Below are 69,109 nucleotides of genomic sequence, written 5' to 3' on the forward strand. Positions count from 1 at the left end.
ATTTTGTTGATCTTTGTCTACCTCAGCATTTTCCAAAGGGCTTGGCACACAGATGCTCTGTTGTCTTTTTTTTTTCTGGCTGCACTGGGTCTTCATTACTGCGTGAAGGCTTTCTCTAGTTGCGGCGAGTGAGGGCTACTCTTCCTTGCTGAGATGGGCTTCTCATTGCGGTGGGTGGTGGAGCACGGGCTCTAGAGCTCAGGTTCAGTAGTTGTTTGCCTGCGGGCTTAGTGGCCACTCAGTGGCCCCAGGGCACGTGGAATCTTCCAAGACCAGGGATCGAACTCATAGCCCCTGCACGGGCAGGCGAATTCCCAACCACCGGACCACCAGGGAAGTCCCAGCATTCCATGTCTTAAGCTGAGTTTTCCAGAAGCAGATCCGGAGAGAGGGTTCCGGCTAGGCAAGGTCCTAAGGGAGTGCTCCCAGGGGACGTGAAAGGGACTGGGGAAGCAAGAGGGGCGAGGAAGAGGCCAGGAAGGGGACGGAGGATGCCTGCAGTCCGTGCTGTATGGGGTACTCGGGACTGAAAGCTGTTCCCATACCAGGCCAGGGAGCTGGGTCTTGCCTCCCCCATATCACAGTCATTGGCTCAGGGGGTTGAACTTCCAGGCACTTCTGCTGCTCCAGCAGTCTGCAGAGAGCTCTCACAGAAGCAAAAACGCTTGAAGGGCAGTTGATCCTCAGAAATGGAAAAGGGGTCCCAGGGGATCTGCTATACTCCGTAACTGTCTTCTGGGTGGAAAGGAAATCAGCCCCGGCCCAGCCTGAAGGATTGTGGTTCCCTGTGGAGTCCAGGGTGGTGGAGATAGAGGAGAGTGGCTTTAACTTAACCCAGAGTCCCAGCTGGTCAGAGCCGGGAGGGTCCTCTGAGTAGCCAGCTGCCCCACCAGCTGAGCAAGGCGGGCCTGGGGCTGCCTGAGAAGGTCTAGGAGCCCCAGCTCCGTGCCTGGCCCGGTTCACTCACGTCACCCTCGTATCTTCCTTAGACGCGTCCTAACTTGGACATGAGGAAACTGAGGCGTGGAGAGGTCGAGGGGCCTGCTCAGGCCTCCCAAGGAGGAAAGACGATTAATGTCGTTAGTCACTGGGAAAATGCAAACAAAACCCACAATGAGATACCATTTCACACCCACTAGGACGGCTATAAAAAGGAAAATGACAAGTGTTGGCAAGGAGGTGGGGAAATTGGAGCCCTCATACACTGCTGGTAAGAATGTATAATGCTACAGCTGCTGTGGAAAACAGTTTGGCTGCTCCTCAAGCAGTTAAACATAGAATTACCGTATGACCCAACAATTCCACTCCTAATAGGGACCAAAAAAAAAAAAATTGAGAACAGGTGTCCAGACAAAAACCTGGACAAAAATGTTTACTGCAGCACGATTCACAGCAGCTAAACGGTAGGAACAACCTAAGTGTCCATCCGGTGATAAAAAGATAAATAAAATGTGGTCTATCCATGCAATGGAATATGATTCAGTCCCAAAAAGGAATGCCATGCTGGTTCCTGCTCCAACGTGGATGAACCTTGAAAACCTCATGCTAAGCCACGTGCTAAGCCAGTCACAAAAGGCCATATACCATGTGATCCTGTTTCTATGAAATGTCCAGAATGGGCAGATTCATAGGGACAGAAAGCAGATCTGTGGTTTCCAGGGGCTCGGGGAGGAGAAATGGGGGTAACCACCTGATGGGTGCAGAACTAGAGACTGGGGAGGGTTGCACAGCCCTCAAACACACCAAGTGCTGCTGAATCCAGCAAACCAAATTGTACACTTTTAAATGGTTAAAATGGTAAGTTTTCTGTTACATGCATTTCACCACCATTTTAAATTTTTAAAAAAATTTTAGCTTATTTATTTATTTTTGGCTCTGTCAGGTCTTAATTGCTGTGTGGGCTTTCCTCTAGTGGTGGCGAGCAGGAGCTACTCTCTAGTTGCAGTGCGAGCTTCTCATTGCAGTGGCTTCTCTTATTGCAGAGCATGGGCTCTAGGGTGCACGGGCTTCAGTAGTCACAGCACACGGGCTCAGGAGTTGTGGCCCATAGGCTTAGTCACTCCGAGGCATGTGGGATCTTCCCAGATCAGGGACCAAACCCGTGTCTCCTGCATCAGCAGGTGGATTCTTCATCACTGAGCCACCAGGAAAGCCCTCACCAATTTTTTTAAGTTTAAAAATAGTGACTGAAGGACAGAGTCTGGCCCAGACCAGGACAGTTTGTGACTCTTCCCTCCTCTGGCCTGGAAGCAGGCAACAAGGTCAGCCACGGTGTTTGGGGATGGACAGAACAAATAAAAAACAAGTCTACTGGGCACTGTGCTGACGCAGACATGGGATGCAAGTGGGGTGTTTTTTGCCTTTTTTTTTTCTTTCTTAGCCTCATGGCTTGCCATGCAGGATCTTAGTTCCCTGACCAGGGATCAAACCGGTGTCCCCTGCAGTGGAGGCTCTAAGTCTTTAACCATGTACCACCAGGGAATTCTCCTCAAGTGGTTTTAAACATTTCTGAGACTTGGCCAGCTAGAGAAATAAAAGTGTTGGGCTTGAGTTCAGACAGATGTGGACATAAACACTGGTTCCAGCACAGACTGTGCAACCTTGGGCACACACTGTGTCTTTCCGGACCTCAATTTTCTCATCTAGAAAATGACAGAAGAAGAAGTCACTGTGTTGCTGAGAGAATTCAGAGAGTTGACCCTTGTGGGGCTGCCTGAGGGACAGCGCCGGACGTGCACTCGCTGAGGCCTCAGCGAGGCCACCCTTTGCTCCCCTGCTGTCCCTACACACGCCCTTGATGTTTATCCCAACCAGATGGCCCCTGGGCAAACACGGTCTCGGAGGCTGTCTACACACCCAACCCTTGTCCAGCTTGCCTGAGGGACCCTGCCCATAGGATGTTTGCACTTTCAAAAAGAAAACCAGTTAATCCACGGGAAGTCTCAGTGATGCAGAGAAAGGGAGACGTCGTGGATTCATCCAAGAACTATTTGGGTTGTGGGAAGCGCTCCCTTTCCCCCCTAATCACACCACTTAGGCAGCTACCAGCTTCCACAACTCTTTCCTACACACACACACACACACACATACACACACACCTTCAAACCGCTAAGCCAACATTCTCAAGAGCTGATCCCCAACCATGTTCTCACCTGCCCACAGCTCAAAATGTCAGTGAAAGAATGCCTATCAATCTTGCTGGGGAAAGACTATTTCTTTTTTTTTTTTTTTGAAGTGGACCATTTTTAAAGTCTTTACTGAATGTGTTATAATATTGCTTCTGTTGTTTATGTTCTGGCTTTTTGGCCATGAGGCATATGGGATCTTAGCCCCCCGACTGGGGCTCGAACCTGTACCCCCTTTATTGGAAGGGAGAGTCTTAACCTCTGGACCGGCAGGGAAGTCCCTCTGTGGAACAACTATTTCTTATTTCTCTTTTTTTGGTATGATAATAGAAAATTAATTTTAAATTATTCTTTTCATTATTTATTTTAATTAGAGGATAATAACTTTATAAATTTGTGATGATTTTTGCCATACATCAACGTGAATCGTCCACAGGTATACATCCTGGTGGGTGTCCCCTCCATCCTGATTCCCCCTTCCACCTCCACCCCCCATCCCACCCCTCCAGGTTGTCACAGAGCACTGGCTTTGGGTGCCCTGAGTCATATATCAAACTCCAACTGGTCATCTATTTTACACACGGTAATGTACGTTTCGTAAATTATCCTTACGTCTTCACTTAACAAAATAAGGTGCCAGTGGTCCTCACATCAGTTCCCAAACTGACTTCTTGAAATTTTACTGTAAATCTTCAAATTCAAGGAGTATGACTTTCTCTACCCGCCCACCCCCCACCCCCACAAGTACCCCTCATCTGTGAGGGGAGGGTATGAATCCTGCCTCACTTGCTTGGTGGGTTGGTAGATGGGAGGACCCTGGGGGGCTCTCTCCACTAGCCCCCTCCCCCCCGCAAAACAGCAGACTGACTCCAGGCCAGCCTCTGGATACCAACAGATTGCGTCCTGCTTCCTGGTGCTAGGGGCTGTCCTCCAGCCGCCACGTTGGTGACACAGAGCCATGGCACTGCCGCCCGGTTCAGCGTCAGGAAGGCCAAGCCGTGTTCAGGGACCAGTTTGCCTCTGGGCCAAGTGCTGCTTCATTAGACTATGTGGACCCCACTCAGCCTGGGCAACTCACAGCCCAAGCTCCTCGACCTGAGAGGGGCCAGTGGGCGTCACTGGGACCTCCTGGCCTCTCTAAGTCCCTCGGGCTAGACCAGACCATTCTAGGCCACCGTCCTACCACCCAAGACCTCTAAAACTCCACTCAGCAATGGAACCCAAACTCCCCACTTAAAATCCTATGTTTGACTTGGAAACAAAGTGAGGGATAGAGACCTGGGGCCTTCCCAGGATACTGCCATTCTGGGACATGCCAGGCTCAAACCCGACCCGCATTAGAAGCCGTCAGGGCCCATGAGGAGCCTCAAAGGGAAAAGAGGGCGTGAGGACCAGGAAAGACAGGAAGCAAAGCAAGACCAGGGGTCCGCGACGGGCGGGGCAAAGGGCCGGGTGCTAATGGCGGAAACCTGAGTGAGGCCTGAGACACACCCTGCCCTGAGGGGCTCCCTGTGAGGCGGACCTGGGGAAGAGCCAAGGTCGGGAGTGACACCTCGCAAGTCTGTTTATTTCCCATAATCCCAGACTCACGACCGCCATCCACCCAGAGCTGACGACCAAGTCAGAAAATGGGACATCCCTGGTGGTCCAGGGGTTATGAATCTGCCTGCCAATGCCAGGGATACAGCTTTGATCCCTGATCCAGGAAGATCTCCCACATGCCATGGGGCAACGACGGAGCCCATGTGCCCTACAGAGGAGTCCTGGTTGCTCCATGACAGGAGAAGCCCGCACACCGCAGCTAGAGAGTGGCCCCCGCATGCAGAAACTAGAGAAAGCCCCTGCAGCAATGAAGACCCAGCGCAGCCAAAAATTTAAATTAAAAAAAAAAAATCAGGAAATTACAGGTCGCAGTAAACCCTAGAAGAAAATACACAGAAGGTGAGACAAAGCCAACCGGGGGTGGGGATTTCAACAGGGGCTGCTGAGGGCTGCTCTGAGGAGTTGACACTGGAAACGAAGTAGAGGAGGATGAGAAGGGAGAATGTTCCAGGCAGAGAGCAGCAGGTGTTAAGGCCAGGGAACAGGAAAGGACTTGGTGAGTTCAAGGAAGAGCAGGGTGGGGCATTATGGCTGGAGTGTGCGCAGCCACGGGGAGAGAGCAAGGAGACAGGCCAGGCAAGGCCTCACAGGCTGCAGTCCATGGGGTCACAAAGAGTCAGACAGGCCTTAGCGACTGAACAACAAGCTAAGGGCTTTATTTCCATTTAGCAAAGACTTAACTACCTTGCTCAAGGTCACACAGCTGGTGAGTGGCCGAGCTGAGTTTCCAGCACCTAATCTGACATCAAAGCCCCCCTGTTTTCTTTCCTCTACCCATTAACAGCACTAGCTGGCTGTTCCGTGGGTAAGGGGTACCTAATTAATGACCATGGTTTTAATGGCAGGGGCTCTGGGGTGACCGGTTTGCCCGGGGTGTCTTTGTGGAGGAACTGACCACTGAACAAGGCCTTTAAGAGTGAGGAGCACTCTGGGGAGTTCCCTGGTGGTCTAGTGGTTAGGATTCAGTGCTTTCACTGCTGCAGCCTGGGTTCAGTCCCCAGTGTAGGACCGAGAGCCCACAAGCTGTGTGGTGTAGCCAAAATAAAAAATGTTTTAAAGTGCGAGGAGGACTTTAGCAGGTGGAGAAGTGGGCGGAAGAGCATTCAAAGCAAGAAGTCCGTGGCCTGTTTGAGGACAATAGGGTTACGAAGCAGAGACATCACAGCGTGACAAGGTAAGGTGGGGTCCAGATTATAAGGGGCCACGAGTGTCACCTAGGATACACAAACTGACTCACAGGCAATGAGAACCCAAGGGAGCTTCTGAACAGTTTAAGCTGTGTGGAGGCGCTCACGTGATGTGCGAAGGCCCCTGGGAGTAGGGCAAGCCTGTGTGAACCTTTCCCACCCCAGACCCAAAAGCCAGGCCAGCAACAAACCCCAGCCAGCCCTCCTCCACCCCTCTGCTCCAGGGCCCAGCCGGGCAACGCCCTGGCCCAAGATGTCCTGAGGTCCCGTGCCCACTAGGTGGCGTGATGCACACAGAAATGCGGTTTGATCGCTGGGCTGCCCCCTCACCCGCAGAGGGGCTGAACCTTCACAGCACTCCGTGTTTTTCTCACTGTTATCACCACCTCCTGCCCCTCATAGCCAGCCATTTGCATGTGTTCTTGGGAAAACCTCAGCCTGTATTTTCTAGTTTCATATTTAATACACCATATATTCTCACTGTTACTCAGCACCATATTTTCTAAAACCCACTCACGTTGCAATGGCGGGTACCCTCCGCATGTATTTACCCACTCTGATGGTGATAGGCACCCACATCCCCTTCAACACCCCTCAACAACCCTGTAGGAACTCCCTTGCCCATGTCCCCTGTGACCCTGCCAGAGAACCTAGGGAGCAGAATTTCCGGGTCACAGGGCATACGTTGACAATTAAATGCACACCTCCAGCCAGCTCTCAACTCACCCAGTTCTTGGAAGGTTCTTGGGGAAAGTCTGCAGCCTCATGGGACCATGTGGCCTGGCATCTTCCCTGTGGGCTGGCCCAAATTCTTTCCTCTTGGGTCTCAGGGCAGTTGGAGGGCTGCTGGAGGGTGGCCTCTGTCAGGAGCACCTTGCAGAATTTCCTGTCGATCCAATGGTTAGGATTCTGCTTTCACTGCCAAGGGCCGGGTTCAATCCCTGGTTGGGGAACCAAAACCCCACAAGCCATATGGTACGGCCAAAAACCAGAACAAAACAAGCAAACAAAAGAGCACCTTGTGATTATAAGACCTTAGGTCCTGCTGTCTCTCCTGTGGTCTGCTCTGCTTATCCAGCCTCACCCAGGCCAGGCTGGTCCATGACATGTCCCTGTCCCTGTCTTCAGGAGTCTCTCTGGTGCCAAGACCCATTCTTTCCTACTCCCCCCTGCCACTGAACTGCCCCAGTTTTCTGCATTTTCCCCAAGGTCTCTGCATCAGCCCGTCCCTCCCATGTGATCAGTTCTGTGCACCTTACTTTGTAACTGTGTACAGTTACTGTGTCCATGGGCACCTTACTTAGATTCTCTGTATTCTCATTGTCTGTAATACGGAGATAGTAATATCACTACTGATAATCGGCACATAGACATGACCCCTCCTGGCTGCTGCACACAGCTCTCTGTGGCTCACTGATGCCCTGCCTCTCACACATTCAAGTAGCTGTAACTCCTCCGCCTGCAGGAAGTCACCTCTGATTGAACCAGATATGCTCCTGAAGCCCTTCACCCAGCTGTCACCTAGTGAGAACTTAAATATTTGGGGAGCTAAAATTTAAAATAACAATAATGGCTGTGATTCATTGTGCACCTACTATGTGCTAAGAGTTCTTTATCCCACTTCATCTTCACCAGAGCCCTGGAAGGCAGATTTTATCAGAAGAAATGGGAGACTTAAAGTGACTTGCCCAAGGTCACAGGCAGGTAATTGTCAAGGTCAGGGCTGGAATACATGATTGTCTGACACAAATGTTTTCCCCTTACCCTACCCCGCCTCCTTCAGAATCCCTTCCCCCCATATACCCCATGGCTGTGCTGCATTTGAAAATTAGTTTTCGGTATACATGTAATTTAGGGATAGAGTCTCCTTATAAAAATGTTAAAGCAGTTCAGACAGAGCTGTGTCACCTGGAACCAAGATCTTTCACTCTGCCCCAAGAATCCCACTACAAACAGCATCCTATATATCATTCAAGCCCATTTTTCCATGCATTTTCAGGCATTCTTCTGCATGTGTAGGGCATAAATAATATTGCTGAGTGTTTCTGTTTGATTTTCCATAAATGATGTGTGTGCACTGTGTATCACTTCAACATGCTTTCCGCCACTCAACGATATGTCTTGGGGAGCTGCGCCTGCTTAGAGCCTTGCCATCCTTCCTTGGAACTGCCATGTGCTATTCCATGGCAAAGATGGCCTTTGCTTCCAGAACTGCTCTCTCCATGCTGTTAACAGTTCTCATGATTAAATAGAAGACTGAGGGGCTTCCCTGGTGGTACAGTGGCGAAGACTCCGAACTCCAAAGGCAGGGGCCCAGGTTCAATCTCTGGTCAGGGAACTAGATCTCACATGGTGCAACTAAGAGTTCACCTGCCGTTCAAGATTCCACATGCCACAAGGAAGATCAAAGATCCCACATGCCACAACTAAGACCCAGGGCAGCCAAATAAATAAAATAAAAATTTTTTAATGAGGCTGAAATGCGCATCCACATACAGCCGTCCGTGTGTGCTATGATGTGTCCTGTGAAGGGTGTGGACAGTCACCGCTTCTAATAGCACGTGTCAGAGGAGCTCTCAACGGGAGCCACTGAAGGCTTTGGGGAGTCGTGAACCCCTGAAATCTCACCTAGAGTTATCTATGTGTGTGGACTATTCTGGGGAGAGGGTCCCTAGAAAACCTCACCAGTTTTCAGGTTTCCAAAGGGCCTTACAAAAACTAAAAGTGCTGTCCCGTGCTACCTTCTGTGCCTTTGCGTAATACCGCGTGATGAGCTCATAAGGACAGGGCGGGCGGCATAAGGCATATTCCTTCCCAGAGGTTGTCCAACAAGGATTCCATCTAGTGCTGAGATGACCTTTCAAGTCAGATCTAGGTCAAAAGTCTGGCTCCAACCCTCATTGTGGGCAACTAAGTAATATCTGAGCCTCAGTTTCCACTTTACAGAGTCAAATGACTAATACCTGTTTGGTGGGGTTATTGTGAAGACAGAATAAAATCACCTGTGCCAGGCATCCCGCCCCACCCCGCCTGCCTGCCCCAGGGCCTCAGCCAGCAGTTCCCCCGCCCTCCCTTCTAGCAGCATCATGGAGACTGAACACCCCAGTTCCTGGCCCTGGCACCTTATCCAGGTACCAGTTACTCCTCCAATTTGACCTTCAGTTCCTGCATCTGTAGCACAGGGTGAAACCCAGTAAGACTATTGGACTCTGACTCCTAGGGTGCTGGGAAGTCAAATTGCCAGTGCACAAACTGATTGGAAGTGGGTTGCTGGGCAGAGAGTGATCCTCCAAGTGCTCACTGTCGTTCTGGCCCCTGGACACACCCCCAGCATCTGACGGGCATGAAGGCACCACTGAATCATCACTGGGTGATCAGGGATGCAGAGACCAGGGGATGGCACCAAGTGACGGCTTGCTCTCCTCAAGTCATCTTTCAGTCTAAGTCAGATGAACCCCTAAGTCCTTCCCGTCTGGGGTCCTCCCCCAGCACCCCACCTTCCCCAGGCAGCTTTGTTCCGCTCTGCTATGAGGGGTGGGAGTCAACTTCCTGAAGCCTGGGCATCCCTGGAGGCCCACACACGCAGGTCTTCTGCTGCTAAGGTGACCTTCTGGTACTCACCTTACTAACGTCTTCTTACCAAAGACCCTGGGAGAACCCATATGTCTGCGAAGAGGTGCTTGGGTCTCTCCAACCTAAAGAACTCCTTGGGAAGCAGCTGTGACACAGGGAACTCAGCCTGGTGCTCGGTGATGACCTAGACAGGTGGGATGGGGTGTGGGAGAAAGGCTCCAGAGAGCGGGCATGTAACATACTTAAGGCTGATTCATGTTGTACAGCAGAAGCTAATACAATGTTGTGAAGCAATTATCCTCCAAATAAAAACAAATAAATAAACAAAAAGCTCCTTGGGGCCACCCTCTAGCTATAGCCCACCTCTCCTCTTGAAGAAGTCCCCTTGCCCCGTTCCTCACCTCCCACCCCACTGGCTTTGCCTGGGTGTTCCAACTGAGGGATGGGTTTGGAGAAGCAGAGACAGCCTTTCCTTGGGTGTAGGTGGGGGGCTGGTGGGGGGTGGGGAAGGACACACACTCTCTGTCTGGGAACCCACTCAGGACTGGGTGCCAAGGACTGCACCGTGAGACAGGGCACCTCCAAGGAGCCCGCAGGCAGCTGGGCAAACGCAATGAAAGGCAGAGGCCTGTTTCCTTCTTTCCTCGGCCAGCATAGCCCCCGGGGGCCGCAGCAGACAGGAAACTGCAGATAGCTGGCCTCCAGCGGGAAGAGCTGCCCTTGGCCGGCTGGAGGGAGCTGGCCTAGGAGGAGACTGGAAGTGACTGCCAGTGTCCGCAGAGCTCATGCAGCTGGTACTTCCGGAAGACAATTTTAATAGCCGAGCGAGGGCACGTAACCAAAAAATATTTCCACAAGAGTCAGTGCCGCAGAAAGAGCAGGACCTATGAGGTCAAATGCACTGACTTCAAACCCTAGCCCACACCTGACCACCTGTCCCCTGACCCTTTTCAGCTAGGCTTTCTCAGCCATATCTCAGGCACAGTGACCGCAGTGTCACTGTGAGGACTGCCTGGGACAGAATCTGTCAAGTGCCTGGAACAAACTGGCACCAAGTAAGCCCCTAATACATTGCTTTCTTAGTACATTGGGGTCTCTGCTCCTGCTACCATGTGCTAGAGACCTCAGGCCTCTCAATGGGGTGATGGATGAAGAGATGGAGTTTGTACACCAAGAGCCGCCTCTGGGGGCAGGGGGAGTGGCTGGAAATTGACAGTAACTGGGTAGCAGCGTGCCTAGCCTGGGTTGGGGAATTGCGATGGGGCCCTGGGATGGGATGGGGGTGAAAGACCACTGTGCTATAAGAGAATAGGCAGCACTTTGTGACAGCTATCAATAAAACTGGACAGGGAACAGCGAGACAAACCCCAAAGCGACCCCAAAGTTGTGAGTTTGTAAGGTAGGAAGGTTACTGCTAGGACAGTCATGGAGAATGAGCAGGGTTTCAAAGCTCTGGGAAAAATGACTCACCAAGGTAACCCATGGAGACGGAAATGGAACCCACTCCATTATTCTTGCCTGGAGAATCCCATGGACAGAGCAGCCTGGCGCAACCTACAGGTAGTCCATGGGTTTACAAAGGGTCAGACATGACTCAGTGACTAAACAAAAGTAACCCAACCTTCAGGCAACCCCACAAGCAGCTGACCTTCACCCCCAGCCCAGAGCATAGCGTGTGAACTGAGTCCCTCCATCTGCACTCTGAGCCAAAGGACCCCGTTCTCTGATGGCCTTGACTTGCTGCTCTATTATCTCAACCGTGTAACAAGCTGCAGCCTTCTAGATCCTCCATCACCTGCTCTACCACTAGGGCTCAAGTCAGGGCAATGGGCTGATAAACAGAAATCAAGTGCAGAGTTGCACGAGCTCTATGTGGGTTTCATTCCTACAAGTCTACACTGCTATTTAGGAACCAGTGTTTCACGATAATTCCCATTCACCTGCCTGAAGTGATGGCTGCCCTCTGAACCCTGTAGAAACCACAGCCTCATAAACTGCTTCGTAACTATCTTTACTGTTTTCTAAATGTTTGAAGATATTTAAAATTTTTGTGTGTGTGATTGAAAGCAAATTTAGGAATATTTTATATTCAGAAAAGAAAGAAAAATTCTAGTTAAGGGTTCCTTGTTCATGCCTGGCTAATCCTGGTAAGATATATCCAAGTTATGACCAAAAGTCACGTTTCATCATGGGTTTTCTCCAGAAAAGCACACAGAGATTATTTGGATGCAAACATGAACTCCAGCTTAACAGGGTTATCAGTCCAGACTTGGCATGTGAAGATAGCCTATGAGCAGGAATCGCTGGGCATCCAACCAGTGTGGGCAAAGTCCACTGGGGAAGGATCTCCATGCAGATATGCAACGCTGTGGGCTTCCCAGGTGGCGCTAGTAGTAAAGAACCTGTTTGATCCCTGGGTCAGGAAGAAACCCCAGAGGAGGGCATGGCAACCCACTCCAGTATTCTTGCCTGGGAAATTCTATGGACAGAGGAGCCTGGAGAGCCACAGTCCATAGGGTCGCAAACTGTCAGACATGACTGAAGCGACTTAGCGTGCATGCATGCAACCCTGTCCAGCACCAGTCCCTGGAAATATATCATAAAAGTCAATGTCTGCCGACTCCTTTACTAGACACCTGTTCAGTTCAGTTCAGTCGCTCAGTCGTGTCCGACTCTCCGCGGCCCCATGAATCACAGCACGTCAGGCCTCCCTGTGAACCCAAATTTTAACCTTTGAGTTCTCAATATTTTTTGTGTGCATTTACTGAGCACCAGAGAGACAGCCATGAACAAGACAGATGCTGTTTCTGAGCCCAGGGGGCTTATCAGGTACAAAGAGGTGTGACAAGCACTGTGCTGGGGTGGGGGGATTGGTACCAGGCATAGCAGAGGCCCCATAGAGCAATAAGAAGGGATACTGGACTCAACTCCACTGTGCACTTACTCCATGTATAAAATAGGGACCTCAGCCCCCTACCACCCAGCATCATCATTGAGGCTGCAGGAAGCCTTCGCAGTATGCATGAGGTGAGATCACAAAGGCAGAGACATCTGTACAGCAAAGGGACTGCAGAAGTAGAGGTTTGCCCTCAGTGAAGCTCAGAGATCACACTGACAGCAGTGAGGAAGCTCCTGGCTATTCAGGGGGAGGGGGAGAGGGCTGTGAGGGGGCCTCTGAAGCCCAGTGAGTAATGAAGGGTCGGAGGGGAGGTTTCAGACCACAGCAACACAGACCTGCTTCCTCCTGATCCCATCACCACTGCACACCGTGCCTCAGGAAATATCACGGTCACTGGGGAGCCCCAATCCGCCAAGCTTCCAGAAGCAATGCGGCTTCCTACCCCTGCAGACTGGGTACCGTAAGGCCCCAGGCAAATGTATCTTTCAGAAAGTTCATCATATCTCTAAACTCCGTAGTGAAAGAAAGTATTCAGTGACGCTGTGAGGTGAAAAGAACTGGACTGGGCACCAGAAAACCCAAGCTCCGATTGAATCTGCTGCTTTCCTCTGTGAAATGCAGGGGGCTCCTCAGCCCCCAGATTGACACAGTCACAGTGAAATGCTCAAACCACACGGGTTGGAGTTCCTCCACTTCTGTTTGGAAATGAACTCAGGCCACAGCTGGGTTAGCTGCGACATGTCCTTGGTGAGAGATGTACCCTACGCCTTTCCCAAAACAAACTACACATCAACCAGCAGTGATGCTTAGGAAACACAAAGCTCTCCTCTCCTTTAAATACTCACCACCAGCTTGAACACAGGGAATCTATTAGTTTGACATTTACTGCACATTTGCTATGTGCCAGGTGTTGGAAATACAGAGTTGAGAGAAATACTATAGCAGGACTTTCCTGGTGGCCCAGTAGTTAAGAATCCACCTTGCAATGAAGGGGATGCAGGTTCAATTCCTGGTCAGGGAACTAAGATCCCACATGCCAAGGCAAGATCTTATCTATGACACAACTAACACCCAATGCAGCCAAATAAATATTTTTTAAAAGAGGAAGAACAAAATCAGAATCGAAAGAGACATGTGTACCCCAGTGTTCATCTCAGCACTGTTTACAATAGCCAGGACATAGAAGCAACCTAGATGTCCATTGGCAGACAAATGGATAAGAAAGTTGTGGTACATATACACAACGGAATATTACTCAGCCATTAAAAAGAATACATTTGAATCAGTTCTAATGAGGTGGATGAAACTAGAGCCTATTATACATAGTGAAGTCAGAAAGAAAAACATCAATACAGTATATTAACGCATATATATGGAATTTAGAAAGATGATAACGACGACCCTGTATGCGAGACAGCAAAAGAGACACAGATGTAAAGAACAGACTTTTGGACTCTGTGGGAGAGGGCGAGGGTGGGATGATTTGAGAGAACAGCATTGAAACACGTATATTACCATATGTGAAATAGATGACCAGTCCAAATTCGATGCACTCAAAGTTGGTGCCCTGGAACAGCCCAGAGGGATGTGATGGGGAGGGAGGTGGGAGGTGGGGGTTGGGATGAGGGACACATGTACACCCATGGCTGATTCATGTGAATGTATGGCAAAAACCACCACAACATTGTAAAGTAATCATCCTCCAGTTAAAACAAATTATTTAAAAAAAAATTTTAAAAAGAGGATGAACAAAAGAAATACTATAGCCGTATTCATATAGAATACAACATGAGCCCCGGCCCAAGGGCAGGGAGGGAGGTGAGACCAGCCAGGCTGGCACCTGGCACGTGGGCAGCTGTGAGTGGACTTGGTGGCCACAGCTCCTGATGCCAGGACCAACCCATCCCCAACGGCCAGCAGAGAGCCACAGCTCGGGGCCAGCCAGGGTCCCAGCCAATGCAAACACGTTTGGAACACAGGTTTGGTGTTCATCAGAATTTTGTGTGTGTGGGAGAGGGTGATCTCCACGTCCTTCTGTTCTGCCATCTTGATTCCTCCTCCCAGAATTTATTCAAAGTATTTATTTATTTTTGGCTGTGTTGTGTCGTGGTTGCGGCATGTGGGCTCTCTGTCACGGCACACAGGCTTCTCTCTAGTTCTGGCACCAGGGCTCCAGATCACGTGGACTCAGTAGCTGCAGCGAGAGGGCTTAGTTACCCAAGGGCCGTGGGATCTCAGTTCCCCAATGAGGGATCAAACCTGTGTCCCACTGCACTGGAAAGCCAATTCTTTTTTTTCTTGGCATTTTAAAAATATAACATTTATTGCTTTTAGATGGTTTGATACAGAACAGCGTTTCTCCTCACTTTGAATTTGGAAGTGCTATACAACTGGATACAAAGAGGAACAAGAAGAACCAAAACCGAAGTGTGACTCTCTGTTCATGTGGCATAAACCAGTTCTGTACACAACATGTAACTGGAAGACTGATTCTTAACCACTGGACCAACAGGGAAGTCCCTAGACTTCAGTTTTTTTTAAATAGTCATTCCTTTTTATCTCCTTTATCCCTGCTGCTGCTGCTGCTAAGTCACCTCAGTCATGTCCGACTCTGTGCGACCCCATAGATGGCAGCCCACCAGGCTCCCCTATCCCTGGAATTCTCCAGGCCAGAACACTGGAGTGGGTTGCCATTTCCTTCTCCAATGCATGAAACTGAAAAGTGAAAGTGAAGGCGCTCAGTCATGTCCGACTCTTTGCGACCCCATGGACTGCAGCCTACCAGGCTCCTCCGTCCATGGGATTTTCCAGGCAAGATCACTGGAGTGGGGTACCATTGCCTTTTCCCCTTTATCCCTAGCACTTTTGAAAAGTTGAAAAAATAGTACAATCGATATATACTCATTTAGATATGTCAACTGGTAATTTCTTTCAGATATCATGGCACTGATCTCAGATATCATGAATCAGATACCTTGAAGCACTGACACTGCTTCAGTATCAGACTTTTTAAAACCATAAATACATCTTATAAATAAAGGGAATGGGTAAGACTAAAATCAATTTTTATGTGTACAAAAGAAAAAATACATGTAAGAGGGCTATCACTCTGCAAGGAGTTACCTACTATAAAGCAAATTTAATTCATTACAAAGGGAAGCCTATGGGACAGCAGATCTGCAGCAAACACTGTTCAAATAAATGGATAACCATATAAGTAATTTTTTTTAATTTTTATTGGAGTATAGTTGCTTTACAACGTTATGCTATACAGAAAAGTGAAGCAGTGCTGTGCTTAGTCGCTCAGTCGTGTCCAACTCTCTGTGACACCGTGGACTGCAGCCCACAAGGCTCCTCTGTCCATGGGGATTCTCCAGGCAAGAATACCGCAGAGAGTTGCCATGCCCTCCTCCAGGGGATCTTTCTGACCCAGGGATCAAACCCAGGTCTCCCACATTACAGGCGGATTTTTTACCATCTGAGCCACCAGAGAAGCCTAAGAATACTGGAACGGGTAGCCTGTCCCTTCTCCAGGGGATCTTCCTGACCCAGGAATCAAATCGAGGTCTCCTGCTTCGTAGGCGGATTCTTTACCAGCTGAGCTACGAGGGAAGCACATATGTATATATATCCCCTCTGCTTTGGATTTCCTTCCCATTTAGGTCACCATAGAGCACTGAGTAGAGCTCCCTGAGCTGTAAGGTAGGTTCTCAACAGTCAACCATCTTATACATAGCAGTGTGCACGTCAGTCTTGATCTCCCCATTCGTCCCATTTCCCCTTCTCCCCTCAGCATCCATTTTTGTGTATGTACCGGGGCCATGTGAGCTGCAAGGGCGGGCTGGCATCCTCTGGCCTGAGGGGCGGGCAGCTGGCGGTGGAACCCGGGCCCCCTCCGCATGGGGCCGGCGGGGAGCCCGGAGAAAGCTGCGAGGCGCCAGCGGTGGGCTTGGCCAGTGCGTGAGTCCCGCCGTCACCAGGCTCCTAATTGTTTTTAATTTGAGGATATTGACAATATCCTGAATTTCCTACCCTACACTTTGGGTTCTGAAGTGACATTTATCTGAAAATTGCTGCATTATTCCAGAGTATCTCTGAGACCCTGCCACAGAAGTATGTGGATCATTTATCTGGAGCTGCTGGTCAAAGAGGGAAAAAAGACATTAAATGGACAAGAAGAACTTTCCTGGTGGTCCAGTGGTTTGACCCCTGGTCTGGGAAGACTCCACAAGCCACAAGGCAACTAAACCAGTATGCCAGGACTACTGAGCCCAAACGCAGGAGCCCGTGCTCCTCAACGAGGGAAACCCTGAAAGCCCAAGCGCAGCAATAAAGACCCAGTGCAGTCATGAATAAATGAATAGTATGCATACACATATTTGTACAGAGTTAAGGAGAAGGCAATGGCACCCCACTCCAGTACTCTTGCCTGGAAAATCCCATGGATGGAGGAGCCTGGTAGGCTGCAGTCCGTGGGGTCGCGAAGAGTCAGACACGACTGAGCGACTTCACTTTCACCAAAACTTTACCCTCTACAGATGTGCCGCAAAGCGAGCACCCACGCAAGGAATTCTCAATCATTTGTCTATTGTGGGGACCCTGCCTGGAGAAACAAAATCCACAGACAACTCTGAAATCTCATTTCAAGCAGGGGTTTCACTCTTCTTCATGAGCAAACCTTTAACCAGAACCGGCAGCCAACCGATGAGTCGATGTAAGTGGGCGAGGACAGTGCCAGTACGGCACGTGGACACGTGCCAGCTGGGCAGGGCGCGGGGTGAGCCTGTGGGGCCAGGGCAGCACCACCCACTCCCGGTCTAGGAAATCGTGGCGGGCCCGGGCACAGCATCCCCAGGAAAGGCCAGCACTGGGAGAGAAGGTCTCTTTCCTCTTCCTCAGGAGAGAGACATATCAACAAGGAGCCCAGAGCAGGGAGCCAGGAGGATGGCTCTTATCACCCGCCCACCAGATCATCAGTCTCAACTGACCAAGAGTTGCCTCTATTTGTCATGTAAATATTTGGCCTCAAATCAACTGCCAATCACATTTCATAATACCCAGGGGTATCCCAATTATCCAAGGGCTCTGAAGAAATTCTCAAAATAAGTTTAAATTCACTTCCTTTTAAAAAAAAAAGGGATTTCCCTGGCTGTCCAAGGGTTGAGACTCCACATTTCCAAGACAAGGGGCACAGGTTCGATCCCTGGTCAGGGAGCTAAGATTCTAGATGCTGCATAGTGCGGCCCACAAAATAAAAATAAAATTATAAAAAGCTAATGGTATGTCTTACGAGATGGCCTGTCACAATATCAAGCAAGTGACAGCTGGTTATCACTGAATCTGATTGGAAACCACTGGCTTTATGAAATCATAAAGAAACTGGCTTGATGGTAAAAATGGAGAAGCGAACTCATTTTCACTTTGAGCCTAGGAAGTCCAACTAATTCGGGAAATTACTAACATTTGGCAAAAACAATTCAGCAAATGTCCAAAATACTGAGGGGAACTGAACTGTGATCCAACCTGCAGGTGGGAAAGAATAAAATGAAATCCTGAAATTTTTTTTGTTGTTAAAAGACTGAATTACAAAATTAGGGGAAGGAAAGAAAAGCAGCTGTTGGGACAGATTTGAATTTCAGTTAAGCGATGGATTCCAGTATCATGCAATTTTCATCAAAAACAAGAATTCTCAGCAGCTGAGAGAGAACGTAAGAGGCCAAGAAAGGCAACAGGAGGATGGCGTGGAGGAGCCCAGGAGGCTGTGATCAGCTGAGACCCAGCCACGCCCGGGCCCCACCCTTACAGGGGGGAGGAGCCTCCGGCAGATCCTGCCCACCAGTGCCCCCTCCATCCCCGCCTTCACTAAAGCAAGGCTGCCTGCCATCCAGGCAGTGATGTGGCCTCAACATCCCTGCTGGAGGTGGCTGGCTTTGGGTTATTCTTCCAGGAGTGTTCATGGCCACAGGCTGATCCCTGCACATTGTTTGGCCAGGTCCCCATCTGCCACCAAGGGCACACCCTTCCAGGTGGCTGGGGCAAGGGCCATGCCTGCCCCGGAGGCACACCCACCAGTGGAGGAGCCAGCTCCCCGAGGTGGTGACTCGCCCAGAGTCACTCTGCTAGTTCGCCACACAGGCCCGACTGGAAGCCAGTCTCCCAACCACAAGCCCCGATGTTCAAGGTCTGTCTGGAGGTGGGGCAGCAGAGAGAGTCAACCCGAGGGTGGAGCTGGAGGCTGCAGCAGGCTCGTGGATGAGGTCTATGAACCCAGAGAGATGAGGCTCTTTGACTTGTCAGAGGCAGCTTCTTAAGGGCGGAGAAGGGAAAAAAACAAAAGCAAGTTTATACTCATAGGGAAACATAATCTGTGATTATAAATATTTCATGAGTAAAGAAAGCAGTACTGACTGAGACTGGGGGGGCGGGTGGACAGCAAATTAGATTCCAGTTTGCAAAGTGACAGGGCAGCTGGGGTGGAGCGCAGCCCAGGCTATTCTGGGCTGTGCGCCGGAGGCCCTGCGTCAGTCCCGGTCAGGGAGCAGCCTCTGGCCCCCGGCCCCTGGAAACCACAGCCTTCCCACGGTCAGCACAGAACACCTTGGGAGGCGGTCATGGTGGGGAGGAGGGGGTGGGGAGTGGGCAGCAGGACGGTCATTTGAATGACTTGGGCAAACCTCAACAGCAGGGAGGCGGGCTGGTGCCCTGCAGACCCATGAAAGGATGGACACAAATTCTGCTGACTAAGGGCAGGGGGAGAAGTGAGCCCGACCCCAGAAAGCAAGTGCCCTTCCAAGCTAGAGGGCAGCTCTGGTCAAGCTGCCCTGATCAGAGCAAAGGCAATGCCCAGAGCAGGTGGTGCTAGGCTGGGAAGGACAAGCCCGCCCTTCCTTTCCCTCAGGACAGGGGTCTCTCTCTCTCTCCTGTAGCCCTTGGGAAGCAGCCCAGAAAGCAGAGGCCTTAAGGGCTTGCTGAGTAGCAGCTGCTGCAGCAGAGAAACACTCTCCACTGGCAAGCAGGCCCCAGTGTGGGGCAGATACCTCAGCAAGTCTCCCAGCCCTTCCAGAGGGCCCGGGGAAGACGGTGGTTACTCCTAAAATACCCGGAGGCCCTTGAATCAGCCTTGGTCAGAGGAGTCCTGGGACCGGTGCACACCTCAACCAGGTAGATGGAAACAAAGAACCTCTGCTTCCAAGCAGTCAAGGCGGAGCTGGTGAGGCTCCAAGTGAAGCCACTGAATCTGGGAAAACCAGTCATCGCCTAGACTCACAGCCGGTGAGACTCTGCTCAACACGGCGAGGACTCACCAACTATGAAAGACCCCAAGATGTCATGGGAGGACCCCCTGAGCTGAAGTCACTGACAGGATCCACCCTTGAGACCAGCTACTAGTTGCAAGAATCACCTTGAGGAATCACGTTACCTCTGAAAGGCAAGTCCTTGTGGAAAACACAGGATCGGGGGCTGCCAAACCTACGGGCTGTGAGGAACTCCAAAAATGTACATCCACATAAATGCTTTCAGGAAACACCCTAAGTGCTATTCCAAGTGAAGAGACTGTTTACATCCAGCTACCTGCGGGACACCTCTCAGAGGCACCTCCATGCAGATCCCCTGAAGCTCCTCCTCCCCCACCCTTGGGCCTCTCCCCGAGCACCCAGTTCAGCGTTCTGCAGGACCAACCATCCAGCAAAGGAAGCCAGACATCAGGGACCCATTCTTGGCCCTTCCCCAGCATCCGAGTGCATCACCAAGCCGTCAACTGCACCTACTAAAGGCTTCTGCTCCCCTCCTCCACCCTAGGCCAACAGCACATCATGGGACACTCTGGCCTCCCCCAGTGCCCCTCCAGTCAGTCTTACTTTATCTTCCTTCCCACCACCCCGACCCTACTTGCTAAATACCCTGCACCAGTATCCCAGCACCCTCAGGATGCGGCAGACCTCCTAGGCCCAGCCAGCCCTGCCTCTTCCAGCCCCATTCTTCCCCACATTCCCTCCTGCTCACCTGCTGCAACCACAATGGCTTTTCCTTTGAGTCCCTGGGACTTACCCAGTCCCTTCTGCCACAGGGTTTTTGCACATCCTCTTCCCTCTGTCTAGACCACTTTCCCCTCCTCTCACTAAGCTAATGCCTGTCCACTTATTTTTCCTAAGGTGTAAAGTACATACAGTGCACTGAAATACATAGCTCAGTAATTATTTACAGATGTGTACACTCATGTGACTCCCACCTAGATCTAGATTTAGAACATCCCCAATACTGTAAGGTTCCCTTGTGACCTTGGCAGTCTATGCTCCTCCCCCACCCTTCAGGTGACCACTGTTCTGACTTCTATCACAAAGCCCTTTCGTTCAGAAGGCAGCCAATGCAACCATTCCTCAGGGAAGCTGCCTCCGGTCCCACTTAAAAAAGTCTCACCCCGCCATCACAGGCACTTGTTACACTTGGCGACCTGCACATGTCAGAGTCATTAAATGACCGGGGTCGATCTGCCCAGGAGATCAGGGACCTCTGCTTACCCTCACCTTGTTTCCCAGCACTGGCAGCTGCAGAGCAGCGATAATGGAAAACAGCTGATGCCTATTACGTGCTTATGATCGCCAGGCACTCAGAGGTGCTAACTCACTGAAGTCTGACATCAGCCCAATCAAGCATATACCATTATCATATCCCACTTGACAGGCAAGGAAACTGAGGGGCTGAGAAGTGAAATAACCTGCCCAAAGGCATTAAGTGCAAGTGGTGGAGTTAGGAACAGAGCATTGTGTTCTTAATCATCAGGCTATTCTGCTTCTAGAGGCCACTGGAATGGCCCAGAGAAGTGCCCAGGACATTTTGAACGAATAAAGGAGTGACTCTATTTTTCAGTCACGTCGTGGGGATGCAGCATCTTAGCTCCCCTGCAGTGGGAGTACACAGTGACTGTAGAAATGAATGGAAGAGATTCCATCTGAAGGGATGGAAGGAGCCCCACCCAAACCTCCACAAGGAGACCAGCAAACAATGGGAGATAAACTCTCACTGGATCCCCTGCACTGCCCCGCCACTAGGCGCTCTGCAAACACCAGGGCTAGTGCACGTCCTGCAGTCAGGGCGGGCAGGTGTCACCTCTGGGCCCACAGCAGCAGCTGGGGCCTAGCAGAGGGCAAGCCACGGTGGAGGAAGGCAGGCTGGGCAGGTTCTCTGGGAGCCCATGGTCCGCTGGAGGAACTGGTCCCCTGCTTCACTCACACTCATCCAGTAATCCAGTCACCTTTACTGGGCACCTCCAGCCCTCTGACGCAGGGAGATGACATTCTGGAAGGCAAGTGAGTAGTCTGCCTGGCTAGAAAGTGACGTTCTACTGTTTATCTACAAATTGGCATTCAGCTTGTACTTCAATTTTCCAGCACCTGACAATCCCAGGTGAGCTCACAGGCTACTGAGGGCAAAGACCAACCATCTCGAGGGGCACCTTTTAGCTGTTCCAGTGCCATTTACCACACGGCCACACCCAGAAACCTCAGGAAGAGACATACACGGAAGCGTTTATTTTCCCACAGGACACTGTTCCCGGGCTCCCTCTCAGCAGAGGCACAGTTCTCAGAACGGCTCCATCCACGAGCCCCCGCAGCCGGCGCCTGGGCTCCGCTCACACAAAGTTCTGAGCGATGGCCAGCACCTTGGAAAACTCGCCTTCCCTCTGGCGGAGGCTGGTGGGGATGGGTGTCTTGATTCGGGTCCCCACCGGGTTCCCGTTGTCCTCGATGAGGACCACATTGTTGGAGTCAAACCTGGGGGTCATTGTGGGGCCAGGCATGCGATGCCCCACGATGAGCGCCTTTTTCTTCTGCCCCTTGATGGCCAGCAGGATCCGGTCGCCCACCTTGCCCACCCCGTTCTTGTTATAGACGTGGATGCAGCGAGGAGGGCGATGGTAAGGGGTGCTCCCCAGGGCGCTGTTGTCCACCACGCGCACCCGCGTCATCTTCTGAATTGCGCCATGGCTGCTGGTGGTGCTGGTGGAAGAGGAAGAAAGTCTGAGGCCTGCAGCTCTGCCGGTCAGGGCATAGCGGCCTCTGCCAGGCCCGGCTTGGCAGCGCACACGTCAGCAAGGCCCTGACGTGGGCGGCATCCTCACTGTAAGAAGTTTCTTACTGCTTCTGCTGCCGGGTCAGGACCTTGATCTGGATGGGTTCTAAAGGGGACCCAATATTCTGTTACAGTGAACGGCATGGCAGCCCTAATTTAAAGCCTCTGGTTTCCAACAGGCCTTGGAGGATTAGGGAATATCTAACAGGCCAGGCCTTGCCCCTGCCAAGCCTGCAAAACCTGCTCCCCCAGAAAACACTGACTCCCAGATGTCCCATCTGCATGGTGCTGGGAACCATTAGATCCGAGTGGGTATGTATGCCCAAGGAGTCCCTTGACACAGCACAGCAGAAATTGAAAATAAGCTAACAATCTTTTAATTTCCCCCCCTAGAAAGAGTACTATTAAAGGCAAATGAGCTCCCATCAAGCCACCTGATGACAGTGGAGTCCCAGTTTCCTCTGCCACCAGGACTCTGGGGTGACCCGGGTCCTCTTCTCTCGTTCTGCATGCCTGCCCTGGGCGATGTCATCTATTCCTGTTGTTTCCGACTAACAAACTCCATCTCCAGCCCCATGCCTCGCCTATCTTCCAGTCCTGTAGTTACACTCCAAGCTCCTCGAGTGTCCTACAGAGGCTGCAAATTCAGTCGGTCCCACGGTGACCTCATCGCCTCCCCGGCAAGCCTCCTCCGGCTGGTCGGCTTTCTGCCTAGGCAGTGGCTTCTCCAGAAACTCTGGCTTGCAAGCCATAAACCTCTCTCCATCCAACATCGACTGGCGCCACCTCCTGAACACCTCTGACCCTCCCCTCCTCCCCGTCAACAAATTCCTTCATCCAGCAGCTCACACTCTTACACCAAACCTATGCTCGTGTCCTAACCGGCTCCCTGCGCACCTCACTCTGCCAACCAAGACCTCTTTTTAGAATATAAATGGAGGCCACTCCCTTGCTCAGGACTGTTCAGTGGTTCCCCGGGTCTGCACTGTCAACAACCTGGTCCTAACGTACCTGTCTTCTCAGGTCCTCCACCCCCTGCCACTCACATCTGCTCTGAGCCCTGGGGCCGGGAACCCACGGAGCTCTCCAAGCCGGCCCAGCCTCACAGCCCTCTCTGGACAGGGCCCGCCCCCATGTCCCTTCCAGGAAGGCGGCCTCTGTCTGCCTCCTCCCCCGTCTCCCCTCTTCCTCCTCTATTAGCAGCCCCTGTCTTGAGCCTTCCAAAGAACTGTACAAGCCTCTATTATTATACTGGTCACATTTTTCTCAGAGTTATTTGTTTCCAACTTTGCTCCCATGGCCAACTGTGAGAACCCTGCCAGGGCAGGAAGCAAGTCTTATTCATCTCTCTATGACCAAACCCAGGCACAGGGCTCAGTAAACGCTTGCAGAATGAGTGCACAAACAGGGCCAAAAGGCATGTTTGCCAACAGGAATGCAACCTGCACTCTCTGCCCTGGCTTAGCATCTAAACGGGAAGGGGGAGGCTGCCACACTTTCATCATGCTAGAGTGGTAATAAGCCTGTGATGTAAAAATACATATATTTCATTTTTAAAAGAGAAGGGTTTTGCCCTCTACTTTTATTCACTTATATATATGTTTTAAACTGAAGTAGTAGAGTTGATTTACAATGTGTTAATTTCACATGCACAGCAAAGTTATTCAGTTATACACATAAATATATAGATATTTATTCTTAAAAGAGAAGGTTTTAATGCACTTAGGAAACAGGGTCAAGAGACAGTAGATTCACTGGAAGAGTCTGGTAGGCATGGAGGTTTCATCTTCCTCTGGGTCCATTCCCAGTCCCATCCTCAACAGCACCATCGCCCCTTTACCTACCCCCCGCATCACCTGGGCTGCCCAAACCCCAGCTCCATCTATTCCTTTAGTCTCCCCGGACCCCAAGCCCACCTCCCTGAGTGTCCACTGCCACTCTAGTCACCACAATGCCCAGTCCTGATGGGAGACTTACTCAAAGACACAGCTTGAAGAACTCATTAGGAAAAGTTACCTGAAACAGCGCTGGCTGAATGCTCTGCTCATGTGGATGCAGGGTCCCCAGAGCCCACTAGAGAAAGCCATGGGATCCCAAGATGGCAACGCCTGCAGGGAAAGAGAGGGGCAAGGGTTTATTTCTAAGTCAGTGTCCTCACTCAGAGAGCCAGTAGTTCGGTGTATTTGGTTTTTGTTTTGTTTTTTAAAGACTACTGGGGACTTGTGTGGGAGATGGCACTTTGAGCACAAGATCATTAGTCACTAAATATAAATCTTAGTGGTTAAAAGATAGGCAGATGATTAGATGAACTCCAGCGACAGTTTTGCTGATTCATATTCTAACTGGGGTCAGAGGGCTGGAATGGCCCGCAGCAGTTCTCGTTGTGGGTAACACAAGAGCACAGTGAGTGCCTTCACCATGACATCACTTCCACGGGCAGGAGGAAAAAAGAAATCCCATGGGACACAGCCAGGCAGGGACCACTTCCCACATCCTCCACAGAGGACACTGGTCCCTTGTTGGCACTCAAGTGCCTCTTGAACTCAGAACTTTCACTCCTTGGAGGAGAGCAGATTACCTGGAGGAACCACCCAGGTTGTCCACCACCACATCACCTTTCCCTCAAATGTAAAAGCCAGACACCTGGACAGCTCAGGGCTAGCAAAGCAGTGCAAAGGACGCCCTTGCCAAGCCAGTGACCTCGGTCTCTATTTGGCTCAGTCTCCCAAATGACAGCATGACACAGGGAAACTACCTGCTCCACACGGCAGCTGAAAGTGGGGTTTGGGAGAACAAGGTCGATAAAACAATGTAAACGCCAGTCCAACACTGTGACTCCAGCTTGCAGAACCGCAACCCCGTGGCTCCCAGCACCAAAAAGTATGGCCCATCCCCAGGTTTCCACAATACCTGGGTGTCAGGGAGGGGAATAGTTAAGAAAAACCTACAACCAGCTGGTAATCCCAGCTGCAAAACATGCCTGTTTTCCACCCAAATGTTTGGCCATAGAGGGCCTCATTCAAGAGCTCTGCTGAGAAAGCCTCTACCACTGTAGTATTTACACATAGCTCTGCCTTGCCTAAGTTCAAAGCACCTTAGATAAGATTTTATTTAATAAAGGTGGGGAAAACTCACTATTTACTTTCACAGAAACACCTAAACACTCCAGAAATGCTTATTAACTATGATTTAACCTCAAACCTCACGCTTATTCTCCAGTGTTTCCTTAAGACCACCCAAGGAAGAGTGGCCCAAATGATCAGAAAATTACATGCAAAAGAAGATGGTCAACTTATAGAACTATTAACAACTGACACACAGAATCAAAGACTATCAGATGACACCAGCTTTACCTTCACAGCTCCATGGCCCTGGACAAGGAACTATGAGCTTCGGCTTCCCCAACTGTAACTCGGGGTTTCCCCACCAGCAACACCTGCTCACAGGGCAGTTGCAAGGTAAAGCACACAAAACACGGAGCCCGATGTCCACACTCAATACCTATGAGCCCTCTCCATCATCATCGTTCATCATATCACATCCGTTTTGCAGATGAGGAAACTGAGATAACAGAGAGAGAGGGGGACTTGCATTAAGCCCCATAACTAGCCAAGGGCACAAGCAGAACCAGAAGCGGACCCAGCTCTAGCCCAGGGGTCTTCCTCCACACTGTGTGGTCTCCCTCTGCTGTACAAAGCCCACTTCACACGGGGGCTCAGGGCGAGGAACAACTTTGGGGGTCACCTGGCCTTTTTCTGCTTGCTTTCTTTATGAAAATGTATTCGGTAGAGTAGTTATACTGTGTCTCAGTGCTTTCCATTATCATCTAGGTTTCCCCAAAACTATGAAATAGGCACTATTATTCACCCCACTTTATACTTGAGGAAATGAGGTCCAGAGAAGTTAGATAATATGCTCAAGTTGCACAGCCAGGAGTGACAAAAGCTGAAATCTGAACGGCAGTAGTTGGCTTCCTGAACCCACACTCTCTTATTCAGTGGAGTTAACGTGGTAACTTCAATTTAAATGTTAATATTTTTCCAATCATTAGATCATCTTTGTTCCATCGGGAACACTGTTATCACAGGCATGTTTTACTCAGCCCCAACCAACTCAGTGCTTGCTGAGTCAACTGAAACATAGACAAACAGCAGGTGAAACTTATTCACTTTTATCCGATTTAGGTTTTGAAGACAATGTGTAGTGTAGGTGGCAAGAAGAGCTCCACACACTGAACAATAATGGAAAATTGCCGTTTTTTTTTTTTTTTAAAAAGAGCTCTGAAAAGCAGTCCTTCTGGTCCAGGTTGCCGCTGCATCCAGTCTCGGCCAAGCCTCCCCATCTCACTCTGGGGCCCCTGCTCGCTCTCCTGGGAGAAAAGAGGCTCCTCAGAATCCCCAAGCAAGCCCAGCGGCACCCACATTCCCTCTCCTGAGGATTGCAACACCCAGTCTCTCCACTCGGCACCATTTCCTCCATGGTACTCAAGGGAGTCCAAGTGCAGAGGAGCCTAGGGGCTTCCCAGAATTTTCCCTGCCTTGGGAATAACAAACTCTCCCATTCAAGGCAGCTCCTGGAAGCCTGCAGGGCAGTCTGTACGCAAATCACACCCCAGCCGCCTCTCTGCGCCTTGCTCAAAGCAACCCCCACCCTCTGGGCTCATCTCTGCCCAACTCAGCAGCCTTGGCTCCAAACACACCTCCTCCAAGCAGCTCTGTATGAGGCTGCAGCATCCGCTGCCGCCCCTCCTGCACACCAAGGACATCAGGGCGTCTGTGCCAAGGGACTCCGTGGCTCCAACTTTCGTCACCAAACTCAGATGTGGAATATATTTGGATTTTTTTTTTATAAGGCTGATATCCCTTAACATTCCAGTTCTTGCTACTCACTATCCAAAACTCAGAGACCACAGAGATCTTGAAAACATGGTATCTGAATTCTCTACAGGAATTCAGGACTCACACACACACACAAGATCATTTGTACTGCCCTCAAACACAAGAGTAACACATTCCTATTTCCAGGGAGCACCTCCATTTTCACAAGAAAAGGCCCAATTCAGAGACTTTTCACTAAGTCTTTAGTGGATCTGATAGTGAACTCCAGACCCAAAGGACTTAAAGACATCCAGTGGACAGCAGTAAGCATTCCTATGAACTTGAAAGCATAAAAGAACCAAACATATTTGTATATTAATAAAAAAAAAAAGCTGTGGTCCCCTCCACAGCCACCCCAGCAAAAGATCCCATCAGGTCCTCACAGAGAGGGAATGCAATAAATATTTAATGAATAAAATAAATGAGGTAGCCAATAGACAGATTCCCCCACCCATAGCTCCACACAGGGAAATCTTATCTGTTTATCAGGAACCCACACATCACATGCAAACAGGCTTTAGCAGACCCATGGTGTAGTCGTGGGAGGATAAGCCCATGCCACGTCTAGAGGCCCCTGGAATCATCTCCTGGGCCTGGCGCCATCACTGCCCACTGTGGAAAAACACCTCATCCCACCACTGAACAACTGGTTCAGATCAGGGAGGAGTGATGGAGGCAGTAATTTACTTCACAGCAACTCTGACTGACTTTGATGTTATTTCTTAGGATAAATCCATCCTGTAGACACAGGTCCTGATCCACTTCAGATCAGACTATATATACTGCTCTGTTTCACAAACAACATTATTCTGAGTCCTGTGTTTGCACAGGAAGCTAACTCCAATGGTATTTCCTCCTCTGCACTCTCACTCCGAGGAGGCTAAGTATTCGGAAGACTATGGTGCCAGAGATGGCTTTTCAGGCAGCTTCCTGGTCAGCACGGAGTACTGTCCTCCAGGTTTAGCACATGAATCACAACCTCTGGTGGTGGGGGAATGGGGAGGGCAAGAGGAAGAAGACGAGAGAGACAGAGAGAAATTACTTAATATAACCCAAGAGTCATGATTATTTTCCATCCTGGTTTAAGCTCTCCCTTCAGCTGTGGAGGTCAGGGAAGACTGCAGATTTCAGGGACACACAGGTGAGTTTTTCACTTAGCATCACTTCGGGTTAGGGTGGTTCCCACTGGACTCTGTGAGGGCAGGAACGGTGCCTGCCCTGTCCAGAGCTGCCTGCTCAGGACCTACATCAGTGCCAGGCACATAAATGGAGCTCAGTGAGTATCTATTAAATGAATACTATTTACCTGCAATTGCAATTCACCCTCCAGGTCTAGAAAGACTCAATATCGGAGGGTTGGTGGTCTTTCCTGTACCCTTCATTCAGCCTTCCACTGGCATGGGGGAGCTTCCTAGAAACTGAGAGCTCATTTTTAGCTAATTTTAATACGGACAGACTGAACTAAAAAAGCAGAGGGATGCTTTGTAGAAAGCTAGCAAGTACTATTACTTGAGCTTTGCATGCGTGCGTGCTAAGTTACTTAAGGCGTGTCCGACTCTTTGCAACCCCATGGACTGTAGCCCACCAGGCTCCTCTGTCCATGGGATTCTCCAGGCAAGAGTACTGTAGTGGTTTGCCATGCCCTCCTGCAGGGAATCTTCCTGACCCAGGGATCGAACCAGTGTCTCTTGTCTCCTTTAATGGCAGGTGGGTTCTTTACCACTAGCACCACCTGGGAAACCTACTTGAGCTTTAGTTAGTTAGTTAGTTAAGTCGCTCAGTCGTGTCCAACTCTTTACGACCCCGTGGACTGTAGCCCACTAGGCTCCTCCGTCCATGGGATTCTCCAGGCAAGAATACTGGAGTGGGTTGCCATTTCCTTCTCCAACTTGAGCTTTAGGATCAGCAAAATATTGTACTTAGTATCACAGATCCATGTACCTTTATACATTGTTTCTACCCTAAGGATTTCCCTCTTTAGGTCTGGGTTCTAAAGAAGAGAGAAAACAGAGTTCAGCACAATCACAAATGACAGTTTAAAGGAGATTCTGTTAGTAAGCGGAAGAAGTGAAAAACACTAAGAGAAATTAAATGCAAGGTCCAGCCACAAAACAGACAAACTGCCTAGCATAAAGATATAAATATCGTTCTTCACTAAAGCAGGAAAACACTGAGGCCTGGCAGCTTCAACAAATCAAAAAAAAAAAAAAAGAGAGAGAGAGAGAGACCTCCTTGGACCCTTCACCCTGTCATGCAGACAGCTCCTCCCATCTCCTGCAGGTTTCACCCCAATCATTCTGGATCAAAAGGTACTCTTATCTGTTGCTTAAATACTCATTACTATTTTGCTGGAGAAGAAGTCTCTTTCAGTAGTTTATACACCATCTCACAGTTCTCAAAGTATTTTCACACAGATCACTTTCTTGGTTGACTTCATTCCTGAACACCCAATGGAAACACAAAGACGGATGACAAAGAGCAACCTTCTGAGGGGTGATTCCACCAAGGATGCTGAACAGTTCTGAAGGGTCAACAGAGTGCCGTTTTGCAAATGGAGAAGTTAAGTCAGAACTGCTAAACGATTTGTCCTAGGAACGGAAGAAGGGTAGAAAGCTGTTTCTACTACACCCTGCACAATACCTGGGCAGGTAAAGTGCTGCTTTAACCAATAATAAACTTTACAGAAATGAACATACCCCACACAGTCCAAGTACTCTTTCTCCTTTCTCAAAGCTGCCACATCTGTGGTTAGGACTCTGCACTTGCACTGCAGGGGGCACAGGTTCGACCCCTGACTGGGGAACTGAGATCCTACATGCCATGCAGCGTAGCCAAAAATTTTTTTTAAAAAGAAGCAAACATCCCTCAATAGCTCGATGTGCTGTTTCTACCACGGCTACCAATGAGGACCCCAACTCTCCATTTTCTTTTTTTCTTTTGGGGAAGTCCTGGATGTTTGCTTCTTGATAGTAGCAACTGTGAAAACTCACACCTTTGCAGATGTATCAGAATCAGCTTCAGAGTTGGTCATGGGCTGTGCTGTGTGTAGAGGAGATATCTATTGAAAATAAAGACAACTGTTTTGAATTTTAAAAGATCACGTGGCAGCTTTGAGAGAGGAGAAGGAGTACTTGGACTGTGTGGGGTATGTTCTTTTCCGAGAAGTTGCACAGCCTGTGGGATCTTAGTTCCCTGATCAGGGTCTGAACCCAGGCCCTCAGCAGTGAGAGCTTGGCATCCTAACCCCTGAGCCACCAGGGAATTCCGTCCAGTTCTCAAGCTGACTCACAAAGAAAAAAACATTTCCAGGGTTCTTTTCTCTGTTTATTTACCTATATGTGTTTATTAACTTGTATATTTGTTTGTTCCACTTTGTTACAGGAGTATTTAAAATCTTGGTTCTTAAAAATATCTGACAGCTCTTGATTATTCAAGTTGGGTTTTCAATATGTAGGTTTCAATCTATTCTAGCTTTGATCCCCTGCCATCCCCACCTCACAGGTGTGCAAACTCATAGTTCCAGAAGTTTGCAGCACTCTTGGTATGGTCAGACTGAGAAAAACTGTACAAGGCAAAGTTAAATTCTACTTAATCACCTCTACCAAGGCAGTGGCAAGGAGCTAGGTTTATGGAGATGTCAGACTGGCAGGCAAGGGGCGGGGGTAGGGTGAAAAGCCCAAAGGAAAGGTACCTCCTCCGCCCCCGCCTCCCCTCATCCCCTGCCAAGTCGATGACCTTGGAGTCCGCTTCTCCAGGCCTCAGTGACTCTGTCAAGCAGGGGTCACTGGCAAGAGCAAGGGGGCATGCAAATCAGTGTTTCAGCTCCACTCACAGAAGGGACTGTTTTCAAGTAGGGGAACCCCTCTCTGGATTCTGACCAGGGAGAACAGCCTCACTCCCCGCTTCTCAGGGCAACACTCTGGGTGTCAAAGGTCACTCAGTCCGGAAAGTGTGTTTCCGCTTCAGGCAGACATAGAAGGGCTTCGCTGGCGGCGCCATGGATAAGAACCCACCTGTCAATGCAGGAGATACAGGTTCCATCCCTGGTCTGGGAAGATCCCACGTGCCTTGGAGCAACTAAGCCCATGCACCATGCCACAACTACTGAGCCTGTGCTCTCGAGCCTGGAAGCCACGACTAAGCCCACGTGCCCAAACTACTGAAGTCTTTGTGCCCTAGAACCTGTGCTCCATAACGAGAGGAGCCACCACCATGAGAAGCTCAATTACAACAAGAGAAAGCCTGCACAGGAACCAAGACCAGCACAGCCAAATAAATTCATAATGCTTTTTAAAAGGTAGATATGGAAAAGTGCGCCCTCTTTTCTAATGACATAGACTTTTTTTTAAGCTTTTGATAAGGAAACTTCCCCATTCTCAGTTGTGTTTCACTGGGGAATAACAGGCTACCTGGCACCTTTTTTTGCTTTAATTTATTTATCTGGCTGCATAGTTACTGTACACGGCCTTAGCTGTTACACATCACCCATGATCCTAGTTCCCAGACCAGGGATGAAACCAGTGTCTCAGGCATTGCAAGGCAGATTCTCAACCACAGGACCACCAGGGAAGTCCCCTGGCACCTTTCTTAAGAAAAGAGAATATTTCCTGACCCAGAGCAGCGTTTCTGGGATCTGAATCATGGCCTTCTCACACAAGCTGGTTGTGATTGTTAACACACGTGTAAAATTGCACCAGGGTGAGCCACAACCCAGAACAAACTGTCAGCTTCCAAAAAGGAAGATCAATTGTAACCTGATTTCTGAGACCCCCCCAAGCCCCTTCATGGCCATAAAAACTATTCCAGTAACAAAAACAACAGGAAAATCCATCTTATGTGGGTCCAGGTGTCATAACACCAAGACAAGAGTGGGGTGAGACAGGCTTCAAAGGCCTCTAGCATCATGTAAGATGCTAAATGCTGAGGAGAGTCTAAATAATTATGTTCAGTGCCCAACAGGCTCCCTTCTGAAATATGAATTCCAGGGAAGGTTTGTGCCATTCATATTTAGGGGCAATAATAAAACTTTCTGGCCGTTGTCCCTTCATGTATTCCACAGGGTACTCAATTCAGTTCTCAATTCGGGCTTTCTGAAATGTTTCCTCTGTTAATATGTGGTGACCCTTAACTAGGCACAGGCAGAAACTGATCAGGAATCCACCACATGTTAACATACCTAACTGCATTATTAAAAAGATAATAATACATGAGAAATACCTTCTAGTAATCCTCAGGGGTCCCCAAACCAGGTAACATGGGCTCCACTTCCACTTTCCAGATACCCATTACAAGTGCTACTCGGCAGGGATCACACCAGCTCTACAACCATAAAATCAACACAATATGTAAAAAAATTCCATAGGAAATACACATCCAAGAAGCTCTAAGGGTAAAATGGACAATTCCACAAAGGGAAAAACAACAACACAAAGAGAAGATTCCTTGTCACCCAGACTGCTTGCTCCTACCCAAAGCAGCTCCCAGAATCCAAGCCTACCAAGATTCCTTCCACCAGGCAGTCTGCCATACATGGTTTAACCCTATCTCCCTTTCTATCCTTCCTAAGTAACATTTCCTGCTGCTGCTGCTGCTGCTAAGTCACTTCAGTTATGTCCGACTCTGTGTGACCCCATAGACAGAAGCCCACCAGGCTCCCCCATCCCTGGGATTCTCCAGGCAAGAACACTGGAGTGGGTTGCCATTTCCTTCTCCAATGTGTGAAAGTGAAAAGTGAAAGTGAAGTCGCTCAGTCGTGTCCGACCCTTAGCGACCCCACGGACTGCAGCCTACCAGGCTCCTCCATACATGGGATTTTCTAGGCAATAGTACTGGAGTGGCTTGCCATTGCCTTCTCCGAACATTTCCTACTCCAACAAAATCCTCTTTCTTCCATTGTACATAATTACATGAGTGAAGAGTGAATTTTCCTCTAACACAGCCTCCCTGAAAAAACCAACTTACCCTGCTCCGTGCTACATATCCCTGCTGTCTTGACTGCATCCTCACAATTTAAATGACTGAAAACTCAGGTTGATGAAGGCAAGACCACAAACAGGAGAACATAGGAAATCAACGCACTTCAAACTTTTGTGACACACAGAAACACATTGTATCACACCTCCTAATATACTCACACACACTTTCACCTGTGTATACTTGAAGCAGGTGTCCAGAAACAATACTTATCCTTCCTAAGTACAATGCACTTGATATTTTCTATTCTTCTTCACTTTTTCTTAAATGATGGCCATGATCCACTAAATTGATTTCCAACTAACCAATGGCACAGTTGGAATGGGAATTCAGTTTGAACTGCATGTAAACCTTACCAGCGCCTTCCACAAGCTACTAATGAGCCCTTGAAAAACCCAGCAGAGAGCAGACATACTAACCAACCACAACCAAATAGGCAGTGCCCATTTTCTGTCCAGCAATCCCACAAGTATCTCCCAACTTTTCAGCTTTCCCCCAGTAACCCAAAGTGACTCCATCATATGCTATTTTATTAGCCTCTTTATAAATTCTGTCCATCAAACTCTTAGGGTGGCAAAGTTCATTTACTGCCCACCACGTAAAGCAGTATTTCCCTTCTGTCCGCAAGCTGGAAGGGAAGAAAGCCTTTCATGAGCCCACAATTAAACGAACAAGTTGGTATTCCGTATGTCTTTGTCATCTATTTTGTGGGTAACATACAGGAGTTATGCACACGCGCAGACACACACACACACCCCTCTCTCTCTCTCAGCTTTTCAGTCTTAATCCCTGGCAGATGCAGCCTCGGGTGAAATGAGAAACCAGGGAACCCCCTGGAGCCGGGGGAGCCACTCATCGGCATGACTGTGAAAGCGGTGGAGTCACTCTCCACACCAGAGAAACGCAGGGCAAAAGAGTCACAAAGTCATCTCCAGACCCAAGTCGGGAAAGAAAAGGGAGAACGAGAGAAATAAGACAAACCGCGCCAGACTGATCGGCCTAGGCCACCTCGTGAAGCCTGGCGGCAACCCGCCCCAGCCCCAGAAAAAGCAGGTGAGCGGGGTCTCAGAGGCCCCAGAGAGCGGGGCCGCCCTCGGAGAGCGGGAGGGAGCAGGGTCCAGGTCAGGGGCCTCCCTCCCGGTAGGGACCCTCTGCCCCTAGAAGGCCCACGATCCCCGCACTCCGGCCCTTCCTCACCCACCCCGGGGGAGCGCGCCACAGCTCCAGCCGGGAAGAAAGGAAGACGGGAAGCAGAAAGTCAGGAGCGTGACGTCCCTTCCCCCCAGACACACTCCATACCGCCTTCGCCGCCCAGGAATATCCCGCCGCGGGCCCCACTGGGCGGGCGCCGCCTTCCCCCCCACGCGGCCTCTCGCTCCGCGCCTGCGCGGCGGACCCAGCCGGGGGGGCGGTGATCTGAGGGTGCGCGCGCGCCTTGCGTGTCCTGGCGTGGGGGTGTGGCCTGCGCGGCCCCGCCCCCTCCTCCGGCTCCCCCTCCCTCCTCCGGCTCCCCCTCCCCCAGACACTGCCGCGGCCGCCGCAGGAGCCCGGAGCTCCAGCCGCCCAGCGACTCCCCCTCCCCCTCCCCCAGCCCCGCCCCGCCCCAACCCGGGGCTCGGAGCCGGAGCCGAGTCTGCGCCTGGGGGTGAGTACGCGACCCTTCCCCAGCCCCGTCTCTTTTCTTTGAGGATCCCACCACCACCCTAAAGAAAAACCCCGATCTCAGCTGCGCGTCCCCTCCCTTTCAACCTCCTGCGGGACCCAGAGGTGCCCGGGGCCCGCGGGACCCAGGGGTGCCGCGCGCAGCCCCCAACCCCGGCACCATCCTGAGCCTATCGTGTGAGTCCTCCGACCCCTGCCTGGGGTCCAGAGGTACACCGCCCTCTGTCCCCACCCCTCGAGAGATCCGAGGGGTGGCACCTCCGCCCCCGGCCCCCTAGCACCACTCTCCTTCCCACCTGCCCCGTCCAGGTGCGCGTCCCCTCCGCGCCCCTCCGGGGTTCCAGCTGCTCCCGATCAGCCCGCCGCCGCTGTAGGGAATCTGCCGCCCCCGCCCCCGAGTTCTGGATTCCAGGGTCGCCAAGTCCAATGCCCTCGGCGTCTTTTTATCTTTTCCCCGGCTCCGGGTGCCGAGTACCCCCGAAGCCGGCCCGGCGCAGGGGGTTCGGGCTCGGGCAAGGGCAGGGTTCGCGAGAGCTGGCGCGAGGCCGGCCGCTGCCCTCGGCCGGTCTGGGATCTGGTCGGAGGGCTGGGGAGGAGACTGGCCCCGGGAGCGTGTCCTCTCCTTGCGCCCCACACAGTGCAGTTCATTCATGAGCCGCCCGGGCCTGCGTTGGAGGGTGCGGTGGGGAAAGGATTGGTTCGCGGAACCGGAGTGGGGCAAAGGCCCTGTTGGGGGGAGGGGGCGTGCTTTGTCCCTAACCCTCCTTAACCTCCTAGGGAGAGGACAGTCCCAAAGCTTTGGCGCCTTCTTCCCCAAAAAGATCAGGACCCTTGGGAAGTGGAGAGGAGAGGTCAGAGGGGCCGGCTGCCCTTGGGGCTCTGTGCTGCCACCTGCCTGGGTCCCTTGGGTGGAGGACTGGCCTCTCAGCACTCCACTTTCCTGGATGGGGGTGAGGGGTTTGGGGGGCGCACAGTGGGGAGGACCAGAACTTCCTACCCAAGACCACTCTCCAGCCTCTCCCTGGGTCTGCATCCCCAGCCCCTCCTGAGGAGGAGCCCCAGTCCTGCCTCCCTGGCACGTGTGAGGAGGGGAGTGGCCCTGCCAGTGGGGGGCTACCAGCGGGGATGTACTGGCAGCATGACTATCCTCCAGGGTACCAGAGGGTCCAGGCCCTGGCATGCCCCAGGTGGCACATGCTGGGACCTGCTGTTGGCTCACCCGGTTGGGTCTTGGCCTCTGGTTCGGAGGGGAGGTATGTGGCAAAGCAGAAGGCAGGTGGTGAGTAGCCAAGAAGCCCCTGTTAGGCATCTTACAAATTCCCTCCAATTATAACAGTCTTGGAGACCTGGGTTCAAATCCCAGCTCTGCCATTCTTTAGCTGTGTGACCTTGACAAGTTACTTCTCTGAATCTTAGTGTCAGTTTAAAAAGTATGCTCACTACCACCTCCTTACAAGATTAATTATGGGGATCAATCTAGATAGTACAGGTAAAGAGCCTGGCACCCTGCCTGGCAGTTGATCAATAATGAGCTCTCCTCTCTGAACTTCTGACCCATCCTGGTGTATCACCACCCTCCCATGCTCCCCCCACCCCCAACCCCAGCCAGCCTGCTGGGGATGGATCAGTTTGTTTGAAGAGTTTAGAAACATTCCCCTGTCACTCACTGGCTGAGTCCTGAAAGCAGTCTAAGCCCTTAAGTCTCAACAAGAAGCCCATCTAGACTGAGGAGTTCTAGCATACTAAGTTCTGTTTTATTTTGATTTGTACCAGTTCTCCACTAAACCAGTCCCTTTCATTCCACACTTTATTGATAACAATAGCTAATTTTTTTTTTTTAGAATCCATTTATGCCTTTAACTGTACTAAGAGCTTCACCTAAATCATCTTGTGTAATTCGCAAAACAACCACGTGACTGAATTATTATCCCCATTTATAGATGAGGGAACCAAGGCCCAGGGTGGTGAGGTAATGTGGTCAGGTCAGAAGCCATTATCTTTCTCATCCTAGAGCCCATGCTCTTAGCCACCAGGCTCTGTTGCCTGTCCCCTCCACCTGCTTCAGAACCCGAAGTCACAAACCCAGGGAGCTAGAAGCAAGAGGGAAGGCAAACAGGTAGAAATAGGGTGTGGCATTTCTCCAGAGCTAACTGGCAATCCCCAGCCCCCAGCCTCCTGATGGAAGTGATGCCTCTGTTAGCTGAGGCCTCAAAGGGCTGTAGTTAAAAGCGTAGACTTGAGCCAGGTTGCCTAAGTCCATATCCAGATCTATCACAGACTAGCTGTGTGTCATTGGGAAAGTGATATACCCTCTCTCAATCTCATCGTCCTCCTATGGTTGTGATGAGGAGTAAATGAGACGATATTTGTAAGGCACTTGGAACAGTACTGGCATAAAATAGGAATTAAATAGGTATTTGATATATGCATTCTTTTCCTACTACTTTTATCCTCACTTGTGGATACATTTTTGCCTATCTCTCAGAAGTTGGTAGGGATGGAGTGAGGATGTTAATGTCTATTTGTTACAGAGTGAAAGACTTGAGGCCCAGGTTACATAGTAACAGAGCTAGTCTCCATCTTATCTCCTCCTAACAGACCACACTGCCTTCCTATGATCCCAAGTCCTAAATTAAATCTTCCCTGGAGAAGGCAATGGCAAGCCACTCCAGTACTCTTGCCTAGAAAATCCCATGGATGGAGCAGCTTGGTGGGCTGCAGTCCGTGGGGTCGCTAAGGGTCGGACACGACTGAGCGACTTCACTTTTCACTTTGACATATTGGAGAAGGAAATGGCAACCCACTCCAGTGTTCTTGCCTGGAGAATCCCAGGGACGGGGGAGCCTGGTGGGCTTCCGTCTATGGGGTCACACGGAGTCGGACACGACTGAAGTGACTTAGCAGCAGCAGTAACTCTTTAAGAAAAAAAACTTTTAATTTATATCTTCCTGCCCCCCCCAACATGCACACACTTCTTGATGATAAAATAACCTTCAGTGAGCTAGAAATAAAATCCTCCATCACTCTCCCTACACCTTTCCAGCTAAAGCCTCAGTGTCAGACCAGAGAAATTCTGGGATACCACTGACTCAGACAACCCTGCCGAGTGGATGAAATGTCCCTCTCTCCCCCAAATATTCTGCCTCAGTCTCTTCCCTTCTCTCAGCTGCTCTCTGTGAAGCCTTTGAGAGCAGCTGCCCAGGGTGAAATTCAGCCCAGCAACCCCGCCTCCACAATTAAGAGCTTGGAGTAACCCAGTCGGCAAGCTGGCAAGCTGAGCCACCAGCCCTGGCTCCACCCTTTCTTGCCCTATGACCTCCCTGTGAGTGACTTCTCCTCCCCTGCCTATGGGGAGTGTGCCCTGCTTACTTCAGGGTGCAGGTGGGAAGAGCAGTGCAACTGAGGAGGGAGTGCTTTGTGACTGTAAAGAAGGAGGTGGCAGATGGACATGGTGATTTCAGTTACTAAAGCACAGATCTTGACCCTCACTACTCTCCTGGGTTCTCTTGGAATTTCAGAGACAGACAAGCAGTATGTGTGGGCTGGATCGATTTCTGAAATGTGTTTGAGTTGGGAGTTAGAGGTGGGGGGACTAGTATAGAGGCCCCCCAGTTATTACAGCACTAAGATACCTATACTTTCCTTTAACCTTTCCTGGGGCTTTTTATATTTACATACCCAGGCTCCCAGACACACCCACATACACTCCTCCACTTAGACACTAACAACTGTCTTCATTTCCAAGGACAGCCGTGTAGTCACCCAGCTCCCCACCTCCACACACTCAGATACACATATCAACACAAGTTTACACACCTAAACACACGCATTCTCAGTGCTCTGGTGTTCCCTAGCCAGAGAACACATAATGAGCATTCACAAAACTTCTACAGCATCCTGTTCTAGGCATGTTGGAAAAGCATCAAGGTGCCCTGAAAAGTGTTTAGGCTTTAAAAAAGAAGTTGACCTAGGTTTGATGCCCAGGTCCATTATTTTATGAGCAGTGTGACTTTAGGAAACTTACTTAACTTCTCTGAGTCCTGTGCCCTCGTCTTAAAATGGGAATGACATTCCAACTCCAAAGTGTTAATGATTAAATGAAAAATATATCTTCTTGAAACAGTGGGCACTCTATACATGGCACCTGCTACAGTTACTGAATTTTTTTTTTTTTTAAGGCAACATGGACTGGAAAGGAAGAGGGAGGGCATAGAACACAGGGCAGTTATTCCCTTAGCCTTCTTAACCCAGGCTTTTCAGAGACTCCCTGGAACCAAGTGAAACACACAGACTACCCCAGCTTCTCCTCTGGTGCCTCTTGCCCTGCAGTTGAAATGTTAGGAAGAGGCAGGGGAAAATCTGGGATTGGTGGGTGGGCAGGGGAAACTCTCTGAGCCACCTAGGGGCTGGGGGATGCTTGCTCCCAGAGTTGCAGTCACCCATCCTGGGTTTGTTGTTCTCTTTCTTTGTCTGGTTTCCTTTCTTCCCTTGGGATCCCCCCCCCCAACAAAGCAGAGCTTCAGTGTGTCAGCAGAAGGGGCCCCCAGGGGCCCTCCTGTAGGACTGGGGGTGGGGCCACGAAACCGCGCCCACAGATCTCCTCCACCCCAGGAGCCTCCCCAGAGCCCTGCCCAGCTGGTCCCCAGGCACTTCCAGAACCCAGGCATCAGGGCTAGCTGCCCCTTCCCTCCTCCTCCCCACCTGTCCACTGGGACAGTTGAAGGCTTGAAAGCCTGGCAGTGTCAGGGAAGCAGGCCAGAGGGCACTTCCCTGGCTACAGGGAGCTTGGGCTGGTTAAGAGGCCCCCCGGCTCATTCTTCCTTCCTTTGCCAATCAATGGAAAAGCTCGCTTCAGGGCACGGCATTCCCATCCTGCCCTGCTCTAGGGGCAGGAGCAGGGCACGCTGGGAATTGTAGTCCTTACAACTCAGGTGCAAAGAAAATTGGAAAGAGATGAGGGAACCAGAGGGGAGAAAGGTGTAGCTGCTGCCACGGCCCAGGAAGAAGAATGAGGGTAAACAGGTGTGGCTGGGCTGAGTGAGACAGGTGGCACAAATGCAGAAGTCCTGCTTTTTAACAGACTTCCCACCGACCCCATCCTCAGACCCCTACTCTGAGGACAGATGGCCAACTTTAAAGTTGAACATCTCACTTTGAAGCCAGTTATACTGGGAAGGTGGTTAACTGAGTTGAAAACTGAGCGGATGAAACCATGCCATTGTTCTAACACGGGTAGGAAGAGACAGTCAGGGTCAGGTAACTGGCTTCTGACCCATCCTCCCCTGGCCTAGAGACCCTTCCACTTAGTCTTGGATCTTCAGACCTAAGACCCCTCCCCATCTTCCCTCAGATTCAGCACTGCCGCCTGCCTGAGAAAGACAGAGATACAGAGACAGAGACAGCTGGTTTCTGTTTGGAGAGAACGGGTGTGTGTGCACGTGTGTATGGAGGTGGTGGGAGGTGAACTGCTAGAGACTCAGAGACATCTCCCAGCTTAGAAAAACCAGTCGCCCCAGTCCAGACCCAGGCTGAGTTCCCCAGACCCAGAGCCCAAGAGCCAGGGAAAGTAAGTCCGTGTGACTCAACCCTCCCTTCCTGGGCCCTTATCTCCAGAGGCCAGAGCTTCCCCCAACCCAGGCAGCCCAGTGATCTGTCCTCACTGTCGCCTCCCTACACCGACCCTGCCGAAGCCCCAAGCAGAACCGTGACGGGGACGGGCTGAGCCCGGCTGACCACCCCACCCTCCGCCCAGGAGGACCATGCGGCAGTAGCAGGCATGCTGCCCTTCCTGCTGGCCACGCTGGGCACCATGGCCCTCAACAACAGCAACCCCAAGGACTACTGCTACAGCGCCCGCATCCGCAGCACCGTCCTGCAGGGCCTGCCGTTCGGGGGCGTCCCCACCGTGCTGGCTCTGGACTTCATGTGCTTCCTTGTGAGTGCCCACATGCCCCCCTCCACTCTTGGCACCATACCCTGTATCACAGCTGGCCAACACCCACCACTCCCCCACCTGCCCCTGACTCCCCGCGTCTGACTGTAGGTAGGAATCCCCATCACCCAGCCCAAGTTCAGCCTCAGACCTTCATCCCACCCAGAGTCATCCTTTTCTCAGACAAAAATCCTGCCCCTCTGCCCTGCCCTCCTAGCTAGTCCAGGGGGTGAATGGCCTTCCATCCTGCCAACCACCCCCTCCTTCCTCAGGCACTGCTGTTCTTGTTCTCCATCCTCCGGAAGGTGGCCTGGGACTACGGGCGGCTGGCCTTGGTGACAGATGCAGACAGGTAAGGCTCTGGGACCCTCCCCTACCCCTACATTCAGGCTGGTGTGTGCACTCGGACGCCCACACACACGCACATACATATATACCTTGTCCACGCTCCTCAGGGATAGAAGGAGAGTCAGCCCACTCTCATCATCTTTGGGGGCGGGGGATGAAGAGGGACTGGTCCCAGAGCGGGCATGGCGGCACAGGGGCCCACAGCTGGGCCTTGGTCCCTTGCCAGTGCCTGGAGACCCATCCCGGCCCCCGCTAACCCTGTCTGTTCTCTGTCCCCAGGCGCCGGCAGCAGGAGAGAGACCGAGTGGAACAGGAATAGTATGTGGGGCAGCAGCCCCCTCGCCCCCACTAAACCAGCTTTCCTTTTTCTTCTCTTTCATGCTTCTCTTCCTACCACGTTGCCGGTGTCTCTTTTCCATTTTCTTCTCTGCAGGCTAATGTTCGGATTAACGCAGGTGGTGTGCTTCGCAGAGCAGGGGGCTCCCCAGCTTGTCTCTGCCATACTCCCCCATCTCTCCCTCCGGCTCCCGGCCTGGGAGAAGCGGCTCCCTGTGCACCCCGCGCACACGGGCGTCCGCCACCCCAGTTGGCTGGGGTGGAGGAGCCATCTTCCTTGGGAGCCCACAGGACAGTCACCCTGTTGGTTGCAGAGACAAGATTGGGCGTCTCCAGTGGCTTCTCACCCCCTAACAGCTAGTTCTTCCTATTCCAGGGTTCCCCGCTCACCCGCTCTGGAGGCCTGGGAGGGAGGCGGCCAGAGAAGCTCTGAGCGTGGCCCTATGTGTCCGTCACCATCTCTGTCTATAGGCCTGGCATTGGAGTTGCGGCAGCTGCTGGGGTCAGGGAAGGGGGAGGATGGGGGACACCTCCAAGCCCCCCAGTCCCCGGCCCTTCTGGGGCTCTCTTGGTCCAGCCTGTCCTTCCCCATCACCACGCACCCCCCCAACCATTGCCTTGTACCCAGCGTGGGCTCTGCTCCCCTGGCCCCCACTGGTCAGCTCTGGAACTGCAGGGCCCCGCTGATTTCCTTCCAACAGTCATGGGGTGCTGATGAAGACTTACCCTCCCACCCCCCCATCCCTGCATCAGCGCCCCCCAGGGCTCCTGAGGGGAAGGTGCGGGCTCAAGGGAGGCAGGGAGAGGGCAGTCACTCTTGCGTGCTTCTGCCTCTGCGCTTTGTGTGCCTTGTCTGGAACGGGAGCCCACCCACTCCACCCGGCTCCCCAGGGACTCAGACTCACCCACTCTCTGATCTCTCGTCTCCCCACCCCCAGTGTGGCCTCGGCTATGCACGGGGACAGTCATGACCGGTATGAGCGTCTCACATCTGTCTCCAGCTCCGTCGACTTTGACCAAAGGGACAATGTGAGTGTCCTCCCCCCAGCTTCTCGGCACCCCCTCCTCCGGGGCACGTGGGCTCAGCAGCCTTGGCTGCAGGTGATATGGAGTCAGGGGTCTACGCAGTGGGGGCTTCTGCCCAGCAAGGGTGATGCTCGTCCGAGAGCGACAAGGTAGCACCCAGACCCAGAACTCCGGGCCTTGTCTTCCATGGCAGCCTCCAAACCAGCACAGGTTGAACATCTGTGGTTTCTAAATGTCATTTTCCCCAGTAGAGTTCTGTGCCCTTCTCCAGTGATCAATCCTAAGGACCTCTTTTTCCTTAGACATTTTCCTGGAAGTAATCATGAGCCTTCCAGCCCTGCTTAGCAAAACATGCAGAATCCATTGTGCTGCTCAGAGGTTGCAGTCTGGTGGCCCCTGGCAGTCTGGGGCCAGCTGACCTACTTATAGATTGGAGCTGAGGGGCAGGGCCCCTGTAGACAAGGCAAGTACTTGGGGAGGCATAGCAGACCTCAGGCCCCTTTAGATCAGACCCAACACTCTGGCATTACCTGTCTGGCCACCTGTCATTCTGCCAGGGTGAGAACTCTCACCCTGGTCAGAACTCTAATCCTCAGACTGTAGGGTGGCCCTGGTCAGTCCAGCTTAGGCTGGGGGCCCCAGGAGCAGCAGCTCCTGTAGCCCCTGTAACGGAAGAAGCCTCTCAGCTTCCTGAGTTGGGCTCATACTGGTAAGTGACAAAGCAGAGCTATCACCCCTCCCAGCCAGAGCTGTCCAGATGGCCCCCAGACTTACGGTCCTGTGTCTTGGCTGGAGGGCACCTCTCTCCCCTGTCCCATGTTATGCCTGGAAGTCTCCCAGTAGGAAGTTGGGTCAGGGTCTCTCTGCCCAGCCCTTCCCCGCATAGCCCCACCCTGCCCTGAGCAGGGTCTCTGTCTGAAGACAAGCCTGGGGGCTTGAGAGCAGGAGATCACAGCTCACAGTGACCCTGGGCTGGTCCCTCTGGGGTGTTCTTGGGGCTTCCGAGGTGCTCCTAGGGGTAAAGAACCCGCCTGCCAAAGCAGGATTCACAAAAGATTCAGGTTTGATCCTCTGGAGAAGGAAATGGCAACCCGCTCCAGTATCCTTGCTTGGAAAATTCCATGGACAGGGGAGCCCAATGGGCTACAGTCCATGGGGTCACAGAGAGTCAGACTCAACTGAGCGATTGAGCACACAGAAGGTAGTTGGCAGGACCTTGGGCAGCATGGCCCACTCCTCTGCTCTTGGCAGCCGTGGTGTAGACTCTCCACATTGCAGAAGCTGCAGGTCTGAGGTCCCTTCCCTGGACCCCGAACACCACCCATCCCCACCCTGGCCCACACAACTGCAGGACTTTTTCTCTGGTCCCACCACCCTCGGGTGTTAGTGGATGCACTCTGAACCCAAGAGTCCACAGGTGACCCCATGTGGCCTTGGTCCTTCTTCTTCCCTGAGGGTGGGCACTCCTTATCGCCCCTCTCTGGGATGAGCTGGTTTCTCTGGGGGCTGTGGGAGCTGTAACAAGGTGAGCCACAGCCTGGAGGTGGTCATGAGGTTGGGGTCGGGTGGGAGAGAGGCTTGAGGGGGGAAGGGAGGCTCAGGGGAGGTGGAGGGTGGTGGGATGGGGACACCAGCTGACAGCCCTCTGCTCCCCCAGGGTTTCTGTTCCTGGCTGACAGCCATCTTCAGGATAAAGTAAGTGAACGATCTTCAAGCTCTAAAGAAAAAGAGAAACAGCAGACCTGTCATCTCCCTACCAAGTCCAGAGGCCGGCATCTCTGAGGGCCTTAGCGCTCCTAGCTAAGCCAGCACCCACCTCCCTGCTCCGGGGACCCAGACCCCTGCTGTTCCTCACTTTACCCCCCAAAAGTCTTCTGGGGGGCCTGCTCTGCCCTCAGCTCTCCCCACCCCTGCCACCCTGTGCAAGCAGGGGCTGGCGCTGCCACCTCAGAGCCATGTGCAGCCAGAGGGTGGGGGCAACAGGCAGGCTGGGGGCAGCCAGCCAGCTGCAGGCAGGAGCCAGTATCCAGCAGGCAGAAGTCAGGAGGTGGAGCCAGAGTGCAGCAGGCAGGCAGTGAGCCTTGAGAGAGGCAGGAAGCCGGGACAGGTCAGCACCGCCACCGCCCTGGCCCGTGGGCCCCCAGGGCTCCCCAGATCTAAGGGGGAGCACCGCTACTTCCCAGACCTCCCTCCGCCCTCCCGCCTCCATCTCCTGCTGCCTCCGTCCTCTCCCGCCCTTCTCGGGCTGTCCTGTCCCCTCCGTTTCTCCCCATCCCTTGCTTCTCTTCCTCTGCAGTCTGCCTTCTTTTTCTTCTCTCTCTCTCTGGCTCCCTCCCCCCTTCCCTCTCCTCCTCCTCTCTTTTCTCCTTCCCTCCCCTTCTCCCTGCATCCTTCCTTTTCCTTCCTCCCCTTCCCTCTCACTCCCCTCCCGGGACATGGGGACCCAGAGCCCCACCTCCTCGCTTTCAACCCCATCCTGCCGCCGGATCAGCCAGGGCGAGGGTGGACAGGGGCTGAGCTGGGCCAGGGAAGACAAGCCATGGCCCCTCTGGCGCGCTGGTCCTCACCGCATCCGCCTGTCCCTGGTGCCCGCAGGGATGATGAGATCCGGGATAAATGCGGAGGCGACGCCGTGCACTACCTGTCCTTCCAGCGGCACATCATCGGGCTGCTGGTGGCCGTGGGCGTCCTCTCCGTAGGCATCGTGCTGCCCGTCAACTTCTCAGGGGACCTGCTGGGTCAGTGAGGGCCAGGACCGGCGCGGTGGGAAGAGGAGGGGACGGAGGGAGACATTCCCTGACCCCTCCGTCATGCTCTCCCTCGTCCCACCCCCCAGAGAACAATGCCTACAGCTTCGGGAGAACCACCATTGCCAACTTGAAATCAGGGTAAGAGTGGGAAGCTGGTCAGGTGAGGCCTGGGTGTCTGTGAGCAGAGTCTGGGCAGGAATGGGGAGCGGAGGAGAAAGGAGGGTGTTTGGGGGAGAGGTGCTGAGGCTGCAGAGATGATGGTGGGGCCTTGAGGGCTTGGGATGGAGCCAGAAGTAGAGGATCCCAGGGAGGGTTGGCTGGTGGTGGCTAGAGGGCAGTGTACCCAGCAGGGAGCGCGTGAAGAGATGACCTCTTGGGAACAGTGCAGTTGGAATGGGACAGTCTTGGGGTCTGGATGTAGGGTATGGGGCCTGCCTTGGGAGGGTGTCAGAAGACCCGTCTCTAAAGGGGCCATGTACCAGGGTTGTTGTTTTTAATACTTATTTATTTTTGACTGTGCTGGGTCTTCATCGCTGTGTGCGGGCTTTCTCTAGTGGCAAGCAAGGGCTACTCCAGTTGCGGTGCAGTGGCTTCTCTTGTTGCGGAGCGTGGGCTCTAGAATGTGGGCTCAGTAGGTGTGGCGCACGGGCTCAGTTGCCCTGCAGCGCGCACAGCGTGTGAAATCTTCCCAGAGCGGGGGTTGAACTGTGTCCCCTGCACTGGCAGGTGGATTCTTCACCTCTGGACCACCAGGGAAGTCCACCAGGGTTTCATGAACACTGGCAAGTTTGGGGGTGTTTGCGAGTGTTCCCAGCCCTGGTGGCCCCATTCATCCCTCTGTCCCGCCAGGAACAACCTGCTATGGCTGCACACCTCCTTCGCCTTCCTGTACCTGCTGCTCACCGTCTACAGCATGCGCAGACACACCTCGAAAATGCGCTACAAGGAGGACGACCTGGTGAGTGCAGCAGAGCCAGGCCCGCCCCCCAGCCCGCCCTCCAGGGACTCTCCTGCTGAGTCCTGAGGTGTGGTCAGCTGGTTTTGAATCCTGGCTCAGCAGCCCAGGAGCCCCCATCCTGCCGATTTAGTCACCTCCCCTTGGCTCAGTCACCTCCTCTGTCGGAGGTGAGAACGGTCCCTCTCCCAAGGTGGGTGGGGGATGAGGTGAGGCCGTGCATGGAAGGCCCTGGGGCAGGAAATGGCTGTGGGAGTGATTGTCCCTCTTCTCCTATATTTATTCCCCAAACCAGCACTGAACACCCAGTCCATGCCCCCCACCATGCTGGGGCCTCAGGGTCTGAGAATCTGCAGGTAGCACCCGCTCAGTGCCCCCATAAGCCCTCAGGGGGCAAGAGGCCAGGGGGCTTTCACTCTGCTCACTGTTTGATTTCTATTAGCAACACCGCCCCTGGCTTATCCCGAGGTCTGCTCCCACCCACCTGCCCCTCTCTGCTCCCCCGTTCCCCACCCCTTCTCTGAGGGTCAAGCCTCAGGAAGGCAAACTGGCCCTCTCACTCCCCAGGTGAAGCGGACTCTCTTCATCAACGGAATCTCCAAATATGCAGAGTCAGAGAAGATCAAGAAGCATTTTGAGTGAGTAGCTCCCGCCCCGTCCCCAACCCCAGGACCCATGGACCCTTCTTTGCCTTCTTTCAGCTCCAAAAGCATCGTCGTCGGAGGCCTCTCTCTCCAGGGGGGCTCGGGGGCTGTGGTGCAGGGTAGGGGGTTATCCTAAGGAAGAATTCTCTGACTCCAAGGTGGTCTAGCAGTTGCCTGGACTTCAGGTCCCTCAAAGAGCTGGAGAAATACTTGAAAAGTGAGTCCCTGGGCCTTTCCTCCCCCTGGGTTGAACCAGGTCATGGTTTACTGAGCCCGGGTCCACGGGCCCTTGAGGCTGTGGCCTTCTCAGAACTGTGTGTGGTGTTCTGGAGACTCTGCACACAGACTAGCAGGGAGAAGGTTCTCAGTTTTCAGTGCCTCCTCAGGGAGCCCAGGAGAGCTGGGCTGCATGTTCTCTGAGGTGCTTTTCAGCCAGAAGTCTAAGTAAAGCGGAGGAAATCCACCTCCAGTGGCCAGAACAGTCTGTATACAGCATCTGTCCATCTGTCCACTCAGCGGCTGTTCTCAGGTGCTGTTGCGGTCTATGTGGTGGCCCGGGGACTACAGAAATGAGTGCAAGACCATCGAGTTCTCAGGGCTTCACAGTGCTAAGGCCAGCTTTAGAGGCCAGTCCAGGGTCTGCTTAGAGACTGGTCTGGGGACAGTATTAGGAGTTGGCCGGTGGTCCTGACTAGGGTCGTTGGTGGTCTGGATCAGGGCTCAGTCTCTGGTGAGGATCAGGATTTAGTGAGGTCGGTTGACCTGGATGAGCAGTCAGTTGTTGCCCTGGATCAGGATGGGACTGGAGTCGAATCCCAGGCCCCTGTGTTACAGAATGACTGGTTTGTGACCAGGGTTTTCGAGTGAATCCTCTTTTTTATTCAATGTGCATTTATTGGTCACCTTCTGTGTGCCAGGCATAAATCAATTAGAAACAGGTCCTGCCCTCCCATAGTTTACAGAACAACAGCTATAATTAGCTCATCAATCATTGGTCAGTATGAGAGAACAATTTGGGGTCCCATCTGGAGTTCAAGCTGTTCTCAGCATTAGGGGGCAGGCTGGGTCAAGATTAAGGACAGTGTGTGCTGAGAATTAAGTGACATCTTAATGTTACCGTCCAAATGGAGTCAGCTGTCAACTTGTATAGACAAGTCCTTTAGTAACTTATCTATACAAGTCTATGCAAGTATCTTTTTTTTTAAAAAATTGACCCTTTCTTTTATTTATGTATTTATTAGGTTGCACGGGGTCTTAGTTGTGTTATGTGGAATCTAGTTCCCTGACCAGGGATTGAACCTGGGCCCCATGCATTGGGAGCGCAGAGTCTTAGCCACTGGACCACCAGGGAAGTCCCAATAACAGGTATCTTTTGAGCATCTTGTGTCATGCTGGCGCAGGAACCTGGGGGTATGGCAGGAAACTTGCCCTCATCTGCTTATATTCTAATAGGGAGAACCAGATGGCAAAGAAATGACCTTGGCAGGTAGGGGTGGGTGCTTAGAAGAAAACCAGAGCAGGGAGAGGGGCAGAGGGAGGGGTCATGGAGGGTTGCTGTTTCCGATGGGGTGGGCACTGGGGGCTTTGACAGGGTGGCCTTAGAGCAGAGCCCCCTGTGCAGTGAGGGAATGAACCCTGTGAGTCGAGCATCCATGGATCCTGCACACGTCTGTCATATACCTTGCTTCGTCCCAGGGGAACAAAGAAGAGCCAGACTTGAGTCATGTCCATGAGGAACTCACAGTCCCAGATGTCTGTTTCAGGGATCAGTCTGTGGTATTGTTTAGGAAACAGCCCGACTGGCAAAAACCATCCCAATATTGTTAAAGTTAATTATCCTCCCATTAAAATAAGTGAATTTATTTTTAAAAATAAAATAAAACTAACAGTCAGGGGGACTCCCTGGTGGCCCAGAGGTTAAGAATCCACCTTCCAGTTCAGGGGACAGAGGTTCAATCCCTCACTGGGGAGTTAAGATTCCACATGCTATGGGGCAACTAAGAGCCCTCACACTACACTGCATCAAAGACTCGATGCAGCCAAATAAATAAATTAATTAAATAAGTAAAAATAATGTAAAAGTAAATAAAAATAATGTAAAAAAAATTAGCAGTCAGCCTATAAGCAGGGGGTTTGGGGAGACTGTAGTCCTCATTGGAGTTTTTAGCATCGTGGTGAGCATTATTTCACTGACCAATCCATTCAGCACAGCACAGTGGGTGTTTATTGAGCACCTAGTATGTGAAGGCTGTTGACTATGTGAGGGCTGTTGAGCCAGCACCTGGGTATATGGTGCTGAGCAGGAGGCAGCCCTCGTCCTTGTGGAGGCCCTGCTAGTTGTCAGTATCCACCAGGGTCTGGGTTCCAGGCCAGGGGTCTATCTGGATTGGAGGACTAACCCAGAAGAATCAGGGGATAACCTGTGTGCAAAATCAGGGAACCTGCGTGGTAGGGATTAGGGGATTAGAGATTAGCTGGGTGAAAATGAGGATTTAGCCTGCCACAGGGCTGACAGCCCTTCCAAAGATGAACCTAAAATGGCTTGAGCAACAGCAGTATCAGGGGGCTTCCCAGGTGGCGCAGTGGTAAAGAATCTGCCTGCCAGTGCAGGAGATGCAAGAGACTTGGGTTCGATCCCTGGGTGGGGAAGATCCTCTGGAGAAGGGAATGGCAACTCACTCCAGTATTCTTGCCTGGGAAATCCCATGGACAGAGCAGCCTGACACGCTGTAGTCCGTGGGGTCACAATGTGTCAGACACAACTGAGCACATACCCACTATTCTTATCCTATATCCAGTGTCAGGGGAAGAGTCCGGAGCCTCCTAGGAAGTGCCTTTCAAGGACACCATCCCAGATTTAAGTTCTCAAATTCTCATGGGTTTGTGAGGTCCATCTTGTTACTTTAGAATCATGTCTCCACATCTTTAACACTTGGTATTTCCTTCTTTAAACAAACCAAAAAAAGACAGGACCTCTATCTAGATTAGGGATTAGGATCAGGGAGCAGTGTGTGATCAGGATGAAAACGGGAGTGTTCCTCCACGCAGACTGTAAGCCTCCCTCAAGCCCTGCTGGGTACCTGCTACTGAGAGTCTTGTCAGTCTCAAGTCGACCTGGGCTCAAGGATAGAGGGTCAGTCTTGGGTCTGGGTTATGCGTCAGCTGGGTCAGGATAAAGGATCAATCTCTGGTCAGTGTTAAGCGGTCGATCTCAGGTCAGGTTTCAGGATCAACCTCTGGTCATTTTTGCGCCAGAGACCATTCTGTAGCCCGGGGCTATGGGTTAGTTAGGACCAGCTGATGGTCAAGGCTAAGTGTTGAACTGTTACCAGGTTTCCTGGGAACAGGGTTAAGAGAACAACCGAGATTAAAGGCAGTTTCTCTCCATGTAAAGTCCCCAGCCCCAGACAAGCATCAGACCACAGCTGTGGTGTCCCCAAGCACCCTGTGAGTATGTGCTCTCATCTGGGTCCGTGTCCAGGCTTACCTGTGCACACTGCCCCCACGCGGATGAACAGGAGGAGCAATTTCAAAGTTTTATTCTTGGGAACTATCGTCTTTGCAGACTCAGAAAGAGGGGGTTTGAATTGGGGCTGTGTGTCTTGAAGGTGATGGGGTCATGGAGGAAAGTTGGGGACAAGCGGGGGGCAGGGTCCCTGCCGAGGGTGATGGTGGACTATGTTTCAGGGAGGCCTACCCCAACTGCACGGTTCTGGAAGCCCGCCCATGTTACAATGTGGCTCGTCTGATGTTCCTCGATGCAGAGAGGTAGTGGGGCTGGGGGTGGGAGGGCAACATCGGAGGGCCCCCTGCCCACTGTGGGGGGCATCTTGGCTGCCACTCAGGAGTCTGGCTCCCCTTCCAGTTGTTTCCCAGGGTGTCTCATTTTAATTTACCCCTGGAGCACTTGTCAATTCAGCTCTGGAAGTCCTGGAGTTTAGAGGAAGGGGTTCCACTGTCCCTCCCCACCCCATTGGAGGACGTACCCTTCGTCTGCTACAGCGTGAGAAATTTAGGCTATGGGAAGAACCTCTGGCCCTCAGGGGATGGTGGACCCTGGACTGGGGACATGTCTGAACCATGCACCCTAAGCAAACCCAACAGCACAGTGGCTCTTGTCCTGGGGAGTGGACTCCATGACCCCCGAGCTGGGCCACCTACCCATCCTCCAGCAGACCCAGCTGGGCGGTGGGTGACCGGGCACCTGGGTCCCACAGAAAGAAGGCCGAGCGGGGAAAACTCTACTTCACAAACCTCCAGAGCAAGGACAACGTCCCCACCATGATCAACCCTAAGCCCTGTGGTCATCTGTGCTGCTGCGTGGTGCGCGGCTGCGAGCAGGTATGGGGCTTCCTGGGCTCGGCTCCGGATGACTAGGGGGGATGGGAGGTCCTGGGGAGGCAGGTCACAGTGGAGATGGATGCATCTCCCAGTTAGGCCTGTCCCACAACCTCAGGAACACCCACACAAGCAGGCCTTGCACATAAATACCCCAATGTTGAGAGGTCCCAGAGGAAGCAGAGCTGGGGTGAGGACCACGGGCAGGGGCAGCCCCTCCCATCTGTTCCTACATCCTGGAAGCCCTAGTCCTGCTGTTGGGTCTGTTCCCTATACCTACAGCAACCAAGTTTTCAAAACCCAAATCAGAAAAGGTCAGTCAAGAGGCCAACTTGCTGAATTTACTAGCTCTGTGGCTTTCGGCAAGTTTCTGGACCGCTCCGTGCCTCGGTTTCCTTCTCTGTAATACAGAGCTGCTTGTACCCACCTCTCAGGGTGCTTGTGAGGAGAAGCGAGTGAACGGAGAGCTTAAGGCAGTGCCCAGGCTGCAGTCGGCTCCAGGCGGGGCCTCTGGGTGAAGGGAGGGGACCGGTGCCTTGACCAAGGCCCCACCTCGCCCGTCCGTCCTGGCAGGTGGAGGCCATCGAGTACTACACGAAGCTGGAGCAGAAGCTGAAGGAGGATTACAAGCGGGAGAAAGAGAAAGTGAACGAGAAGCCCCTTGGCATGGCCTTCGTCACCTTCCACAACGAGACCATCACGGCCATGTGAGCCCTGCCCACCCACCCCAGCCCCGAGGGACCGACTGGGGCTCTGGGTCCCTGGTAACTGTGCCCCCCTCCCCCAGCATCCTGAAGGACTTCAACGTGTGTAAGTGCCAGGGCTGCACCTGCCGTGGGGAGCCCCGCTCCTCGTCCTGCAGCGAGTCCCTGCACATCTCCAACTGGACCGTGTCCTACGCCCCAGACCCCCAGAACATCTACTGGTGAGCAGAGGGCGATGGCGCTGGGGCAGCTCTGCGGGGCCAGTGGGGGCCGCAGTGGGACACGGGAGGAGACGGAGGTCCGGGTGCCTCTGGGGTCAGGCCAGGCGTCCAGCTGCAGAGTGACGCCTCCACCTCCCAGGGAGCATCTCTCCATCCGTGGCTTCATCTGGTGGCTCCGCTGCCTGGTCATCAACGTCGTCCTCTTCATCCTGCTCTTCTTCCTCACCACCCCGGCCATCATCATCACCACCATGGACAAGTTCAACGTCACCAAGCCTGTGGAGTACCTCAATGTAAGGCCCACACCCCAACCCTCCACACCGTGCGCCAAGACACAGACCCCAGGCCCCCGATCCCCCCGGCCACGGGCATGTGAGGGGCGTGGAACCAGTCTTCCTCCTGCCCAGTCAGGCTCTCGTCCTGCTTGTCTAGCCCAGCCCAGCTAAAAAGGTCCCACACGACTGTGGGCTGCAGACCCCTCTGTGCTCTTCCCTCAGGCTCCCTGCCAACTTTCACCAGGAGAGGCCTCCCTCGGTTGACACTCACCTAGAGGGGCTCCCCAGGAAGAGAGAGCCTGGGTCCATCCATAACTAATCATGTGACCTCAAACCAAGTCCTTCTCCACTCAATGTCTCCAACCAAAGCGTGAAGGGCCAGACCTTGGCCTCCGAACTTGGATTCCAATGCCCTTTATCCAAAGAAATCTTACATGAAACTCAGTGTGGAAAAGCGAGGTCGCTCAGTTGGCAGTGGTGGTGGTAGGGGCGAGCTTCTGCTACTGTGTCCTCACTCCCCTACAAGCCTCCTGGGAACCTCAAAGTTCATGAGAAGGCACTTTGAAAATCACTGGGTGATAACAGCATGATTGATAAGACCCAGGCTGCCTGGGTTCAAATCCACCCCCGACCCGTACTTCTTACTATCACATTTATTGAATCTCATTTTGCCTCAGTTTACTCATTTTTAAAATGGGGTAATACCATTATTGTAAGAATTAATACATGAAAAGTACATGATCAAAAAAAGTCCATTATCGGTGCTTGGCACACAGAGGTGTTCAGAAACGCTAACTACTAATACAGTTCACTCAGGGATTGTACAGATGGCCCTGGCTCCCAGAGGTTCTGGGCTTGTTTACGCATTTGGCTGTATCGGGTCTTAGTCGTGGCACGCTGGAGCTTCCTTGTGTCACGCGGGGTCTTTCGCTGCGGTGCGCGGCTTCTCGAGCTGTGGTGCACAAGACTCAGCAGTTGCAGGATGTGGACTCTCTAGTTGTAGCACTTGCTCTCCAGAGCATGCAGGCTTTTAGTTTCTCTGAGGCATGTGGGATCTTAGTTCGCCAGTCAGGGGTTGAACTTGCTACCCTTGCACTGCAAGGCGTGGTGGGACTTCCCACTAGGGAAGTCCCAATGTTCTGGACTTCCGATGAGGCCCTGCGAGCTGGGGGGGCCCAGGGCTCAGTGGAGGAGGGGGGCAGGTAAGCCACGCCGGCTGGGCCCGCTAGACCGCCCCTGCCTGACACAGCCTCCCCGCTGCCCTCTGCAGAACCCCATCATCACCCAGTTCTTCCCCACCCTGCTGCTCTGGTGCTTCTCGGCCCTGCTCCCCACCATCGTCTACTACTCTGCCTTCTTTGAAGCCCACTGGACACGGTAAGACACCACCATACACACACACAGGGACACTCCGGGGCACACGCCCTCCACCGTCAGACCCCCCATGCCCCGGGCAGCCCCAGAGCTGGCAGGGGAGGGATGGTGACTGGGATCCTCACCTTGGGAAGGCCCCCTCCTTCCAGGGGACCCTCCTGGGACTGCAGGAGCTTGGGGGTGCAGGCACGGGGCTGGCTCGCCTGACCTCTGCCCCCACCCCGTGCCCCCCACCCCAGCTCTGGTGAAAACAGGACCACCATGCACAAGTGCTACACCTTCCTCATCTTCATGGTGCTGCTCCTGCCCTCGCTGGGACTGAGCAGGTGGGTTTCGGAGGAAGGGGTGGGAACTGGGGTGGGGGACGGCGCGAGGGGGAGCAGCCGGGGGCCCCAGGTCTGGGGCGCATCCTCAGAGCTCGTGGATGGGACTCTCTCCCCTCTGGTGTTCTGGCTACTCCAGCCCCCGACACCTCCATCTCCTCCCCTCCCCAGCCTGGACCTCTTCTTCCGCTGGCTCTTTGACAAGAAATTCTTGGCTGAGGCAGCTATCCGGTTTGAGTGAGTGACCAGGGTCCCCAGGGAAGGAGACCAGATTTGGGGGGGTGGGTATTCCCCCATGGGAGGGTGCAGCAAAGCTCCCACCCCTGCGGTGGGGGGGAAGAGGGGCTTATATCATGGTCAGGCATCCCAAAGGTCGCCCCCACAGGCTGTCTTGGGTGCATACATGGGATGTCCAAGGGTCTGTGTTGGGAACCTCTCTGGATTCTGAGGTCACCCTTAGGGTATATTTGGGGCTTTGGGGCCTATAACTTGGGGGTGTTTCTGTGGTGGACTCTGGGGTTTGTATCCTGGGACTAACTGTGGGAACTGGAGCTTCACTTGGGGGGTTTGGAAAGGTCTATAGTGGGATCTTGGTTGTGCTGTGGGAGTGATGTGAGGGTTCTTAGGGGACTCCCTGAAGGTCTCAGGTGCCACCCCTTTGAGTCTCTCTGGAAGGCTCTTGGGCTCACACCTCACTCAGAATGACCATGGAGGACTCTGGGACTCACACCTTGGGGTGTTTCTGGGGCACAAGCTCTGGGAACAGCGCTGAAGTCTCAGGCTGTCACCCAGAGGTGTGACTGTGCAGTTCTCTATGGGGTCCCTTACCTGGGAATCCCTTTGAGGGGGTTTTGGGGGACACGTGCCATGGCTGTTTATGTGGGAGCAGGCTCTAGGGGTCTTGCTCTAGGCCAACTGTAGTCACCTTGGGCTCACATTTGGGGTGTCATGGGTACTGACAAAGGTCCCTGGGCTCCCCTCCTCTGAAGACTTCTTGTGGAGGGTCTCTGCAGCTGAGTTCTGGAGGTGTCAGAGGCTCATACTCTGGGGGTTACTCTGGGTTAAATTAAGATCTAAGGCAGGGAGCCTTCGGAGCGTTCCTGGGGCTCACAAGGAGGGGAGTGGCTTGGAGATCTCCAGAATCATATACTGAACACTGGTCTCCTTAGGGGTCTCTAGCACTCTTTCCAGGGGTCTTTATGTGGCACAAGTTCTAGGGGTGCCTCTGGGCTCACACACACTGAGGTTATCTTCGGCTTACTTTGGAGGCATCTGGGGGTTCACATTCAGGGGGCGCTGAGACATGGGTGCTTTGAGGGCTCAGCTGGAGGGTCCAAGTGGAAAAAGGCACCTTGGGGGTGCTGGCACGCTGGCAGTGGGCAGGGGGGGCCTCTGGGTCCCCCAAGAGTGCAGAGCTGGAGCACCTGGTGCCCGCAGGTGCGTGTTCCTGCCGGACAACGGCGCCTTCTTCGTGAACTACGTCATTGCCTCCGCCTTTATCGGCAACGCCATGGACCTGCTGCGCATCCCGGGCCTGCTCATGTACATGATCCGGCTCTGCCTGGCGCGCTCGGCCGCCGAGAGGCGCAACGTGAAGCGGGTAGGGCCGCCCGGGGCTGCCGCGACCCGCACAGCGCCCCCTGGTGGCCCAACCGGAAACTGCAGCAGCCGTGCTAGAGTGTGGGGGCCCCAGGGGGCCGGGACCTGGGGAGCTGAGTTCCGTGGCCCTCAGCCTCCCCCTTCCCGTCTGGGGCCTCAGTTTTCCCGTGCGTACAGTGACACAGCGTAGCTAACCCTGAAGGTCCCTTCAGTTCTGACAGTCTAGTATTCTGTGACGGGAACTGGGGGAGGTCTGGATCTAGACCCAGGGTCCCTCTGCCCTAATCCCACAGAGGGCTCTGGGCATCCCATTCCCAAGCCCACCAACCCGCCAGCCCCTCATCCCTCGAAGGCCCCTCCCCAGGCCCCATCACCATACCCACCCTGACCTCCGTCTCAGCCACAGCCCCTCTCTCTCCATCAGCTTCGCCCTGCCCTGCCCTGCCCTGCCCTGGACAATGGGTTCCCTTCCCACCCCCGGCTTCTTTCCTGGCCCCCGAGTTCCTGTCCCTTTCCCTCCTCCCACCTGCCTGAGCCCCTCCAGTCTTCCCCTCCCCTCCCCTCCCCTCCCTGAGCGACCCTCCTGCCCATCTCCCCCCCAGCATCAGGCCTACGAGTTCCAGTTTGGCGCAGCCTACGCTTGGATGATGTGCGTCTTCACGGTGGTCATGACCTACAGTATCACCTGCCCCATCATCGTGCCCTTCGGTAGGCACCGCCGCGCCGGGACCTGGGCCCTGCTCGGGGGGACCCAGGACCTCTCCCGCTCCACTCTAGCAAGGCAGGCCACCCGAGTGGACAGGGCCCTGGCTGGGAGACCGGCCCCTCGGGCCTCCCGCCTGGTCCCTGGCTCAGTCTGGGGCTCGGCCTGGGGGGGAGGAGGGTAAAGCCATCTCAGCTCAGGCTGGCTTCAGCCAGTATGCTGGGTCCCTGGGCCACATCTCCCCAATACGGCCATATTCCCTCACACCAGTGCCTTCACGCATGTGGGTATACTTGGACACAGATCACATGCCCACTGAGGAGTCCACACACACAGTCATACACAGGATCCACAGGCACGCTTGTACACAGCCCTGTACACTCGGGAAAGACCTTTGGGTTTCAGGGAGGGTTTGGGTCCTTACCGCTCATGGAAATACCCTGCTGTAGGTGCACCATGTGACCTCGGCAAGTCCCTCTTCTTTCTGAAAAAATTAAGCGAAGTTTCTCTTCACCCCCATCATTCTCCCCATCTGTCCTTTCCCCCTACTAACACCCTAATCTGTTCACCACCCTCCCTGGTTATTGAAGGCTCCAGACTCCCAAACTAACCACCTTGTCCCCATTTGAAACGTCCCATTCCCTCAACCTCCAGGAAGAGAGACCTTACCGCCTAACTTGCACTCCTCTGTTTAGGGTCAGGGATAGGAAAAAAACAACATACAGGAGGGTGCTTACTGACCCAAGCCAGTAAATTTCCAACAGTCAATTCCTGGTGAGGGGCTGCAGAGTGAGGGGGTTGAAGCAGGGGAAGCTGGGGTTCTGTGGTCCTGCGAGGGGCTTGGGGCTCTATTCTCTACTGGGCGTGGGGCAGAAGAAGCGGGGCGCCAGCCCTCCAGTGACCTTGAAAGGCCCGGGACAAGCCGTGACAGACGCACACAGGCCCGACAGCGCTGGTTCCGAGGTCAGGCCGGTGTGGCTTCCCCCAGGGCTCATGTACATGCTGCTGAAGCACCTGGTAGACAGGTACAATCTCTACTACGCCTACCTGCCGGCCAAGCTGGACAAGAAGATCCACTCGGGGGCTGTCAACCAGGTGGTGGCCGCGCCCATCCTCTGCCTCTTCTGGCTGCTGTTCTTCTCCACCATGCGCACGGGTGAGGGCCCCCCACTCTTGGGGGCCAGGGAGGGGCGGGGGGCAGAGGACACCCCTGCCAGGGTCCGGGCAGAGCAGGCCCCAGGGGCCCGGCGGGGTCACGGGCTGGGGGCCTGGGAGAAGCCGCAGCACGTGGGAGCGTGGGGCTGCGTTCACAGGGAGCAGAAGCCCCTGGGAGGGGGGCCCGGAGGAGAGGTCGCAGCACTTTCTCTGCCCTCCACCCCCGCCAGGGTTTCTTGCCCCGACGTCCATGTTCACATTTGTCGTCCTGGTGATCACCATTGTCGTCTGTCTCTGCCACGTCTGCTTCGGACACTTCAAATACCTCAGTGCCCACAACTACAAGGTGGGGGCGAGGGGGCAGGGGGGCGGCCCAGGGTGGAATCCACGCGCTAGGGGTGGGGGTTGGGGGGCTGAGGGCAAAGGCCTCCCCCCTCACCCGCTGACTCATTCCGGGCCCCTCAAGATTGAGCACACGGAGGCAGATTCCGTGGACCCCAGAAGCAACGGACGGCCCCCCAGTGCTGCCGCTGTCCCCAAATCTGCGGTGAGTGCCCCGCCCCCGCCACGGCCAAGCGCGGGGTAGGAAGCTGGGTGTCCTGTCAGTCATCCAGGAAAGGGGGAGCCAGTCCCAGAGCCCGGGGATGGGGTGGCGATCTGGCTCCACCAGGTGGGGGCTCTGCTCCATGTCCCCCCTGGAAGGAGAGTTGCCGCCCGTCCCCTACAGGCCGGGAGACCCCCGCCCCCTCCGCACGAGGGGCCCCCCCGCCGTCTATGCTCACACCGCCCCCTTCTCCCCCTTCAGAAATACATCGCTCAGGTGCTGCAGGACTCAGAAGGGGACGGGGACGGGGGTCCCGGGAGCTCGGGCGACGAGCCCCCGTCGTCCTCCTCCCAAGACGAGGAGCTGCTGATGCAGCCTGACGGCCTCACGGACACAGATTTCCAGTCCTGTGAGGACAGCCTCATAGACAACGAGATCCGCCAGTGAGGGGAGGGAGGGCCCTGGCGGCCACGCCCTGCCCCGCCCGCCCGGCCCCCCATGGACACGAAAACAGTTGCTAATAATTTATTAGATCTAAAGCCTCTTCCTTCCCCACCCCCTGCTTTCATTAAGGTATTTAAACCTGGGGACTTCACCGCTCTCTCTCCCACCACGGGGAGAGCCCCAACCTCAGTGAGGAGAGCCCCGAGCCGGCCCCGGGGCAAAGAGGGGTGTGGACAGGGTTCCCCCAGATCAGTACCCCCCTGGGCTAGTAGTATGATCAGGAAAGGGTTAATGAGAGCCAAGAGGGGTACCTGGTGCCATGGCTGGAGACCTGGTGGGGGCAGACGGACCAGGAGCTGCCCCTCCCAGTTCTTACCTCCCCTCCCCCCAAGTCCCGCTGGGATCTAGCACCCCAGGGAAGTGGAGACTCCAGCCCCTACGGGGTTGCATGAGAGGGGAGAGGGTGCTGAGTGGGAGAAAAGAGTCCAGCCCTGAGCCAGGGGGACTGACCTGGGGGTGGGGGGTGGGCATGGCTGACACTGGAAAGTGGGATTTTGCACTGGTTTTTTTGTTTTTTTTTTTCCTTTAAAATAAAAATGAAAAGCTCCGAGGCGGGTTTCTGATTTGTGTTGCTGCCCTGGACTCGTGGCTGGGATCCAACCACCTTCTCTTGGTCTGGAAGACCTGCAAGATCGGCATCCCCACATGACCTAGGCAAGAGACTTCATGTGTGTAGTCTCGGCATCTCCAGGGAGAGGAGAGAGTAGCGGCAGGGGCATGCTGTGTTCACCATGCCAACCTCCCCAGCACCCTCCCCTTGCACCCATGTCTGCCCTCCACCCCACCCCTGCCACCTGCCCTGAGGAAATTGTGGGACCTTTCAGACTGGGGATCAGGAACCTGGGCCCACACTCTGAATCACCAAGACCCAGGCAAATAGGACAGAAATTCAGAGGAGAAAGGCCAAGGAGAGCCACAGATTCCATGCTGGTCCAGGAAGTCTTCCTGGAGGAGGAAGATTCCAGGACGACTGCTTCCAGAAAGATGGAGGAGGAAAAGTAAGAACATAGGGCCACAGGAAGGGACCAAATACTGTCATTCTTACTTGTCATTGTTGATGCCATTTACCAAGTGGTTGTTATGTGCCTGAAATTACACTAAGTGACTTCTATGCTTCTTAAAGCATTTATTCAGAGCTTGTTGTGAGGTCAGGCGTGGGTTTGCTGTGAGAGTTGTATGAGATAACATATGTCAGGTGCCCACTTGGCCCAGCGCCTAGCACAAGGTAAACACCCCATAAATGTCAACTGTAATTAATACTATGCTCATTAATAGGACCTACAAAGCAGGTGTGGTTTTCCTTGTTTTATGGGAAAGGACGCAGGCTCAGAGAGGGTGTGGGGTTTGCCCAAGGATACCTGCCTGGGAGGGATCTTGGAAATGTTCTCCTGAGCATCTCAGTGAACTGGCTCCCAGCCCATCTGTCCCTTTCCCAGTAGTACCCCCAGACAGACCCTCCCATTCAAAGCTGATCCATCCTCTAAGATCCAACTCAAATTCACCTTCTCTAGCAAATTTCCCATGAGCATTCTGCTCCACACCCCCTCCAGAGGCCCGCAATGGGCACAGCATATATAACAGGAGCCAGAAGACCTGGACTCCAGTCCTGGTTCTGTCACTCACTCGCTGTGTGTCCCCAGGGGACCTGCCTCTCCTCTCTGAATCTGTTTCCTCATCAGTAAGCTCAGGGAGCATGACCAGGTGACCCCTAAGGCCCTGAAGCATCCTCCTACACACCTGCCACCCACTGCCCACCAGCAGGACCAAGAAAGCAAGTCAAAGAACTCCCAGAAGGGAGAGGAGACCTCAGAGGAGGCGGAGAAGGAGGAAGAAATGAGTACCCCAAGGGGCTGCAAACTGTCACCAAGAAATGGCCAACAGTGAGGACAGCAAACAGTGGAAATCCTGATAAAGATTGCCTGTGTGTCCTGTATGTCAGATCCGCAAACTTGGGAAATGTGTACCCCAGGGGTATCCCAAAGTCCTGAGGCTGGAACTGCTGCTGGGCCAAGGGTTTGGGGAAACCAACCAGCCAGCTGCTGGATGAGCAGAAATTGGCTGAGTTTTCAGCAGAGGCGCAGTTTCCAGTGGTCCCCTGAGGCTGCAAAGGGCGTCTCACCCTTGATCCTTCCATCAAACCATCCTGAGGACCTACTATGCACCAGCGACACAGTGAGGGGCAAGGCTGCCTCCTGGGCATCCACAACCCAGAGGACAAGACAGACAGAGCTGGGAGCACTCACTAGGTCTAGCACTGTTCTAGCACTTTCTATGAGTGACCTCAGAGATAACTGGGTTCTGTTCCTGGCTACCACAATAAAGCAAATATCACAGTAAATCAAGTCACAAATTTGGGTTCCCAGTGCACAGGCTGTATATTGTCACCCTGCTTATTTAACTTATATGCAGAGTACATCATGAGAGATTTCAGGCTGGATGAAGCCCAAGCTGGAATCAAGATTGCCGTGAGAAATATCAATAACCTCAGATATGCAGATGACACCACCCTCGTGACAGAAAGTGAAGAGGAACTGAAGAGCCTCTTGATGAAAGTGAAAGAGGAGAATTAAAAAGCTGGCTTAAAGCTCAACATTCAGAAAACTAAGATCATGGCATCCGGTCCCATCACTTCATGGCAAATAGTTGGGGAAACAACAGAAACAGTGACAGACTTTCTTTTCTTGGGCTCCAAAATCACTGCAGCCATGAAATTAAAAGACACTTGCTCCTTGGAAGAAAAGCTATGACCAGCCTGGACAGCATATTAAAGAGCAGAGACATTACCTTGCCAAAAAGTCCATCTAGTCAAAGCTATGATTTTTCCAGTTGTCATGTATAGATGTGAGAGCTGGACCATAAAGGAAGCTGATCACCGAAGAATTGATGCTTTTGAACTGTGGTGTTGGAGAAGACTCTTCAGAGTCCCTTGGACTGCAAGGAGATTAAACCAGTCAATTCTAAAGGAAATGAGGCTTGAATATTCATTGGAAGGACTGAGGCTGAAGCTGAAACTCCAATACTTTGGCCACCTGATGAAAAGAACTGACTCATTGGAAAAGACCCTGATGCTGGGAAAGATTGAAGGCAGGAGGAGAGGGGATGACAGAGGATGAGATGGTTGGATGGCATCAGTGACTCAACGAACATGAATTTGAGCGAGCTCCGGGAGTTGATGATAGACAGGGAAGCCTGGCATGCTGCAGTCCATGGGGTCTCTGTTGCAGTCCATGAGGTAGCAAAGAATCGGCCATGACTGAGCGACTGAACTGAGTGCACAGAAAACTTGTTTACACTGTAGTCTATTGTGTGCAATAGCACTATTTCTAAAAAAAAAAATCTACATACCTTAATTTAAAAATACTTTATTGCTAAAAAACGTTAGGCATCATGTGAACCTTCAACAAGTCGTAATGTTTTTGCTAGTGGAAAGTTCAAAATACCAAAATATGACAGAATCCCAAAAGGAGTGAACGCTGTTGGAAAAATGGCCTCAATAGACTTGCTTGACCAGAGCAAGGTTGCCACAAACCTTCAGTTTGGAAAAAATGCAACATCTTCAAACTTGAGTGAAATGAGATGGACCTGTCATTGAGTCCTCAGAGGAGCCCTATTCCAACTGATAGATGAGAAGCGTGAGGCCCATGGCCAGGATGTCCCTTGCCCCAGCTAACACAACCTGGACACAGTGGAGCTAAGGCAGGATGAAAAAAACTTTAGGACGCCGTGGGAGCTTAAAGACAGGATATCTTGCCTCATTCAACTTTTTTACAGTTCAGCTGAGAAAACTGACGTGGAGAGGAGGGTAATTAGTCAAGGACCCAAAATGGGCCAAAATGACTGGCATGGCACCAGACCCTCTCCCCAGGGGTCGTGGAGTTAAGCCAGGAGCACCCCCTCGCCTGCTCTGAGGCATGCCAGTGGCCTAACCATGCCAAGAAGAGTGTTATGGATTGAATGTCATCCCCTGAAAAGATATATTGAAGTCCTAATCCCCAATACCTCAGTATGTAGCTTTATGTGGAAATAGGGTCATTGCTGGAAAAAGATGGGTGCCTAATTCAATACAACTGGTGTCGTTATACGAACAGGAGAGAGGCACAGCGAAGGCCATGTGAAGTCAGAGATGCACAGGGTGAATGCCATGTCAGTGGCTTCTCAAATCAAGGAGGCTTTCAAGATTAAAGAGATCCCGTTGGGGTGTCAGGGACAGCCCCGAACTGGCAGACTTGGACGGAAAAAGAGGGACTCAGACTTATCCTGAGATGATGGAGTGAGGACAGCAGCCTGGTGGTGGCCCCCAGGGTGGGAGTGCTGGGTCTCCTGTCCCCGCAGGGCGATGGCCCTTGAACTGGTGGGTGGGGACCAGGCAGATAGGAAGGGGCCATTAGTACCAGCACCAGCCTGTGGGGGACAAGTGGGAAGGAGGCAGCTGTTAAAAATGTGCCACTGACTTAGGAATCCCAGGGGATTCTGGGAGAGTTCTGGGGGGGAGGGGTCCTCTGCAAACCCCCCACCCCCAGAACCTTCAACTGTCAAGCACCATGCAAGCTACCAGCATGCTGTACTCTCCAGGTAGGCGCTGATGGGGCTTGTCCCACTCATGTACCTGGCAGATGAGGGCCTCCCCCATCCCAGGGAGGGGCTGTGTGTCCTTGGGGGTGACTACTCCATCAGACTGGATGCTCCCGAGGCTCAGGAGTTGGGCCTCTTCCTCAGCCAGTCTGGGAAAGAACAGGCCACGGATGGTCAGACCCTCAGGAGAACAACTTCCTTGTCTCCGCTGAGTTAGGGAGAGGAGAGGGACCAGCCACTCTGCTGTCACAGCCACCTTGGGAACGGGCTTGTGTGAGGAGAGCCCCCTTGGCCGTGGCCATCAGGGAAATAAAAGGCACCCTAGACCCAATTGCCGGGCTTCTTGGGAAGTATAGGCCAAGGGGAGACCCATCCCAGTCTAGACAACATCATCATTTACTTAATTTACTCTCTGCTCTGAGAATTAAGGTGGTGTCCCTAAATCTTCAGTCTTTCCCATCATCGGGGTCCCTTCCCGAAACTGAAGGCAAAGGGAGAAGGGGCCGGAAAAGGATAAGATGGTTAGACAGCATCGCCAACTCAATGGGCATGAATCTGAGATAGTGGAGGTCAGAGGAGCCTGGACATGACCTAGCCCCTAAATCTACAAGTCCCCAGTCTAATGGGAGAAATAAGGCATGCACCCAGGACAAAAATCATCCTGTCTATTCACACCTTGCTCTCACATATTGCTCTGGCTGTCCGCCTCGCCTTCCCCCAGCCAGCCTTATCTGTCTGTCTGAGCTTGCCCATGCCTGGGCCTGAGACATTTGGGGGATAACTGTGGTGGAATGTGTGTGTGTGTGTGTGTGTGTGTGTGAGTCCTCCCTGCCAGCCCAGCTGCTGCATCAGGAGCGCAGACCAGGACAGTGAGTGATGACCTCTTGGCTGGGTGATGAGCCAGAGGGAAGGCTCCAGGGAGATTAAGGAGGCTCATCGCCTTGGTTTCTTCTCTGATGCTCTCCAGTTTTCTGGGGCACCAGCATGTTCTGTGGTCCTCCCAGACACCCCCGCTGTCCCAACAGCTTGGCTCACCCACTCTTGGGGGCAGCCGGGCAGAGGCCTCTGGACAGCCTCGTTGGAGGAAGGGCACAGAGGGCCCCCTCACCATGTGGGGCCTTAGGCCTTTCACCTAACCCAGGTTTCTCACCCTCCACCCTCTTGACGTTTGGGGACAGGATAATTTTTTGTCGGTAGACCTGTCCCGTACAATGTAGCCTGTTTAGCAGCATCCCCGGCCTTTACCCACTGGATGCCAGCAGCCCCTGTGCCCTGCTCCCCAGTTAAGGCAGCCGAGGCATCTCTTGACAGCGCCCCTCGGGGAGAAGAGCTGACTTACCTTCTCTGGGGGGGGCCCTGGGTTCCACCCACCCAAGTCTGGACCAGCCTCTCCTGCCCGCGATGGCGACACTGGGTGAGGACCGGCCTGGCAGTGAAACGAACACGAATTCTGGGTTCGTCCTTCCTCTCAGGACCATCTTCATCTCTGGGCCAAAGGAAAAACATATCCTCCTCCCACACATATACTCCACAGATACACACATAACTCTTTACACACGGAGACACACACACACACTACACAGACACACTCTACATAGGCACACACACTACCCAGACACACAGACACTACATAGACACACAGACACACTCTACATAGACACACACACACACATTCTCCATGAAGACACACACACACACACATGTACTCCACAGACACACACATACTCCATGGACACAGACACACCACATAAACACAAATATACATTCTCCACAGACACACAATACTCCACAGATGCACGCGCGCGCGCACACACACACACACACACACACACACACACATCCCTTTCTTCGCTTTCCCCTAGTCTGAGCGAGGGAGAGGGAGCTTCCCGATCATTCCTGAGAAGCCCAGTGGGCTTAGGTTGGAAGAGAAAGGGCTGGAGGGAAAAGGGGTGAAGGGAATAAGTCCCAGATTCTCACCCCACCCACCTAATCTCTCCCCTGCCCCCCTACTCTGGTCTTCCACAACCAGAAACCCCCCAACCTCAGTGTCGGACACCAGGGCAGTCCCAACTTTGCACAGGCCTATCTGGGGGTGGCCTCACCGAGTGGGTGGCATTGAGCCAGGACTTTTCCCAGTGGACAGATGTGAGCATGGGGTCAGGAATGATTCCAAGCAGAGGCACTGAGGCAGCCTGTGCTCCAAGGTGCTGGGCTGGTCGGGGGCAGCCTGGCTGGCTTTGTCAGGCTAATAAATGGAGAGAACAGGGGTCATTCCTGGGCCCAGGGAAGTCCCAGAAGACACTGAGGAGGGACTGAAAAATGGATTTGCTTGCTTGGGGTGGTGGGAAGAGTAAGGGGCATCAGGTAATTTCAGCCACAAATGGCCTGTGACCTCCCTAGTTGATGAGGATGGGGAGGTGGTGCTGGGTCCCCAGGCCTTCCGGCCAGGGTGACATGCCTCCCTCCAGGGCAGTGTGGCCCAAAGGTCATGAGCCTAGCCTGGGGTCTGCGGTCAGATTGAATCCACCTCAACCCTGACTCTGTGACCTTGGGTTAACCACCGACCTTGGCGCTGTGGCTTCCTGTTCTGGTAACTGTGGGTGACGCACGGCCCTCTCTAGGGCCTGGTGTGCCCGGCACAGAGCCGGCACTCAGGCCCATCAGCTCAGCTGCTCTAACTCTTCTTGACCAGCTCGAGGGAGGAAACACAGCTGAGCCCCTGGCTCCTGCTTCTGAGGAACACAGCACCCCTTCGGGGGCCCAATCCAGTCTCCCCTCTAGACAGCCCAGGATCCCTGGGCCTCTCTGCAGCTGCCCCCTGCTTTTCCTCACTCTGGGTTCCTCCCTCACCCCGGGCCCCACTGGGCTCTGTTTAACTTAGACCACATCCTTCCAGCCTCCCCGCTAAGTGCTTCCTTATTTCAGAAACAGCTGAGAATATGGGGAGATGGGAGGACCATTCCTGGGTGCCCGGCGGGTAGGACTGGAGATTCAGAGTGGGTCCCGCTCCGTGGCCTCAGTTCCTCTTGCCCCTCTGCCCTGGGATTCACTGTTGGTGGCAGAGGGGAGTCAGTCCCACGGTTAGGGGATCCTCAAGAAGCGGGTAAGAGCCTGCAGTCCCTGTGAAGGAGGACAGATCCTTGGTCCCCCACTGCCACTGACCCAGGGTCTGTCAGCCGGCCTGACTTTTTGTCTCAGAGACTCAGCCGTGGGGCCATTCCTTAACTGACTCTCGCCCCTGAGCCGCTCCTTTCCTTTGCCCTTCCGCCCTCGACTCTCCCAAAAAGGCAGTGTCGGCAAGGTCTGGAGATCATTAAAAAAAAAAAAAAACAGGTCTATTGAACTGTGATTCACACACCGTATAATTCACCCATTTAAAGTGTAGGAGTCAATGGCTTTCAGTCCATTCACAGAGTTGTGCAACCATCGCCACAATCAATTTTGGAACCTACTCATTCTCCCCCCAAAGAAATCCCATACCCTGTAGCCATCAATTTCCAACTCCGAAACCCCCTAAGCCCTAGGCAACCATGATTATATTTCCTGTCTGTATATGAATCGGCCCATTTGGAGCACTTTGCATAATTGGAATCACACCGTGTGTAGTCCTTTGTGACCACTGTCTTCACTTAGCCAAGTGTTTCTAAGGTTCATCTCAGTGCTTCGTTTCTTTTCATCGTCCATGTATTCCTCATTTTGCTTGTCTGTTCATCAGCTGATGGACATTTGGGTTTCCAACCCCCCACATTTTGGCTATTGTGACTAATCCTGCTGCTATAAACATTTGTGTACAGGTTTTTGTATGGACAGATATTTTTTAAACTTTATTTACTTATGTAGTTTTGGCTGTGCTGAGTCTTTGTTGCTGCACGCAGGCTTGCCCTAGTTGTGATGAGTGGGGTGGGTCTCCAGTTTCAGCGCACAGGCTTGTCACCTGTGCAGTGGATTCTCTTGTTGTGGAGCACGGGCTCACTAGTTGTGCCACCCAGGCTTAGCTGCCCTGACTCACGTGGAGTCTTCCAGAACCAGGGATTGAACTCATGTCCTCTGCGTTAGCAGGTGGATTCTTAACCACTGGACCACCAGGGAAGTCCTGGACGTACTAGCATACTGTCATCTCTCTTGGGTATATATACCTAGAGGTGAAATTGCTGGATCGTGTGGTAATTCTGTGTTTAACTGAGCAGCTGCCAGACTATTTTCCGAAGTGGCTGCACCCTTTCACATCCCCACCAGCAGTGTCTGAAAATGCCGGTTTACCCACATCCTCACCAACACATCTCATTACCAACCTTGTGGATTAGAGCTGTTCTAGCAGGCTTCCCCGGAGAAGGCAATGGCAAGCCACTCCAGTACTCTTGCCTAGAAATTCCCATGGATGGAGGAGCCTGGTAGGCTGCAGTCCGTGGGGTCGCTAAGGGTCGGACTCGACTGAGCGACTTCACTTTCACTTTTCACACATTGGAGAAGGAAATGGCAACCCACTCCAGTGTTCTTGCCTGGAGAATCCCAGGGACGGGGGAGCCTGGTGGGCTTCCATCTGTGGGGTCACACAGAGTCGGACACGACTGAAGTGACTTAGCAGCAGCAGCAGCAGCAGCAGGCTTCCCCGGAGAAGGCAATGGCAAGCCACTCCAGTACTCTTGCCTAGAAAATCCCATGGATGGAGGAGCCTGGTAGGCTGCAGTCCGTGGGGTCGCTAAGGGTCGGACACGACTGAGCGACTTCACTTTCACACATTGGAGAAGGAAATGGCAACCCACTCCAGTGTTCTTGCCTAGAGAATCCCGGGGACGGGGGAGCCTGGTGGGCTTCTGTTTATGGGGTCACAGAGAGTTGGACATGACTGAAGTGATGCAGCAGCAGCAGCAGGCTTCCCTGATAGCTGAAATGGTAAAGAATCTGCCTGCAATGTGGGAGACCCGGGTTCGATCCCTGAGTCAGAAAGATCCCCTAGAGAAGGGAATGGGAACCCACTCCAGTATTTTTGCCTACAGAATTCCATGGACAGAGGAGCCTGGCAGATTATAGTCCATGGGGGTTGCAAAGAGTCAGACGTGACTGAGCGACTAACATTTGACTTTCAGTGGGTGTGAACTGACCTTGACTTGCATTTGTCTGGTGACGAATGATACTGCGCATTTTTCATGTGATCATTGGTCATTTGTGTATCTCCTTCAGGGAGACCCCGATTCAGATCGTTTGTCCATTTTTTTTTCTCCCAAGGGTCCAGGTTTATTGAGGGCATGGGGGTCTACAGGGAAGCCCAGTACCTGTGGGGAAGGCCTGCTGTTGGTCTGGAGGGCAGTGGCCTGGCAGGCAGCTGGAGAGAGGGGCCTCCAAAACCCGAGTTTACTTGAAAGTGTGGCTCTCGGCTCCATCATGCCCAAAAACTTTGGGTCCAAGCATGGCTGCATAGCAGGGCCTGCCTTCATGTTCCACCTGATCCCCCGCCCCGAGGTAGGCGTCTTTCCACATTTCTCACACTTCAGGCAAGGCCAATGCCAGTCCTTCCCCAGGGATGTCACCTGTTCAGCAAAGTACACCTCCTTGTTGCACACGGGGCACCTGGGCATGATGGCGCTGGATCCAGGGCAGGGAGCTGGGCTGGAGCAGATTGGAGCTCCTTTGTCCATTTTTAATGGGTTATTTGTCCTTTGATTATTAAGCAGAGACCGTTTTTGACAAAGGGATTGCGGCCCGCATAAACCAGAATCGACTCAAGGCCAAGGGCGTGGGCCAGCACCACAACGCCCAGAACTACAACGGCCAGAGCTTTGAGGAACTGCGAGCCCTCTGCCTGCGGAGGGGAGAGCTGTTCGAGGACCCCTGTTTCC

The 69,109-nt window shown here is 53.0% G+C and overlaps 3 protein-coding genes and 1 pseudogene across 11 annotated transcripts in view; 2 read left to right on the forward strand and 2 right to left on the reverse strand.

The window, feature by feature from the left end:
• Window positions 1–21,888: 21,888 nt before the first annotated feature.
• MRPL14 (mitochondrial ribosomal protein L14) lies at window positions 21,889–35,287 on the reverse strand. 6 transcript variants are annotated; one of them, XM_055406250.2, is made up of 4 exons: window positions 34,607–34,621; window positions 32,552–32,653; window positions 24,474–24,565; window positions 21,889–22,384 (listed from the first exon to the last, which is right to left on the reverse strand). In XM_055406250.2, exons 3-4 carry the CDS (start codon window positions 24,542–24,544, stop codon window positions 22,018–22,020), a joined length of 438 nt encoding a protein of 145 aa, XP_055262225.2. In that variant the 5' UTR covers window positions 24,545–24,565; window positions 32,552–32,653; window positions 34,607–34,621; the 3' UTR covers window positions 21,889–22,017. The 6 variants fall into 6 exon arrangements, with proteins under 6 accessions (XP_055262225.2, XP_088687545.1, XP_055262223.2 ...); XM_088831419.1 differs by lacking the exons at window positions 32,552–32,653; window positions 34,607–34,621 and adding an exon at window positions 35,266–35,287; XM_055406248.2 differs by lacking the exon at window positions 32,552–32,653 and having other exon boundaries at window positions 34,607–34,734.
• Window positions 34,222–59,250, forward strand: TMEM63B (transmembrane protein 63B). Of its 4 annotated transcripts, none has more exons than XM_055406246.2 (25): window positions 34,222–34,360; window positions 40,320–40,395; window positions 40,722–40,904; window positions 41,174–41,253; window positions 41,529–41,567; window positions 42,524–42,614; window positions 44,269–44,306; window positions 45,207–45,349; window positions 45,448–45,499; window positions 46,211–46,319; window positions 46,884–46,954; window positions 50,648–50,728; window positions 51,178–51,301; window positions 51,872–52,005; window positions 52,086–52,223; window positions 52,363–52,516; window positions 53,769–53,875; window positions 54,112–54,198; window positions 54,367–54,432; window positions 55,633–55,795; window positions 56,397–56,502; window positions 57,486–57,653; window positions 57,883–57,998; window positions 58,119–58,199; window positions 58,458–59,250. In XM_055406246.2, the coding sequence occupies exons 3-25, from the start codon at window positions 40,746–40,748 to the stop codon at window positions 58,641–58,643; spliced, it is 2,493 nt and encodes an 830-aa protein (XP_055262221.1). In that variant the 5' UTR covers window positions 34,222–34,360; window positions 40,320–40,395; window positions 40,722–40,745; the 3' UTR covers window positions 58,644–59,250. The 4 variants fall into 4 exon arrangements, with proteins under 4 accessions (XP_055262221.1, XP_055262220.1, XP_055262222.1 ...); XM_055406244.2 differs by lacking the exon at window positions 34,222–34,360 and adding an exon at window positions 34,845–34,952; XM_055406245.2 differs by lacking the exon at window positions 40,320–40,395 and having other exon boundaries at window positions 34,231–34,360.
• Window positions 59,251–63,241: 3,991 nt separating this feature from the next.
• The window catches only part of CAPN11 (calpain 11), a 17,854-nt gene continuing 11,986 nt past the window's right edge, over window positions 63,242–69,109 (forward strand). Inside the window, exons 1-2 of the mRNA XM_088831030.1 lie at window positions 63,242–63,272; window positions 68,942–69,109. The exon at window positions 68,942–69,109 is cut by the window's right edge and continues 83 nt beyond it. Of these exons, the coding sequence (XP_088687156.1) occupies window positions 63,242–63,272; window positions 68,942–69,109 (199 nt within the window). The remainder of the gene's footprint in view (window positions 63,273–68,941) is intronic.
• LOC148774124 (cysteine-rich protein 1 pseudogene) lies at window positions 68,625–68,848 on the reverse strand (annotated as a pseudogene).

The sequence above is a fragment of the Moschus berezovskii genome, chromosome 23 (assembly GCF_049115385.1).
Source record: "Moschus berezovskii isolate FMDL1 chromosome 23, NW_MosBer_1.0, whole genome shotgun sequence".
Lineage (NCBI taxonomy): Eukaryota > Metazoa > Chordata > Mammalia > Artiodactyla > Moschidae > Moschus > Moschus berezovskii.

What these genes read in the sequence shown, in the direction of transcription:
- MRPL14 (XM_088831420.1), bottom strand. Translation starts at nt 34,169, where the DNA reads ATGCCGATGAGTGGCTCCCCCGGCTCCAGGGGGTTCCCTGGTTTCTCA. An exon ending in GTGTGTGTGTGTCTGCGCGT is followed by an intron (nt 24,566 to 34,040) that starts GTGCATAACTCC and finishes CTTTCCCTGCAG; the next exon opens with GCGTTGCCATCTTGGGATCC. An exon ending in TTCAGCCAGCGCTGTTTCAG is followed by an intron (nt 22,385 to 24,473) that starts GTAACTTTTCCT and finishes CTCTTCCACCAG; the next exon opens with CACCACCAGCAGCCATGGCG.
- TMEM63B (XM_055406246.2), top strand. Translation starts at nt 40,746, where the DNA reads ATGCTGCCCTTCCTGCTGGCCACGCTGGGCACCATGGCCCTCAACAAC. An exon ending in CTTCTCCACCATGCGCACGG is followed by an intron (nt 57,654 to 57,882) that starts GTGAGGGCCCCC and finishes CACCCCCGCCAG; the next exon opens with GGTTTCTTGCCCCGACGTCC. An exon ending in CCGCTGTCCCCAAATCTGCG is followed by an intron (nt 58,200 to 58,457) that starts GTGAGTGCCCCG and finishes CTCCCCCTTCAG; the next exon opens with AAATACATCGCTCAGGTGCT.